This window comes from Miscanthus floridulus, chromosome 18 (genome assembly GCF_019320115.1).
Source record: "Miscanthus floridulus cultivar M001 chromosome 18, ASM1932011v1, whole genome shotgun sequence".
Classification (NCBI taxonomy): Eukaryota; Viridiplantae; Streptophyta; class Magnoliopsida; order Poales; family Poaceae; genus Miscanthus; species Miscanthus floridulus.
The window spans coordinates 132220873-132291683 of NC_089597.1; the positions used below are offsets into that span (position 1 = coordinate 132220873).

Genomic DNA, 70811 nt, shown 5'->3' on the forward strand with positions numbered 1-70811 from the left:
AATGAGTTTTGTCTGTAAAGATGAATTATGGCCAATCCAAATGTTACCATTGTGTCTAATGAGACCTTGCTCTAGACTAAAACCATGAGGATCAGGACTGGCCACAACTAATTGCTTCATGAAGAGCTGAGCTTTAGGATCTGTGGTGTAGGAGTTCAAGACTTCCTGAATCCAAACAGGCTAAACAGTGGAGACTGCTTGAATAGCCAGGAGATGAGCTACTCTGGATAAAGCATCTACAGCCACATTGTCTTTGCCTTTCTTATACACAATCTTAAATTGGAGACCCATGAGTCGAGTCATAGCTTTCCTCTGTAGTTCAAAGTGTAGGTTCTGCTCATTGAGAAAGCTTAAAGACTTGTGGTCTGTGAGAATAGTAAATTGTTGTCTTTGCAAGTATGGTCTCCATTTCTCAACTGCCATAATTAAGGCCAAGAACTCCTTCTCATAAATGGAAAGTGATCTGTGTTTGTCCCCAAGAGCCTTACTAAGATTAGCAATGGGCCTTCCCTGCTGCATCAAAACTGCTCTAATGCCATCATTACAAGCATCAGTTTCTAAAGTAAATGGTTGAGTGAAATCTAGAAGACCCAAGACAAGAGTTCTGGTCATGGCCAATTTGACCTCATCAAATGCCTGCTGAGCTGTTTCAGACTAGACAAACTGCTTGCATTTGAGCAACTGAGTAAGAGGTTTAGTAAGCAGTCCATAATGTTGAACAAACCTCCTATAATAGCCAGTGAGTCCTAGAAAGGCTCTTAGCTCAGTGACTGTAGTGGGTACTGGCCAATGTAGCATAGCAGTGATCTTGGTCTTATCAGTTGCCACACCTTGAGAAGAGATGATGTGACCCAAATATTCTAGACTGTCTTGAGCAAAAGTACATTTAGATGATTTCAAGTACAACTGATGCTGTCTAAGGGTGGCCAACACTTGCTCAAGATGGCTAGCATGATCTTCTAAAGTATTGCTATAGATCAATATATCATCTAGAAAGACCAGCACAAATTTTCTAAGGAAAGGCTGAAGGATTTGATTCATGATACACTGGAAAGTGGCTGGTGCATTAGTGAGTCCAAAAGGCATCACCTTAAACTGGTAGTGGCCATGATGTGTCTTAAATGTTGTCTTGTGCTCATCCTCTGGAAGCATCCTGACCTGATGGTACCCAGACCTCATATCCAATTTTATGAAGAACTTGGCACCGGCCAACTCATCCAGTAGCTCCTCAATGATAGGCATTGGGAACCTATTCTTGATAGTGAGATCATTGAGTTTCCTATAATCTACACAAAACCTCCATGTTCCATCTTTCTTCTTGATAAGTAGGACTAGAGAAGCAAATGGACTATGGTTGTGGCAAATTAACCCAGCTTGGAGTAACTGTTGAACTTGTCTTTCTATCTCTGACTTATGGTGGGGAGAGTAATGATATGGTCTTGAGTTTACAGGAATGGAGTGATCATAAGACCTTTGTGGTGGTAAGGTCTATGGATCAGAGAAAACATCCTCATACTGTGTCAACACCTGTTGGATGGATGATGGAAGTGAAGTGGGACTGGTAGACTAGGTCTGATGGATTGGAACCTGATCCACTAATACAAATGCCCAAACATCATTGCCTTTGGTGGAATTGTAGACTTTATGTGCAGATATTGCTGTCAGCTACAGAGGTGGTGGATTGATGCCCTGCAATTTCACTGGTCGTCCATTCACCTTGAAGGCAAGAGTTTTAAGTTGCCAATCACACTGCATTAGACTGTGGCGCTATAACCAATCAAAACCTAGAATAGTGTCATAGGGGTGCATATCTAGTACTATCATGTCAGAAACCAGAGTATGACCCTGACAATACCATTCCAATTGCTGGACCATTCTATCAGCCACGATCCACTCTCCATTTGCAAGTTTTACTTTGCGAGGGGACATTGGCATAGTTGGCAGACCAGCTAGTTGGGTGAACTGGGCACTTACAAAGCTATGAGAACTGCCACTGTTCAATAGAGTAAGCATAATCTTGTTCTTGACCCTGGTTTTTAGCTTAATACTGTTGCTTGTATCAGTGCTGGTCAATGCATTGAGGGACAACTGACAAAATTGTTCTGGTAAAGCATCCTCGATGGCTAATTGATTGAGAACATCTTCACTAAGTTCTCGGTCTAGGTCATTCACCACCAGAGCATTGCTGTGTGGCTTGGTTCTCTTGGAACAGACCTCAATATGTCCTGGTTCAAATTTCTCCCCACAGGTGTAACACAATCCATTAGCTTTTCTGTAGTCCCTCAGCTGTCTATCCCTCCAAAGAGTACCAGAAACTGGTTGTGTCTTGGTCTCAGTCCTGTGTTGTGGGTTTGGCTTGTGAAGAATAGAAGCCTTCTAGTACTTGTTTTTTCCTCTATCAAGCACCTTTTGCTGAATCCTTGCAATAATAACAGCTCTTTGTACAGTTGTTGGTACCTGAGGCTCAACTACTGCCCTGATGTCATCTTTGAGACCACTGACATAATGGGAGGTGAAGAAAAGATCATCATAATGATAGCTATGCATAGTAATATCAAACTACAATTGCTCAAACTTAGTAGTATAGTCCTCCACAGTTCCTGTCTGCTTGAGATCAATCAACTCAGTGAGGGCATTTCTATAATCATTAGCTCCAAACTGCTGTTCCACAGCCAAGCAAAAAGTGATCCAAGAGATCTTAGGATGTGTCTGTTTATAGGCCTGGTACCACTTGGCAGCATTGCCCTCTAGATGCATGGTGGCAGAAGACACCCAAAGCCTCTCAGGCACATTATAGATAGAGAAGTAATTGCAGCAATTGTCAATCCAGATTTTGGGATGAAGGCCCTCAAACTTGGGAAAAAACATTTTAGGCAAAGCATGATGAGGTACCCTGTCTTCCTTGTCTTGCTCTAGTTTGGATCTATGATACTTGGACTGATCAGTTTTCTAAAGGTTCTTGTCCTTGGCAAACATGTTCTGGAAGTGTGCCTCTTCATCATCATACACTAGGGACGATGAACCATGACTAGCAGAACTCTTCTCCTACTCAAACTGCCGCAGGGTTAGTTGAGCTACTGCCTGGCCATTAGCTCGAACTTGCTGAGCGATAAACTGTTGATCTGTAGAACACTTGTCAACCTTGGCATTGTTTAACTCAATCTGAGTTTTCATCTCTTGTTGGACAATACCCATATCCGTCATACGATTGAACAAGAGATCGAAATGATCCATCACCTGGTCCAACTTAGACTGGTCATCATTAGCGCTCTTCGACATCTGATCCAACATAATTTGGGTCTACTTGGATGGTTTAGGATCGAAAGGCTTAGATGGAGCCGTGACTGAAACTGATGGAACAACGGGTTCGGTTCACACCTCCCCTATTGACTGCTCCACACAACAACAAATCACCGCCGCCTGGAAGTGAGGCTCGACCGAGGAATTTTACACGGAAACAAACGTCCCGCAACTGAAAGGTCCTAATATGGCTAGAGGATGGGTGAATAGCCTATTTAAAAATCTACAAATCAACTAGAGCAATTTAATTAGTGTGACAAATAGCGTAATGCAAACTTGCTCTAGCTCTACAAGGGTTGCAAGCCACCTATCCAACAATTCTAGTTGCAATGATTACTTAGGCACACAAACTTGCTATATAACTACTCACTAAGAGCTCTCAACCTTGCTACTCTAAAGAGCTCAACTAGATGAATGACAATAATAAAGCAAGCTCTCAATTCTAATTACACTAAAAAGCTTGTATCAACTAGTTTGCAAGAATGTAAATAGGTGAGTAGGGTGATTATACCGACGTATAGGGGATGAACCAATCACAAGAAGAATATATAGCCAATCACCGAGAGAATGCCGAAGACAAGAGACAATCGATTTTCTCCCGAGGTTCACATGCTTGCCAACACGCTACGTCCCTGTTGTGTCGACCAACACTTGGTGGTTCGGCGGCTAAGAGGTGTTCCACAAACCTCGTCCATATGATAGGACACCACAAGAACCTACCCACAAGTGAGGTAACTCAATGACATGAGCAATTTACTAGAGTTACCTTTCGGCGCCCCGCCGGGGAAGGTACAACTCCTCTCACAATTACTAGAGACGGCCACGAACAATCACCAACTCGTGCCGATCCTCCACCACTGCACCGAGCCATCTAGGTGGTGGCAACCACCAAGAGTAACAAGCGAAATCCACAGCGCAACATGAATACCAAGTGCCTCTAGATGCAATCACTCAAGCAATGCACTTGGATTCTCTCCTAATCTCACAAAGATGATGAATCAATGATGGAGATGAGTGGGAGGACTTTGGCTAAGCTCATAAAGTTGCTATGTCAATGAAAATGTGCAAGAGATTGAGCTTGAGCCGGCCATGGGGCTTAAATAGAAGCCCCCACGAAATAGAGCCGTTGTACCCCTTCACTGGGTAAAACGCGCTCTGACCGGACGCTCTGGTCATACTGACCGGACCCTGGACATAGCGTCCGGTCCACAGATGTAAGCCACGTGTCATTCTGAGTTAAACTTGAGCCGCCAGATCACATCGGCTATTAACTGACCGGACGCTCCGGCAAAATTGACCGGACCCTGAACCACCAGCGTCCGGTCGTTTACAGTAAGGGTCCAAATCCGGTTTTCTTCGATAGGACGTGTCCGGTCCACCTTGACCGGACACAGACCAGCGTCTGGTGCTAAACCCTAGTCACTGTGTTGCTATGTCAGTTTGACCGGACGCAGAAACCAGCGTCCGGTGCAACACCAAAACTGGCGACCTCTCTGCCACACCTGACCGGACGCGCCGGTCCACTTAAGATCAGCGTCCGGTCACTCACAGTGACCTCCATTTTTTCTGTCTAGGATACCGGTGGCACCGTCGGACTGTCCGCACTCTATGGGCAGACACTCTGCCGGTGGAGTTTCTTGCCCTTGCACCTAAACTTCACCACACTTGATCAAATGTGCTAACCACCAAGTGTATCACTTTGTGCACATATGTTAGCGTATTTTCTCAAACATTTTCAAGGGTGTTAGCACTCCACTAGATCCTAAATGCATATGCAATGAGTTAGAGCATCTAGTGGCACTTTGATAACCGTATTCCAATACGAGTTTCACCCCTCTTAATAGTACGGCTATCAATCCTAAATGTGATCACACTCGCTTAGTGTCTTGATCACCAAAACAAAATGTCTCCTACATTTTATACCTTTGCCTTGAGCCTTTTGTTTTTCTCTTTCTTCTTTTCCAAGTTTAAGCATTTGACCATCACCATGCCATCACCATTGTCATGATCTTCGCCATTGCTTCATCACTTGGAGTAGTCCTACATATCTCATAATCATCTTGATAAACTAGGTTAGCACTTAGGGTTTCATCAATTAACCAAAACCAAACTAGAGCCTTCAATCTCCCCCTTTTTGGTAATTGATGGCAACCCTTATACAAAGATATGACTTAAAGTTTATTTAAATCCATGTTGCTTGTCCAAGCATATTTACCATGTGTAAAGGATATGGACAAATTTCATGAACTCTAAATGGTAGTAATTGCTCCCCCTACATATGTGCTAAGAGTTTGGATTGTAGCTTGCACATATGCTTAGATAGGAAATATAGGAGACAATTTCTACCAAATGATGCTAAGGTGTAAGAGATGGACCTTTGAAGCGTGATACCAATCAGAGTGCACCAATATACCATCCTTAGCACCATTAGTAACTAGACATATACAAGAACTAGAATACCCCATGAGATCAACATTACATGCAAAGGTCTAGTTTCCATAGAATGAACATAAGTCTAGTTACTTAGCCTATGCATGCTAGTTTTTCATTTCAACATTCAAACCTACAACTAGCATACACCACACAAGCATAGATATTTGAAATTAAAACTTATGCCATGCAAGCAAACATATATAATGCTCATTCAAATGCACCATATAAGTTTATGAGCTTGCTCCCCCTATTTGTATGCTCAAAATTTTAATTGATCCCCTTCTTTTGTTATATATTATCTCTCCCCCTTTGTTTCACTATCTTTGTACACTATTTCTCCCCCTTTGTCGTCAATGACCACAAAGGCTTAAAGTTTAGATAGGGGTGACCTCAAACTATAGATATGTTGGGGTGAAACCATGTGAAATGAGGACCATTTTCCCAATTTGTTCAATCTAGAGTACTTGCAAAAGTTATTTAATTCGGTTTGATCCAAGGACAAGCTTCTTCACACCTCCAAATAAGGGTTATCTTGTACCATATTGAGTTAAACACTTATAGCTCATTTTCTAAATCAAACACTAGGTTTACAAGCCCACAAACGTGTCATATGCTACCACTAGATCATTTCAAACATACAAGCAATAGTGGTACCATACAAGCATCAAGTTCATTTAATCTTCTTGAATGAGCCTATTCAAATGTGAAATATGCCTAGATGCACTAATCATGTCCTTAGCAAGGATGTATGCCATTCCAATCAACTTTTACCTTGGATTGCTCGAAGGAGAGGCATGTCATATAATAGGGGTACATCAACACATATTGGAGAAGTCAAGTATGTTCAATTCATTCCTTAGCTTGTAAAACCTCTTCTCATCAAGTGGCTTGGTGAATATGTCGGCAAGTTGATCTTTGGTGCCCACACTCTCTATGCAAATGTCCCCTTTTTGTTGGTGATCTCTTATGAAATGATGGCGGACATCAATATGCTTTGTTCTTGAGTGTTGAACCGGGTTGTTGGTGAGCTTTACGACACTTTCATTGTCACATAGCAATGGCACTTGCTTGAACTTGATTCCAAAGTCACTCAAGATAGCCTTCATCCAAAGTAATTGAGCACAACAACTACCGGTCAAAATATACTCTGCTTTGGTGGTTGAAAGTGCTACACTATTTTGCTTCTTTGATGACCAAGATACAAGTGATCTTCCCAATAGTTGATATGTGCCTGATGTGCTCTTTCTCTCAACTTTGCATCCCGCATGATTGGAATCCGAATATCCAATCAACTCAAATCTTGCTCCTTTGGGATACCATAATCCAACATGCTGTGTATGCTTTAAGTACCTCAATATTCTTTTTGTTGCCTTCAAATGACTTTCTCTTGGTGAGGCTTGAAATCTAGCACACATGTATACACTAAACATCACATCCAGCCTTGATGCGGTCACATAGAGTAAGCTTCCAATCATAGACTGATACATCTTTTGATCCTCCATATTGCCACTAGCATCACTATCCAAGCTTCCACCTGTTCCCATTGGTGTACTAATAGCTTTACTTTCATCTATTTCAAACTTCTTGAGCATGTCCTTAATATACTTGCCTTGACTCACAAATGTGCCATTCTTCATTTGCTTGATTTGAAGACCAAGGAAGTAACTAAGTTCTCCAATCATAGACATCTCAAACTCACTTACCATCATCTTGCCAAACTCCTCACAAAATTCTTGATTTGTTCATCCAAAGATGATATCATCAACATAGATTTGTATTACAAACAAGTTATTCCCAAGCTTCTTGGTGAAGAGAGTGGTGTCAACCTTTCCCATCTTAAATCCCTTAGAGAGTAGGAAATCCCTCAATCTCTCATACCATACTCTAGGTGCTTGTTTCAATCCATACAAAGCTTTTCTCAACTTGTAGACATGGTTGAGTTTCTTCTCATCTTCAAAACCGGGAGGTCGCTCAACATACACAAGCTCATTGATGTACCCATTTAGAAATGCACTTTTCACATCCATTTGGTATAACTTGATGTTGTGGGCACAAGCATAAGCTAGCAAGATCCTAATTGCTTCCAATCTTGCAACCGGGGCATATATTTCTCCAAAGTTAAGACCTTCAACTTGAGTGTAACCTTGAGCCACTAATCTTGCTTTGTTCCTTATTACTATCCCATCTTGATCTTGCTTGTTCCGAAAGACCCACTTAGTTTCAATCACATTATGACCCTTAGGCCTCTCAACTAACTCCCATACTTGGTTTCTTGTGAAGTTGTTTAGCTCTTCATGCATAGCATTGACCCAATCAACATCATTCAAAGCTTCATCTATCTTCTCAGGCTCAATAGATGACACAAACGAGAAGTGCTCATAAAATGATACCAATCTTGATCTAGTTTGTACTCCCCTTGAAATATCACCAATGATAGTGTCCAATGGATGATCTCTTGCAACATTGGTTGGTTGAAGCACTTGCACTTGATTGCTTGCATTAGATTGATCACTTGGTTGAGATGATGAATTATCCATTTGTTGATCTTGCACATTGCCATTACTAGTGCTTGCTTGGATTTGATCATGAGAACCACTAGATTGCATATTTGAGTTAGAGAGCACTTGATTCTTGTCATCTTCAACATCAATCATCTCTCTAGGCCTTAACTCACCAATGTCCATGTTCTTCATTGCATTGACCAATTGAGTGCCTTTTACATCATCTAGGTTCTCATCTTCCTCTTGGGAACCATTTGTTTCATCAAATTCTACATCATGAACCTCCTCAAGAGTACCACTAGCCAAATTCCAAACTCTATAAGCCTTGCTAATAGTGGAGTAACCAAGCAAGAAACCTTCATCATATTTCTTTTCAAACTTGCTTAATCTAGTGTCTTTCTTCAATATATAGCATTTACAACCAAAAACCCGGAAGTATGCTATGTTGGGCTTTCTTCCATTCAATAGCTCATAAGATGTCTTTTCCATCATAGGGTGACAATAGTCAGTTGCTATAGTAGCAAGCCATGTTGATTGCTTCAGCCCAAAATGAATGACTCACATTGTACTCACTCAACATTGATATTGCAATATCAATCAAGGTTCTATTCTTTCTTTCAACTAGTCCATTTGATTGAGGAGTATACTTGGCCAAGAATTGATGTCTAATTCCAAATTCATCACATAACTCATCAACTCTAGTGTTCTTAAACTCACTACCATTGTCACTTCTAACTTTCTTGATTGTTGTTTCAAACTCATTGTGAATGCCTTTGACAAATGATTTGAATGTTATAAACACATCACTCTTGTCAACAAGAAAGAACACCCATGTGTATCTAGTGAGATCATCCATAATCACAAATCTATATTTGTTTCCACCAATGCTAGTGTATGTGGTTGGTCCAAACAAGTCCATGTGCATCAACTCAAATGCCTTAGATGTGCTCATCATGCTCTTCTTAGGATGTGTATTACCAACTTGTTTTCCGGCTTGACATGCACTACATAACTTATCCTTCTCAAATGTGACATCTTTCAAGCCTCTAACTAAGTCATGCTTAATCAATTTGTTTAATTGTTTCATTCCAATATGACCAAGCCTTCTATGCCATAACCAACCCATGCTAGACTTAGTGATCAAACATGTTGACAATTAAGCTTCTCTAGCATTGAAATCAACTAAGTATAGATTCTCATATCTAAATCCTTTGAATATCAAGTTAGAGCCATCTACACTTATGATCTCTACATCATCCACACTAAATATACACTTGAAACCAAGATCACACAATTGAGCTACCGACAATAGGTTGGAGTTCAAGCTCTCTACTAGTAGCACATTGGAAATGCTCAAGTCATTGGATATTGCAATCTTAGCAAACCTTTTGACCTTGCCTTTGCCATTATCACCAAATGTGATACTATCAATTCCATTGCTCTTGCTTTCATTGATTGAATTGAACATTCTTGGATCACCGGTCATGTATTGTGTGCACCCACTATCAAGTACCCAATGTCTTCCCCGGCTTTATAATTTACCTACAAAAAAAGATCAATTTCTTTTAAGTACCCAAACTTGCTTGGGTCCTTATAGGTTAGTCACCAAGGTCTTTGGTACCCAAATGGCCTTCTTCTTTGGGCCCATAATTGGTGTACCAATGAACTTAGCCTTCACACCATTGGCACCCTTATAAAGCATGTAACAAGAATCAAATTTGATTAAGGATACATTAGGTAGCTTGTTCTTATTAGTCTTGCAATTTTGCTCTATATGCCTAACTTGCTTGCATCTATTGTAAAACCGACCATTGCCCTTCACAAAGCTAGCTTTGGGAGTGACAAAGGCCGCCTTGTCTTTCTTGGGGGTATAGCCTAATCCCTCTTTGTTGAGAAAAAATCTTTGGCTACCCAAGCACTTTAGCAAGTGGGCTTCTCCACCATAGGCATTGCCTAAGGCATGAGTGAGCTCTTTCACCTCCTTCTTGAGGGTTTCATTTTCCACCATAAGTGAGGCATCACAAGTGAGACCATCACTCAAGGGTGAAGTGGAAGTAGTAGTGCTACAAGAAGTGTTAGTAGGAGCAACAATAATGGGTTTATGAAAAGATTCATCAATAAGATCACATGTTAGTCCTACATCACATGTTATGATCACTTGCTCCTTCTTGGCTTCCTCCACTTTGACTTGCTCAATGAAAGAGGAGTGAGCCTTTTTAAGCTTAGAGTGAGCTTTGCCAAGCTTCTCATGGGCTTCCATTAGCCTCTCATGAGTTGCATTGAGCTCATCAAGGGATTGCTCAAGAAATTTGACTTTCTTGTTCAATTCCTTGCACTCCTTTCTCTTCATCTCAAAGCAAGTATGCACTTGCTCACACATGTCCATGAGTTCCTCCTTGGAGTACTCTTCATCATCATCATCACTCCTACAAGCATCACTTTCACATTCATCATCATCACTCACATCATATTTTACCTTGATAGGTTTTGCCATGAGGCATGTCGATGGAGTGTCGAAGATGGAGGGCTTGTTGTTGATGGTGATGCTTGCTAGTGCTCTCTTGATAGATTTCTTGTCATCATCACTAGAGCTATCACTATCCAAAGAGCCATCACTATCCCATGTGACCACATAGCATCCACCCTTCTTCTTCTTTTGGAAGGTCATTCTCTTCTTCTTCTTCTTCTTCTTTTCTTTCTTATCCTCCTTGTGCTTCTTCTTCTCATCCTCATCATTGTCACTATTGTATGGACAATTTGCTACTACATGATCGGGGCTTTTGCAATTATAGCATCTTCTCACATACTCTTTCTTCTTGGAGTGATCTCTTCTCTTTCTTGCACCATAGCCCTTCTTCTTCATGAACTTACTCATCTTGCGCACAAAGAGAGCCATAGCATTATCATCAATATCACTAAGATCATCATCATCACTTGATTCTTTCTTGGACTTGCCCTTGTTCTTTGATGATGATGAGCTAGCCTTGAATTCTATGCTTTTCTTCTTCTTGTCTTCTTCTTCCTTCTTGTCATCCTTGTCATCCCCCTCCCTTTCCATACGGTATGTCTCTTATGTCATGACATCACCTAGTACTTAGTTGGGGGTAATATCCTTCAATCCTCCTCTTATGATTAGCAATCTTAACATCTCAAATCTTGGAGGTAGGTACATCAAGAACCGATGAGAGACGTCATCATCCTTGATCTTCTCTTCCAAAGCCTTTAAGTCATTGACAATTACTTGCAATCGATGGAACATCTTCGGAATGCTCTCATCTTCCTTCATCTTGAAGCTTGTCAATTTATCCTTGAGGATATACAACTTGGCACTCTTCACTGCCGGTGTGCCCTCATATATTTCCTCCAATCTCTTCCACACCTCATTTGCTCTTTCACAATCCTTGATTTGCTCAAACACCATTGTATATAGTGTTGAGAGCCATTGTATTGCATTGCTTGTTGATCTTATCTTGGTTGGTGGGATCATTAGGATCAATGATAGCATAGTCATTCTCGGTCACTCCCCATACTTGATCATTGATTGAACCAAGATACATCCTCATCTTTCTCTTCTAATAATCATAGCATGTGCCATCAAAGAACGGTGGTTTACCCCCCACATGGTTGAACATAACTTAAGCCATAATTTGACACCGAGGTTGTTAAGCCTTCAATCAAACGGTGACCACGGCTCTGATACCACTTGAAAGGTCCTAATATGGCTAGAGGGGGGGGTGAATAGCCTATTTAAAAATCTACAAATCAACTAGAGCAATTTGATTAGTGTGACAAATAGCGTAATGCAAACTTGCTCTAGCTCTACATGGGTTGCAAGCCACCTATTCAACAATTCTAGTTGCAATGATTACTTAGGCACACAAACTTACTATATAACTACTCACTAAGAGCTCTCAACTTTGCTACTCTAAAGAGCTCAACTAGATGAATGACAATAATAAAGCAAGCTCTCAATTCTAATTACACTAAAGAGCTTGTATCAACTAGTTTGCAAGAATGTAAATAGGTGAGTAGGGTGATTATACCGACATGTAGAGGATGAACCAATCACAAGAAGAATATATAGCCAATCACCGGGAGAATGCCGAAGACAAGAGACAATCGATTTTCTCCTGAGGTTCACGTGCTTGCCAACACGCTACGTCCCCATTGTGTCGACCAACACTTGGTGGTTCGGCGGCTAAGAGGTGTTCCACAAATCTCGTCCACACGATAAGACACCGTAAGAACCTACCCACAAGTGAGGTAACTCAATGACACAAGCAATTTACTAGAGTTACCTTTCGGCGCTCCGCCGAGGAAGGTATAACTCCCCTCACAATCACCAGAGACGGCCACGAACAATCACCAACTCGTGATGATCCTCCACCGCTGCACCGAGTCATCTAGGTGGTGGCAACCACCAAGAGTAACAAGCGAAATCCACAGCGCAACACGAATACCAAGTGCCTCTAGATGCAATCACTCAAGCAATGCACTTGGATTCTCTCCTAATCTCACAAAGATGATGAATCAATGATGGAGATGAGTGGGAGGACTTTGGCTAAGCTCATAAGGTTGCTATGTCAATGAAAATGTGCAAGAGATTGAGCTTGAGCCGGCCATGGGGCTTAAATAGAAGCCCCCACGAAATAGAGCCGTTGTACCCCTTCACTGGGTAAAACGCGCTCTGACCGGACCCTGGACACAGCGTCCGGTCCACAGATGTAAGCCACGTGTCATTCTGAGTTAAACTTGAGCCGCTAGATCACAACGGCTATTAACTAACCGGACGCTCCGGCAAAATTGACCGGATCCTGAACCACCAGCGTCCGGTCGTTTACAGTAAGGGTCCAAATCCGGTTTTCTTCGATCGGACGCGTCCGGTCCACCTTGACCGGACACAGACCAGCGTCTGGTGCTAAACCCTAGTCACTGTGTTGCTATGTCAATTTGACCGGACGCAGAAACCAGTGTCCGGTGCAACACCAAAACTAGCGACCTCTCTGCCACACCTGATCGGACGCGCCGGTCCACTTAAGATCAGCGTCTGGCCACTCACAGTGACCTCCATTTTTTCTGTCTAGGGTGCCGGTGGCACCGTCGGACTGTCCGCACTCTATGGGCGGACACTCCGCCGGTGGAGTTTCTTGCCCTTGCACCTAAACTTCACCATACTTGATCAAATGTGCCAACCACCAAGTGTATCACCTTGTGTACATGTGTTAGCGTATTTTCTCAAACATTTTCAAGGGTGTTAGCACTCCACTAGATCCTAAATGCATATGCAATGAGTTAGAGCATCTAGTGGCACTTTGATAACCGCATTCCGATACGAGTTTCACCCCTCTTAATAGTACGGCTATCAATCCTAAATGTGATCACACTCGCTAAGTGTCTTGATCACCAAAACAAAATGTCTCCTACATTTTATACCTTTGCCTTGAGCCTTTTGTTTTTCTCTTTCTTCTTTTCCAAGTTTAAGCATTTGACCATCACCATGCCATCACCATTGTCATGATCTTCGCCATTGCTTCATCACTTGGAGTAGTGCTACCTATCTCATAATCATCTTGATAAACTAGGTTAGCACTTAGGGTTTCATCAATTAACTAAAACCAAACTAGAGCTTTCAGCAACCCAAGTCGAAGGACACTTCCCCTCCGAACGCCACCGCACCGCAATTGAACCAGTTGGCTACGAAATTTTACACGAGAACAAGCATCTCGCAACCCTCACCACTAATCCAGGCGTGCTAGAAGGAATGGAGTGAGAAGTTGGGGAAAATCTCACAAAGGGTTGACGCCATCGAATTAGACTGTTGATGTAGTCCCCCAGGTGAGAATCATGCTGTAGAGGCTGGAACCGCCGACGAACAGGTGGTGATGACACCCGCTTGCAGTCGATTGTGGACGAAGAGAAAGCCGTTGCAGTGCCGCCACTCAGTGGGATGGTAAGAACTGCAGCGGATCCAGGGATCTATGGAGGAGATGGGGTAGATGGATGGAAGAGTGGGGATCTCGGATTAGACGAACTCGACGCCACTGGCTGACCCGATTCAACCAAAGGAGGGATTTACGGGACCTCTCGCCCACACCACCAGGATACGGGGTGGAGATCAACCCACCGACCGGAATTACGAATCGAAGATCGAAGCCGAGCGGAATCGAGAGCGGAGGCCGAGGATAAACCGTCTCTGATACCACTGTAACACCCGTGGCCATCGACGTGAGCACTACAAGGGCACAGATCAGGGAGAGGGAAAACGCCGGCGAGGTAGCCCCCTGCCTTAGCGTGGTTCGTATTACTTTTCTTCGATACCGAGTCTCTTACAGAGTTCTGGCATTTGTATGCCGGTAACACGACGCTGTCCTATGGCCCACTTGACAGACTCTGATTACAAAGCAACAATGCAAAATACGCCAAGCTAAAGAGAAGACGTCTTGTGCCCTGCTGTGTCACATGTGACACTTCTCCTCCCCGTTCGCTCGCCAGAAGGAAGAGACCAGCACCGGAAGAGGCCGGCGCCGCCCAGCTCCTTCCCGTGCCCCACATCCTTCCCAGCCCCCGCATCCCGTCTCGCTGCCGGCCGCCGGCTGCTCTCTTGACTCCTCGCGCGTGGGGGCGGGCCGCCGCCGTGGTCCATTTAACGGTGTTGCTAACAGCTGGTGACGGAAATGACAAATAGAGAAACACAAATTTTATCTGATGGCAGTGAAGGAATTTTGAAAATTTTAATAGCAACGAAGCAAGTGCTATAATTTTTAGTGACAGTGAAGTGAAGGAATTATCTCCAGCATAGATTGGACCTCCCGTGCAAGTTGCGAGGCAAAGGTCCATGCTCGTGGTTCGCGACCAAAGTCTCCGGTGAACAATTTATCCGTTTGACTCGGGAGCTCGGCTCATCCTTGGCCGGTTCAAACACGGTGGGCCCGGCTCCCGGCATACATTCCAATGCAGCCCACCGGATCAGGTGGACCACTAGCCAGACGTGTCACATTCAGAATCCAGAGCAAGTGGTCAGGTAAACGTAAAACTGATGAGTTCGTACCAGAACCAGCAACACAAAACACAATCATCGTCTCGTCTCAAAGCTGCGTGACAGCGCGAGCGTGAGATAACAAATCTTGTTTAGTGACAAGAAGATTAGATTAGATTAGTGGTGTGGGTGCGCTTACTGTCATCATCAGCAAGTAAAAAGCGGTCAGAGACGGAGAAAGAGGAGCGACCCCTGCCGTCCTTGTTCTCAGATTCACACGGTGAAAGAACACTCCCGAGTCCTTGCAGTAAGGTGTCATGATTGAGCCGACATATTATATTGACCTGTGTTTATTGATGAACAGACGCTAATACACACAGGTCTTGGCTTCACAGCTCTGTTTACACTATTCTTGTGTGTACTAGTACCACCTTCTCAGTTCTCACCTTACAACTTACTATGCATTACTCATTGTCCAACACTGTGTGTATGACCAAGAATTTGCCAGGTGCTGCCAACCAAAACTGGAGGTCATGCCACGATCCTGAAAGATTACTTATACACGTCTAGAAAGCTTTTCGCATAGAAGTGACTTGGTCGGCGGCTCAGTGCATGCTTTTGACATCGTAATCAAAATAAAAAAAAGCATGCTTTTCACATGGAAAGGGGACACAACCATAAGGGGAAGAATTTTTGCCGGGAAGAAAGAAAGGGAATTGAAAAGGCACCTCAATCAAACTCTTGAGCAGCTCTTGAGACCAACTACGTCACTAATCTCAGTTACACATACATAGCGTCAAAAAAAGTATGCTTCAAGTAAATAAATATCTGCATTTCAAAAGTTGCGGAAAGTATGTATTGTATGATGATCCGTATGTATGTTGTGGTTACTATTCTCACTCTGTGATCATCGATAGCTTGTGTACACATGTCATGGTTCAAACAGAACACGGTTCAGAGCTGGGTTTTGCAAAACAGGAAGACCAGCTAGAAGATGATACACGCACCGTGTAGCCGAGGAATGGATCCCATGCGATAGAGTTACAACAATATGCCACATGACTGGAGCAGCGTTTTACAAGATGTAGATACAGATGGGCCTGCCAAGGAGCCACATCGATTTTTACACGAAGTATGGAATTCACCTGTCCTCTATCGGAACAGCCGCCTGCTGACGGGTGGTGCCAGCCCAGGGATGTCGCGGATGTCCTTGTTGTGTGGGTTCACAATCTGGCAACGGAACAGGATGGACAGCATTCGTCAACAGCCATAATAATAACCAAACAAGCCTGAAAATCCTATACGTTTTTTTTTTGTCGCCTGTCTTTATGGGCTATTTGACTTCTGGATGGCAAACTACTGACAATGACATATCCACCCAGGGGTTTAAGCGATACCATATCTCCTCACTCGTGGTGTACAAGGTTCCTTTTTCTTCTTCTCTTCTATTTTCAAATAAGGTGTCTAAGGTTCCTGAACTAGTGTATGCATGATTTTTATGCACATAGAAGAAAGAAAGATGCTGGTGCACGAATGGTTGGACGGTTTGACACGCTAGCCCCGTTGTCTCTAAATTTCTTAACTAGTGTATTTCAGTCAGAGCAAAGTGGTGACAACTATGAGCAACTATTTTGCCCACTTCATCTCCCACAAGAACATTGCCCTTTGAGGACAAATTTTCCACTGAGTTCTGTAAACTTCACATCAAACCAAAAGGCCTCCACAAGAACAAAGTGCCCTTTGAGGACAAATTCATTTTCCACAGTTCTGTAAACTTCACATCAAACCAAAAGGCCAAAAACGACAGAGTGGTAAAATCATGTAAAGGGGGCTAAGTGTAGGATTGCCAAGCCATTTTAACTGAATCTCATCACAATATTGGATAGATCATTGATGAGTAAGCAAATCTCTGAAGAAGGTAAGCACTCACCTTAACAATTATTATAGCTATGACTCCAGCAACAATGAGAAAAAGCATGGCCATGATGCATCGATCAGTTGCAACCTATTTTAAAAGAATTGATAATATATAAGAAAAGAGTTTGCTAATAAACTAAAGAAACTGTGAGATGAATTTACCTGTCTACCGATTTCTTTCACCAATTGAGATGCCTTTTTGATGGAGAAATGGATGGAATCCAGCTCATTAACAACTCTGCTCATTTGTTCTGTCTGGTGAAGAAGAAATAGCCCAAAATTGCCTTTACATTCCTGATTGGACAGCATAATAGAACAATTGGCTCCTTCTGGAAATAAGAAAAGAAACATACCTGTGCTTTCAGAGCAGCTGCAGTCTCTGTGCCCACATTGATGGTTTCTTGGACAGTCTACAAAATAGACAACAGATCAGCATCAAGAAGCAATGAAGTGTGAATACACTGCCGCTGAGAGGGCATGAGCACAGCAATTTGTGGGAAGACTTGAGAGTCAACAACAAATTGTTCGTGGAAGCTAGGATCATTGAGAAATATAAATATTGAGGTCTTCGGCAGTGGATTGGATTCAATTCCAAACTTAGCACAAAGCATCAAGACTCGAGAGGAGGAAAATAACTTATCTATATCTATACACAAAACAGCTGCGGCCAAAAAAATTCCTCGTCTTCAACCGAAAAAAAAAAGGAAAGGGAAAAAAGGAAAGGGAAGATGAAGAGGGGGCAACACGGCAATGTCAGCATCTTAGCAGCATAATGAGAAACAAAGATCTTAAAAGGATCATGTGTGATGCAAAAGCTCTTTCTGAACACAGATTTTTCAACTTGTTAAACAAGATCAATAGCTGTTCCTAGGAAAATGATGCTATAAGCTCAGATGCAGGTCATAAATAAGTATTAACCTGCTTAGATCGTGCAATAGCTTGATCAGTTTCATCCATAAGTTGATTGCCTTGATCCATTAACTGCTGGTTTGTCATATCTGAGAAAAAGAAACTGCTCAGTTATCTGAAGAGTTGTATAAATCCATGCCTGTGGTATAAGAGGCTTGTTTCTTGCAAAGGTTTCAATAGGTAAACATAACAACCAAAAGGAAATAAGTTTGCCTAATATATTCCTAGCTTGTGAACCTGAAAGAGATCATACAATCACATATTCACATGAGCAAACTTAAAAGGGATGTGATGTCGCCACTTACTTGATGCTAACTGGACATTTTCTTCACCAAAGCCATCTTCAACACTTGGCCCATCAAAAAGATCAATTCTCTTGTTTTCACTTGCCTGTCTGCAGCCCAAGTGATATTTTCAGTAGGTAACATGATATGTTACAGAAAACTGTAAATGCATTGAAAAAGATAAATCTGATGCATAATTTAGTGGCACGAGTTCAATTTGTTACGGATGCAATGCATAAGCTGAAGTTGGATACATTGCGAGAATACAGTGTACTGAGACAGGTCAAAACTCACTGTTTCTTAAGAGCAACGTAGGAGTTCAATTCTTTGATCTGCAAAACAAGATATTCTAGTTAGGAAATGATCCACACATATGACATCTATCATGCAATCAGGTTTTGGCAATAGTACCATTGACTGCTTCCTATCATGCAACATTTTTGCTGTCGTCGGATCAGTATGCCCAGCCTCATCTTTGCTAACTCGCTCGAAATCTTTGATGAGTCTGGATAATCACACATAAATAAAAAGAGCAAAATGTTAGCTTTTTTGAAATTACTCGTCTAAGTCTCCATTTTTCCTAAAAACAAATGTTTGGCCCCGTTAATGCGATTCAAAATACAGAGACTGCAAGTAGCCATGAGCAGCGGAAACAGTGGAACAAGGTATACACAACGCAATATATTTGTCAAGAGATACAGAAATGACTTTGATGGAGAAAAACTATATTGATGTTAGTGTGAGGTAAGCAGCACCACAATGCAACTTATGTACTCATTCCATCAGCATTACTTGCATTTAGCCTTCCGACCACTGTTTTATGAAGGGGACGATGCTAAAAGCTATATATAGAGTAGTACAGAAAGGGAATGGAAGAGAATAAGAGATTGAGCAACCTCTTGCAATCTCGCATCTTGTCAGTAAGCTCTTCAAGCTGCCTGCTGCGGCGGTTGGCATCCTTGATCTTCTCCAGCTTCTGGAACCCATTTCTGCAGACAAATCAAGCAAAGCATCAGTCAATCACATCATATATGCTACCATGTCTACACAGATCAAGTAGTAGAACCCGCAAGTTTTTTTTTCTTTTTTCTTCCACCCTACAGGTCAACAATTGGGTCTCCAAACTAGTGCCCCACTACCGAAACCGCAGCAAGCAAACTGAGATCTGGCGACCATGCGTGGGCGGCACAAGCAAGCTAGAGCAAGCTCAATCGCAGCAAGCCAAATGGTGTGAGCTTACTGCAATGCGCGGAGGATGTCGCCGATCTGGCCGTCGATCTCGGCCAGCTCCTCGTTGACCGACGCCAAATCCATGTCCTCCTCCCCCTCCGGGTCAGGGCAACCGAGACCCCACGGGGGAAAGCGAAATCCGAACGAAAAGAAGGATCAGGGTCCCCCCGACCCCTCAACCTCGAGCTCCCTGCCTGCCAAACCCCCACCACAGCCGGATCGCCTCGAAGGGGCCCCAACCCCAATGCGGGTCCGGCTGGATTCGCCGGGCGCGGGTCGAGAGGAGGCGATCCAACGCCCGGGGTGGCGGCTGGCAGAGGCGGCGGCGAGGGTCTCCGACAGGGGCGGGCAGGTCGGAGCGGAAGCACGCCGCGCCTTGGCTCTAGCTTGTTTGTTTGGTTTTGCTTTCGCTTTACGGAGGATCTTCCTCGTTGGATTCACACATCCGCATTCGCAGCCGGCATCCCTCCTTTGACTCGTCAATGACTATTCGTCACTTTCGTCAGGGTATATCCTGTCCGTACGATCGTCATCCGGTGCAGCAAACCATCTGGTCAGTTGAAGTGAAACTGAAGCACCTCACGGCAGAGGCGTTATTGCATTTTGTTCGAGCAGGCCCAAACGCTGTTACTAAAACTGAGGATGGTCTCAAAAACAAAACAAAAAAGTTGTTGTCCATGTAGACTTGAATAGTTTGACTATCTACCCAATGTAAAGAATACTCCTTCCAACTCATACGTCCTCTTAGAATTGCTACGAGATTCTTGCTCCTATGCATCCGAATTTTATTACTAATGAAATGAAGAGATAAGAGTACTCATGGAAATTCTATGAATAAACCTTAGGTGCCTTGCCTGGTAAGGTTTTTGCAACATCAATGAGCGTATATAATTGTCAATTGCGAGGAAATGCCTGTTGGCTCTCACAACCCCTTTGTTCAGTACTTCTGTGTTCTTTTGTGAGTTTAAATCCCAAAAGTTTTGGTATTTTTTATGATGATGGACATGAATGTTTATTGCCTTGTTGGAATATACTAGTCCAGCTTAGCATGGACTCCCTCGTATCCATGATTGTTTCTTGATCATTATAGTGTAGCTAGTAAACTTGATGCAACATTTAGTACATGTAGCCTAGTAATTTATCCTAATCATTCTTTTCCTCTCAACCAGTCTCATAGTAGCCCTTACATCGATGTCCACTGTTGGGTCAAAGTTCTTTGTAATAAACCAATGACTATGTTGAGTATGATCTTCCCTATCAAAAACTTCACAAACAGGCACACGCAACCTTCGTCTAAGTGACACCCTAGTTTTGTTATGAGGTAGGATACCTTAACAAGTTGTTTGAAAAGAAGATTATCAACATATATAACACTAAATATAATTATAATTACTATGAAAATATCTTTTGTGGTGAATCTAATGATATTTGTATGGATTCATAAATATTGGTATTTGTTTATATATACTTAGTAAAACATATTAAGACTGTTTGACTTAGGGCAAAGCTTGAATGTCAATCTTTGTTGACGAAGATAGTATTAGGGAACCACATTACAAGAAGACCCTCAAAAGGCGATCAAAATACATCAAGGTCCCTTGTACTTTGACGGTGTTGTATCCTATGCTCACACATATTACTTGTTAAACCATGAAATGGGGCCTAACCACGTAGCGTGCGTCTCGATTTTTGCAAAATCCAAAAATGCACGAGGCTACAACCAACGTGTATGCACGAGGCTACGACCAACATATAAGGGGCTTAAGCCCCTCCCTCCTCTCACACAAATCGACACCAACATCAATAAAGGTCCACAATAGTGTTGACGTTGAAGGTACAAATTTAGGTGCTAGCAAAAAAATTCACCCAGCCACAATAGATGAAAAACGAACTTTTTTTTGTTTTCGCTGCAACGCATGGGCTTAGTGAAAGCAAATTTCCTTATTTGTTTCATCCGTGACCTCCAATTGCTCAAGAGACATTGCTCCTAATTCAAAGTGGTCTTCTTTCTATAAACGTGGGCACCATGGTGCATCAAAAAGCAACTCTAGTCTATTGAGAATGGAAACAAAGTTCTTCACCCTACAATGATAGTCTAGATAGACATAGAATCTCTAGCTTTGTATTTTTTCAATAAAGTTCGTAACAACATCATGCTCTAGCAGCCCAGTGAGGCAGTGACCAATAATATCACAAACAATATCCACTTCACTAGGTACTGTAGAATTTTGATCCATTCCAGCAATATTTCCATATTGCCATACAGCTTGAGGCTCTGTGGTTTTTCTAGGGGCGTGGATAACCAAATTCTCGACACAATGGTACTGGCTAAGTTCAAATATGGGACAAATCTAAGGGGGCTTGAGTCCCCCCCCCCCCCCCCCCCCCCTCTTACACACATTGCATATATAAACGAACAACAACAAAAAAAAAAGGCAACAAGAAATGTGCACGATGCTGGAAGACTATGAGTCTGGAAGATAAAAGGTACAAGAAGAAAAGAAAATGGAAATGTGGTGGAGGAACAAAATTGGAAGTTAATCCCGGTTTCGAGCTTTTGCAAGAAAGAGAGATGTGAGAGCTAGGAGAAAAAGAAAAGAAATGATCCATATACATGTGAGGAAACAATAGTTATAGATTTCATTAATCGTCTATGCATGGTGTCAAAGTTAAAGAAAAATATAGGATAAATTCTTTTTAGTGTATAGATAATTGATTTGGGCCTCTTTGATTAAAATCATGTTTCAAAGAGAGATTCATTTGGTCGCCTACTCTAGTGTCACTACCCATAAAAATCCATTAAATTCCACGTCATTAGCCACCAATACAAACCATGTTGGTTTAGCATCTAGCCGTCAAACTCCAGTTTGACGTTCTTTTAGGGCATGAATGTATCACGCTCTGTATAATTTGGTTGCGATCATCCATAGTATATCCTATATCATATACTATATATATACACATTTGTAGACTAAGGCCACTAACAATCATTTGTTGCTATAAAGCTACAACCACAGTAAGCCATGTCATCTATATTTCATTCTCTACAAATCACATCCCTTCGTGTCCTGGTTCTCGTGTAGACATGGTTTCTAACTTAGATCCAATTTCTATGGCAGTGTTCGGCTGGCTGGCTGGCCAGCCACCTCACAAAATCATTGTTCATGTCCTGCCAGAACAGTATTTTTCTCTCACAATAATCAGCCGGAACAGTATTTTCAGTCCTGCCGAACAGGCCCTATGATTTTTGCTCTCTCTCTTCATTAACTACCTTGTCACGTCAGCAAAACGTTTAGGTGGTAATACGATTAATGTCCATAGAAACTAGGATGGTTTATGCATTGGGAGTGCCCTAATGCTATACACCGTTTTAAATCTTAGAGTCTAGACACAAAAGCACGAAGATCTTTTATCAGAATGTTATACAACACACGTGTATTTTAGCACGGAAAATCACATTGATTTTTTATATATCTCTCTCCCGTCCTCTCCCTCTCGGTCTCTCATGAGGCGCGGCCACGCCTCCCTCGACGCCACTGCTCCCGCCACAGTCGCCCCCGCCGGTGCACCGGCAGCCCTCCTCCCCTCTGTCCCTGCGCGGGTGAGTCCTTGCAGTCTCTTCTCTTCCCCTCCCTCCGCACGCATCTCTCTCCCTCTCCGTCTCCCGATGCGGCGCCGCAGCGGCCAGGCCCCGTGGTGGCCGCTGTCCGACGCTACCGCGCGCGCTGTTGTGGCCGAGCGCCCGGTGGTGGGCGCACCTACGGTGCAGCGGCCCCTATCCCTTCCTCCCGCCGCGCACGCGCCGCCAGCCATGGCAGTGGCGATGGCGTCGCCTCCCCGCGCCCGCGCCGGCCATGGTAGTGGCGGCGGTGGCGGCGGCGGATCTATGATTTATTCTTCCATAGAAAAATTATGATCCTGTTATCTATGGAGGCTGGAGGTAGAAAAATGATAGAGGTTGTTGGATCTTAATCCTATGGTGTAAAAAAAATTATATATTGAAACTGTATAAAACGTATGGTTGTGTACCAGACTCCATTTTATTGCCTTTAAAATCACCGTCTAATCGTCTATGATCCATGATCCATCCAGTGGCGGCTGCCGTCGTAGCCACCCAAACCCCATCAACAAACGGCGCCAACTCCAGACTTGCAGAGGCCAGTGACCACGACGATCTCCGCCATGAAGCACCTCCTCCTCCCCTCCCCTCTCCCACTCCTCCTCCACCGCCCTTCCAAGCCCCATCTCCTCCACCCTCGCCGCCGCCTCGTCTCCATCCGCAACGCCGCATCCGGCGGCAGCTCCGGCGAACCCACCCCCGCCGCGGATACGGCCACCGGGACGTCACCGCCGGCCGCTGCCACTGCCAAGCCCGCCGGCGTCAAGGACCGCCTCAAGGCGAGGAACCAGGCCCGCCGGGTCCAGCTGGACTCTCCACCGCCGGAGGTGGTGGTGGCGCCCAAGAGGAAGCCCGCCGCGTCGTCGTCATCTCCTGCGCCGAAGAAGAAGGAGAGGCGTAAGGAGTGGGAGGAGATGAGCGTGGGCGAGAAGGCCGCGGAGCTGTACGTCGGGGAGAAGGGCCTGCTCTTCTGGCTCAACAAGTTCGCCTACGCCTCCATCTTCATCATGGTCGGCGCCTGGGTCCTGTTCCGCTTCGTCGGCCCCTCGCTCGGCCTCTACCAGCTCGACGCCCCGCCGCTGCCGCCCACTGCCGTGTTCGGCGGCTCGCCGTGACGGCTCCAGAGTGTCGGTGTCGAGTCACTTCCGAGCGGCGGAGTACACTAGGTAGAGCTAGCGACAATAAGATAATATGGATAGATTGAGGAAGAAGAGGACGCGAATTTTGGAGCCAAAGTTTGGATCTTTTGCTGGCAATGTGAATTTTAGATGCGCAGTTCTTGGAGGCATGACATTGCTGAATTCCTGGTTTATCTGTGCAAACCTGTTTGGTGTTGTATAGGCAAGCAATTCATTTCGGTATGCTCTTCAATTGAGTTTGAGAAGCTGAGACTGAGATCAAGAAGCTATCTTCCATTCTGCTGGCGTTCTTCTAATGAAGACAAAAATTCTCAGAACAGAATTTGAGTTCAAAAGCCCATTATGGGCAGGAAATGGACAATGTAATTTCTAGTGATTTCCATTATCTCTAATGCCAATCTCTGAATTCTTCCATGCTAACACAACCTAACACTCATTCATCGCGTGGCATCAGCACTTCCAAAGCATCTATAATTAGTAGTCACTGCTGACTGTTTTGATCCGAAGAACAATGCTATACTCCATCAGTTGTAGTCAGATCACAGCACAGAGGTTGGTCTACATAAGCAAATGTTCAAGTCTGTAATTTCTATCCTCTCTTATGAAGATCTCTGAATCCTTCCATGCTAACACCACACCCTAACACTTAACATTCATTGAACAGTTGACATCAACACTTCCATAGTAATTAATTAGCAGTGACTGCTGGCTGCTTAGTCAGAAGAACAAGTTAAAGCCACACATCATCAGTCGAAGTCGGATCACATTCACATTCACAACAGAGTCGGTCAGTTAGAAAAGGAACCCAATCCAAGCGAGCACAGCAGGCCGGATCAAGAGAGCGACTTGGCCACGGGGGCGGTGGAGAGGAGGCCGGAGAGCAGGCCGACGACGAGCGCGCTGTTGTACGTGGTCGGCTCGTTCTGCTGCACGTTCTCCCTGTCGTCGACGAACGAGTCGTTCTTGAACGGCCCGCCGACCAGCGCGCCGGTGGCGACGTTCGGGTTGGGGTCGGGCGACTTGAGCCACTCCTGGCCGTCGCAGCCGGTGTCGACGTCGGCCGGGATGGACGCGCCGCGGTGGTGCACCCGCTGCGGGTAGCTGTCGCCGAAGCCGACGAGGTAGCTCAGCTTCACGGGGTTGTCGCCGAGGACGTAGTCCGCCTGCGACTTGGCGAACTTGCGCAGGTCCAGCGCTGTGAAGCTCTTGCCGCTGCAGGTCAGCTCCGACTTCCCCGACGTCGCCATGTAGTTGCTGTAGACGTTGGCGAGGAACGCCGACGCCACCGGGTGCTGCAGGGAGTTCCACTCCGCCACGTACAGCAACCCCCCTGCAAGGTTGCACGGTTGCTTCAGCTGTCAAATCTACAAAATTTACCAACCAAAATCACCATGTGCTCTGCACATTTCAGTTACCTTCTGTTCTGAAAGCGGCCGTGTCCGACTCCGGTAGGAGAATGCACATGACGGCTTCGGCAGTGTCCTTGTACGACCCAAGCACCTCGTCTTGTCCGGCATCAGATCCATCTGCGGCGAAGAACCTCACCCTTGACAAGAGAACCTGCAGTTCGTTCGTTCAAGCCAAAATGTTGCAAAGATTTTTAAATCAGAATGAACGTTCTTTAATTCATCATGTCATAAAAAGAAAAGGAAGTTACAATAAATAAGATTTGTCTACCTCGGTGCCGGCGCGTTTGTCGTCCCAGCTGAAGTACCTCGGATTGCCCAGGTCGGCGAACTCGTCGGCGTTCTTACCGGTGGCGTAGCGCAGGTAGCTGTGGTTGCCGGTGGCGTGGTACAGCCAGCTGGCAGCCCACAGGAGCTCGTCCTGGTACGTCGTGGAGTTGTAGTAGGCGCTGAGCTCCGGGAACGTGCGCGTGTAGGAGCCCCGGTGCTTGTCGGCGAACGCGAACAGCCGCTCGGCGTGGTCCAGGAGCGTCGACGCGTACGTCGCGTTGGCGGGCTTGTACACCAGCGACGCCGCGGCCATGGCCGCCGCCGTCTCCGCGGCCACGTCGCTGCCGGGGGATTTCGCGGTGATCTTCGTCAGCGGCCTCTTCTCCGACATCGTCTCCGGCCGCTCCCAGCACTTGTGGTCCGATTTCGGGTCGCCCACCTGATCACTCATAAAAAAAAATGACGACAGGGCCGGCAGAGGGCAGATCAAGGATCGATTATTCCCCTGGACGTGATCAGGACTGTAGGAGGGGGATCAACGATCAAGGATGAGATGCATGCAAGATCATGATCATCAATCACCTGGATGTAGAGCACGTCGTCGGAGGGGTGCGCGTTGACGAGGAACTCCATGATCCAGCCCAACGCGTCCATGGCGGCGTCGCGCTGCTGGGCGGCGCGCATGGCGTCGCCGTACTCGAGGACGGACCACGACAGCATGGTGCCGGTGAACGCCAGCGTGAACCCGAACTTGACGTGGTCGCCCGCGTCGTACATGCCCTTGGACAGGTCCAGCTTGGCCTCCTCGCCGTCGCGCAGCGCCGAGTCCCCTCGCCACAGGATCGTGTTGTTCACCAGCTTCCCGGCTGGTTCATCGATCGATCAAGACATTAGAGGATGCAGAGATTCGATGAGGTCGACGGAGGATGGCATCGGCATTGATTGGCACGTACATTTCTGGACTTGGAAGAAGCGGAGCGCCACGGTGAGGGCCTCGGCGTACTTGGGGTCCGGCACGCCGGGGATGGGGAAGACATTGCCGCCGTCCTTGTAGCGGGCGAACACGACTGCGGCCGTGACCGCGAGCGCCAGCAGCGTCAGGACCAGGAGCCAGCAGCAGCACCGCACGCTGCAGCCGCAGCAGCGCCGCGCCATTATTGGTCGCCCGCCGCGGAGCTCTTCCCGCCACCACCAGATCGCCGATTATTCAGAGGCGCGGCGCGACCGCGAGAGAGACGACGACGACAGGAAGGAGGACAACAACGGCCATCCGCGGCCGGGCACGATCCCCTAGGCTGCATCAACCGACCATCCACGCGCGCCGGGAACGAATGGGTAGCCGCCACGTACGTGCGAGCGTGTGGCAGGGTAACCAACTTTGCGCGTGGGGGGGCAGGACGTGCCCGTGCCGCCGGCAATGGCGTCGGTTGGTGTGAGGTGGTGGGGAGTTAGAGGCTGGCCATGACCGTCTCCTCGATCGATCACAGATCAGTTGCTTTGCTTGCGGTTCCTTTTTTTGGGTGCATGGCAACACCAGGGGCCACCTTGCAGTTGCAGACTTGCAGTTACGCACAAGCACGAATCTTGACACCTAAACGAGACGATTCACCGTCAAACTACGCGCGGTTGAGATTGGCTAGGGCCCACAGTGACACTGGAGTACAGCTTTTTTTGTTTTGTTTTTTATTATAGCACATTTCCTATCCTATAGGTGCCTCAAAGTGAAGATGAACTAACAGCAAGAGAGAAGGGTGTTCGGTCTTGAACGAGGATGACTACTGATCATTGGATTTAGATTAGGTGGATGATGTTCATCGCCTGAAAAGAAAGTAAAAATTAGACGTTTGTGATTTAGCAACTCTTTACGGTTTGTTCAGGGTATTCGGACGCCAACTGTTACCGGTATATATAAAAACTATGGAGACTCAGTTTGAAATGGCTTAAATTTTAAGAGAAACTAGTTTTCCGCCAACTTTTGGCAACACCCACTTATTGAAGAAGCTCGATCCAGAAAAACTAACCATATGGCATATTGGCTTTTCTCCTCCACATCTCCCACGCTGGCTTACATGGCCTGATCTTGGCTCCCCTTGCAAAAGGTTGCTTCACATTTCATTTCTCTATCTTATTACCTCATATTTCATTTTGGGAAAAGCTCTAGATTTTAAGTCATCTCATAAGCAACATGTTTTGACATTGTCAATATCTTAAAAAGTACTCCCACCGTTCCAAACTATAAGTCGGTTTGACTTTTTTGGCGATACATCGAATTTGCTACATATGTAGACATAATATATGTTAGCAAATTCGATGTACCTAAAAAAATCAAAGTGACTTTATAATTTGGAAAAGAGGGAGTAACATAATGTGTAAACAAGCAATTCCAAACAGGGTCGCCTCTAGGATTAACTTTTGTTGTCCAACCGATTACTCCCTCCGCTTCTAAACCTATATGGTGCTTAGAATAAAGTAATTAGTTCAAAAACTAAATAATTAGTTCAAGTCCCATATACTTAAAAAACTAGGTGAGTACGTAAAAGCAAATGGTTCGTTGTTAATGTTTCACATTTTGGCAAAATTTACCGTAAATCTAAATTATAGTACACTTTAATTTTGTTCTAAGCCAAACAAGTTACCCACCGATATCTACACCGCATTAGACTAGTTTAATTCAATTCTAGTATCCACAAAACATGACTTGATAGTGCATTTATTTGAATACATAGTGTTGATGTATTTTCCCAAAGCTAGCAAGTCAAAAAGTCACACAAGTTTCAGTAGGATATTTGGAAGGACAACGAGAGCATACCAGATGTTATAAACTGGACTAAAAGAGAGTAATAAGTTTTTTTTTGAGGGGATAAAGAGAGTAATAATTATGTAATAATATTTTGATTTATTTTCTCCCGTGGACACAATTTCCTGAAGATTTTGGATGGCTTTGAAGGAGGCCCTATAATTTGCAGGCAAAACCCATGAATGTGTCCACAGAAGCCCATCACTAAATATCATCATCATCAGGCCCACAAGGAGTGCTAAAAAAATCAGGCCCACAAGGGCCCAGAGAGTGACGTAGGTACCTCCTAATCGAAGAGGAGAGGACCAATGAAGAGCAAACTGAATTTTCTTCCACAGAGAAGAAAGAAGAGAAAAGAGAAGGAACAAGGAAGCGTAAAAGGAAAAAGTCTACTTAACCCCCACTTATCATATTTGGTCTACTTCACCCCCAACTATGAAACCGTCTGTTTTATCCTCTGAACTAACTAAAACCGTCTGTTTTATCCCTGGGTGGTTTTTCAGCGTCGGTTTGCTACAATAACAGCGGATTTGATACAGTAACAGTAGGTTTGCTACAGTGCCCATGTTTTGAATTTCCTTTTTTTATTTATTTTCGATGAATTTTTGAAAAATCATAGTAAATCATAGAAAAATCATAAAATGAAAAATCTAATTTTATTGGACTCCACATGAGTAGATCTACATAGCGAATATATAATACGGTATACTTTAGTACAGAATTTTTAGAGACAATTACCTGTACGCCATTATAAAAGTTCAAAATGATCTACGTGCCATTGAAATTTTGAAAAGTTCCTCAGTACCCTCGCCCGAAGTTTCTTTTACCTACGTGTCACTTTCGTTAGTTTTCCTTGTAACAGCAAGCGGAAAAGACGATTTTGCCCTCAGTTATAGAATGCATCAAAATTTTCATTCTTTCCTCAGGTGCCACTGTAACATCCTGTGATTCAAAAAACTTCACTTTTTTCTCTATACCATTATGAAAAAAATCATGGTAACAGTTTGTATGTGTGCATGTGAAAAACTTTAATAATTATAATAAATTCGAAATGCATCTGTAACTTCCTGTGATTCAAAAAACTTCACTTTTTCTCTGTACCATTATGAAAAAAATCATGGTAACAGCTTGTACGTGTGCATGTGAAAAACATTAATAATTATAATAAATTCGAAATGCATCGATGCATTTCGAATTTATTATAATTATTAATGTTTTTCACATGCACACGTACAAGCTGTTACCATGATTTTTTTCATAATGGTACAGAGAAAAAAGTGAAGTTTTTTGAATCACAGGATGTTACAGTGGCATCTGAGGAAAGAATAAAAATTTTGATGCATTCTATAACTGAGGGCAAAATCGTCTTTTCCGTGTGCTGTTACAAGAAAAACTAATGAAAGTGGCACGTAGATAAAAAAAACTTTGGACGAGGGTACTAAGGAACTTTTTAAAATTTCAATGGCACGTAGATCATTTTGAACTTTTATAATGGCATACAGGTAAAAGGCCCAAATTTTTACTGTAGCCTTAGATTAATTGGAAAATCTAATTTTGTCTGTAATTAATTGGAATAATTTATAGCTGCAGCTTCTATGGTCCAATTATGGTGAAATTTTTATGGTACGCTAATTATTATATGCTTGAACTATAGTAAAAATTTCGTATTCATTGGACTATGTATAACTTAGTTATAGATAAATTCTAACCCACCGTTACTATAGTAAAAATTTCGTACTCAATGGACTCACGATAATTCAAACCAATGTTACTGTAGCAAACCGCTGTTACTGTAGCAAAACTACCGCTAAAAAGCCACCCAGGGGTAAAACAGACGGTTTTAGATAATTCAGGAGGTAAAACATATGGTTTCATAGTTGGAGGGTGAAATAGATTAAGTATGATAGGTGGGGGGTTAAGTAGACTTTTTCCAAGCGCAAAACCCAATCAGGGTGGGTGGAGGAAGGGGGAAGGCGATGAGCTGATAACGACGAGGAGCAACTAGCGTGTAGCGTCGCGAAGCCGCTGAGCCCCAGCGCGAAGAAAGCGAACGCACACCACAGGCCGCCGCAGCGGCGCCGGCGCCCACCCGATCTGCCGCCGCCGCCGGCGACCGCGTGCCCACGCCTCCTTTCGGAAGGTACGGGCCCCCTGATGAATCCCTCCCGTTCCCCGCTCGAATTCACGCTCGCCGGGTCGAATTCGTCGCGCGCAGATCCGTTTATGCTCTCGATTTGATTCCAAGCGCGTTCGCGTCTGTTTCCCCCTCATTTCCAGGAGGGGGCAAATCCATGGAGCAGCCCGCCGCTCCCGATCGGAGCGATGTCCCGGCCGGGGAGTGCGAATGGCGGGAGGAGCTGCGGCAGCAGCAGTCCCAGGTGGACGCGCTGCGGGAGCGGCTCGTGGAGGTGAAGGTCGGGATGCGGTGCTCCGAGGGCGACTCCCGGAGGGAGCTCGACCACCTGTGCCGCAGGGTGAAGACCATCGCCACGCTGCTGGCGTACCTCAAGTCCAAGGCGAGGATCATGGCGATACCGCACCTCGCGCACACCTCCTGCGGGATCAGGCAGCAGGAGGGCGTCGGGTACGTCGACCGGCACGGGGTGCCGCTGGCGGACTGGCCCAAGGGCAGCGCCGAGCCTGCGCCTTGCGGGGGAGGTTCTTGTGATGGGACGGTGGCTGCGGAGGGTGGTGCTGCTCCTGTGCACGGCGATGCCCCCGGGGGTGATGTGGATGTGGATGACATTCTCAAATCCATCCGCGCTGTGACTGATGTGATGGAGTCGCTTGTGAAGAGGGTGATTGTGGCCGAGTCCGAAGCAGCTAACGAGAAAGAGAAGGTGAGGATGGGGTTGGAAGAGATCAGGAGGAAGACGCTGCAGGTCGAGACTATGTCTGCCAAAGTTGAGGAGATGGAGAAGTTTGCGGTGGGTACGAATGGGATGTTGAATGAGATGAGGCAAAGGGTTGAGGATATGGTGCTGGAGACCACTCGGCAGAGACAGCGCGCTGCTGAAAATGAGCAGGAGCTTAGTCGGGTAAAGCAGGATTTCGAGTCCCTGAGAACTTATGTTAGCACTCTGGTTAGTGTCAGAGAAACTCTTCTCTCATCAGAAAAGCAATTTGAAACGATGGAGAAACTCTTTGACAGGTAATTTTGCAACCATTAAGCTGTGTTAGTTATTGTTCTTTTTATGAGTGCATTGCCAAAGTTCCAATTTACTGGGGAAGAACAATCTAGAATATGAAGAAACGGTCTGGTTGGATGCCTTAATATTATTTAGTCTCATTTTCATTAGGTAGAGTTTCAACAATGAAGTGTCTACTAATTTTCAAAAAAAAAAAGTGTCTACTCTTTCATTACATAAAATTCTGGAAACATTGCCATTATAAAAATTGGGTATGAGGCAACTGCCACACAGGATGGTTTTGTAGGCCTAAGTTTAGGAGAACACGCAATGACACTGCATGAGCTGTAGTTTTTTCCACATTCACAATGATAAATTGGTATCTAATTCTTTTTGTCTTATAATCTATGTTTGACATGAGTTCTTCCAGCTGCCAAGAGGGCTTTCTTATGTTAGCAACTTTGCCCCAATGCCCTATTATTTGCTAAGTAGCAAATATCTCATTGTCTATACTTTATGGCCATAAAACTCAAAACGTCTTCAGCTGCATCACACATGTTCGTCATTTTCTCCATGGTTAATAATTTCTGATGCTATTTTGTTTTGTGGGATTTAGCTAAATGTTGCTGCTTGCACTGGGTCCGGTTAACTATCATTGAATCTTTGAATAAAATTGATACTCTTCGATCTGATTGTCAGCACCTAGAAAATATGGTGTATATAAGGTAATGTGGTAGCACATCCAGTTCTTATTGCTCCACATTCTCTTTTGTCGTAACAGGATTTCTCCACATTTCCAAAATGTACTGGTTCAATGATCAAGAAGATGCACACCTAAAGGCATACAAATTCGAATGATAGTCTAACAACCTGCTTTTACTGGTCTGCATCTGGATGCAATACAAAACTACTGCTTTCTGAACCTGATAGATTTCAGTTTCTGATCTTACATTTAATAAGCTTCCTGCAACTCAAACACTTGCAGAACTGGTCATCTAGTTGAGAAAGTGTATATGAGAGTTGAAAAGAAAATTAGAAGTCACATTCTAGGGGATAAGAAAGAAAAAGATCATATGCTTCTTCATTGTCTTCTGTCTATTTTCTTCTTTTTCTTGTTTGTTTTTGGTTCTTGATACAGGTTTAGTCAGTTTGTTGTGGTCATAAATTCTCCAGAGAAGTCTGGTGAAATGCTCCTCCTCTAAACCTCATGAAAGCAAGGTCCATGATATTGCTGCATGTGCATGAACACATTTCTAGATATAACGGAGAGCATGCTTTGGTACTTTGGCTTGTCTTCCAAACTGTTAGTTTTTACTTTACCAAGTCAAGTCTGTTTAGCAGTTGGCAGGCAAGTCCTGTTTATATTCTGCTACATAGCACCCAAATTTTAACTCTTTAACTGTACTTATTCTGAAATTGAGTTCCTTGTCCTTGTGAACAGATTAGTTGCCAAGACTAACCAGCTCGAGAGCGAGAAAGCTCAGAAAGAAACTGAAGTCCATAAAGTGATGGAGGAGAATGTGAGGCTACGCGCTATGCTTGACAAGAAGGAGGCGCAGCTCCAGGCGATGAGTGAGCAGTGCAAGTTTATGGCACTGAATCACCACAACTAGCAGGCGATGGGCCTGAGGCGGCTACCCTCACCCTACTGATGTACCTTACAAATTACAGTTACATTGTTGATTGTTGTGATAGAGAAAGAAGAAAGAAAGAAAGAAGAGATACCGTGGGATACAACTCATGCCGAGGCCTGAGTTCCATGGCTGTAATTCTTGGTGCAAACAATTGTTTCTTTAGGTGTGCTGCTCTGCTGAACTGTAACTCAACATTTTTTTTTCATGATCAACAAGGTGTGTAGAATACCGGATGCCATGTGCACACGTGTCTTAATTTCGCAACCTGACTGCGAGTATCATTGTGCTTTGCCTTAGCCGGCTACAATTTTAACCAGGGTGCTGTGAACGACGACGCTAAAGATGATATTGGTGTACATGCCGCAGTGAAGCTGAGCCGCTGTTTTTTTTTGGGTGAGAATTGCTATGGTGGATTGGGCTAAACTAATTTCTGGCAGTAACTATAGTGAGGTTGAAATTTAGGCATTCTGTGTTCTCCTGTATCACTATATATTATGTGCGACATTAGGCTACACCCTTTGAGCAATACTTGTTGAGAATGTGAGTTATCGAGTTACATTCTGAAGATCGAGTGCAATGCTGTTGAACCACCCTGGAAAGTACTGTAAAAAAATCCAGTTGGTCACAGAGCTCTGGGTCTTGCTTTATCCTCCATTTCTCCTGGCTTGCTCAGGGTCTGCGTGCTACAACTTAAAAATTGTTTATTTACATGGAAAATAAGCTGGAACTAGGAGCTAACGACGTATTTTTTTTTCTTCTCACTACAATCTACACTCTGTCCAAAAAAAGACTGTTGTTTTAGAATGAGATTCATTTCAAAAATGACGGTCTTGAAGGGAGTATAACTTTTCTCTTAATAACCTAAGCATCTCCAGCAGTAGGAGAAAACTTCAACAAAAAAACTAGTTATTAGGGGAGATACAAAAACATGTTTTGGGGTTTTGAAGGTCTTCTCTTCAGCAGAATGAGAAAATACAATCCCCAATGAGAAAAATAATGAATTTGGGGAGGAGAGGTCTCCCCCTTTATTTGAGGGCTGAGGGGTGAGAGGTTATGATTTAAGAGGCTAAGAAAACAAATTTCTCATTGGGGTTGGGTTTGGAGAACTGCTGGAGCGACAAGATCTCTAAAATAACAGTTTTTTCTCATTGAGGATGTAAGGAAAATGGACCTTAGGTCCATTTACTTTGGATTTTGGTGTTTGATGACCAACACAACCAAATTGGACTAATGAATTTGCAAGTGATTGTTTTGTAGTTCAATAGGGTGCAAGACGTGACTTGGACGAGGGCGACGTGATGATCCAATGATCAACACCATAAGCAAGGCCTTAGAAGCACAAGAGAAGACCCAAGATATCAAGCAAAGTCCAAGCATGAAGATATGAACCAAGCCATACGCAAGATCGTGAAGAAACGAGCTCACCGAAGTGACCGGACGCTGGTAGCACAGTGACCAGACGCCCCGATCAAGAAGCTCGGTAGCAGCAGTGACCGGACGCTGGACCGGACGCAGGCGACAGATCGATTGGACGCATGATAGCAGAGTCCGGTCGAGTACAGAGAGGTTCCAAAGCGGCGAAAATGCGACCGGACGCTGGCAGCGTCCAATTAGTTGATCGTGGCTCCAACGGTCGGGACGACCAGACGCGTCCGGTCAGGACGTGATCAGCATCCGGTCAGTAGCAAAAAAGCGAGATTTCATCCCCAACGGTTACTTTCTCAGTGGGGCTTATAAATAGACCCCCAACCGGCCATTTGAGTACGGTGGAGCTGAGGAAACATATCAAGGGTGTTCATACACCATTTTAGTGATCTTCACTTGCATAGTGCCTAGTGATTCATTAGGTGATTAGCATAGGTGCTTTGCGAAGTGCTTAGGTTGATTAGACCACCGCTTATGCGCTTGCTCTAGGTTTAGGCCTAGTGTTTAGTGAGGTTTGCATACCTCTTACCACTCGGTGCTTGCGCACCATTGTTGTACATCGGAGGAGCTTGTAGTCTTGCGAGATCACACCAACCGCGATTGTGGTATGGCCGCCACCGTGTACCGGAGGGAACAAGGCCCACGACGTTTCGGCTGGAAGCTTGATAGTGAAGACGGCGGGGAGCATCTGGGAAAGGCTTGCCGGAAGGCACGTCGGAGACCCACTTGCGCGTGGGGAAGGCCCGAGGCTATCCATGGAGTTACCCGACCGGGAGCTTGGCCCTTGCGAGGGGCTCCAACGAGGACTAGGGGGAAGCTTGCGTGCTTCTCGATACCTCGGTAAAAATACCAGAGTCGTCGACGGGAGTTTGCATATCTCTACCTTGCTCTTTAACTTCCACATTTACATTGATTGTTTTACTCCTTTTGCGGTAGAGATAGCAATAAACTAGCAAAACCGTAGTTGCACATTTAGATAGTTTATCTTTTGCATAGTTTTTGCTAAGGTTAGAAAAAGAGTCCATAGTTTAGAGTTAGATTTTAAGTTGCCTAATTCATCCCCCTCTTAGGCGTCACGGTCCCCTATAAGTGGTATCAGAGCCGATTGGCTCAATTTGGACCTTTGGCTTAACCGTCGTTGAGCCGACGCTATTTAGAGTGGTTGGAATTGATACCTCTAGGCCTCCACACTTTGACGGCACTAACTTTCTCTATTATAAAGCTAGAATGACTTACCTTGAGGAGGTTGATTTAAGAGTTTGGAGAGTCACTCGTGACGGGATGAAACACATTAAGAATCCTAATAAACCCACAAAGAGTGAAGAAAAGAAATACATTTCAATACTAGAGCTAAGAATTGCTTATTTGAATCTTTTAGTATGGATGTGTTTAACCAAGTGTTCACTTTAAATACGGCACATGAAATTTGGTTAAAACTCCAAGAGCTCCATGACGGCACATCTAATGTCTGTGAGCAAAAACATTGTCTAGCTAAACAAAATTATGATTCCTTTACAATGAATGATGATGAGCTTGTTCATGATATGTATTCTCGTTTGAATCTAATTATCAATGAGCTCTATTCAATAGGATTAACAAAGCTAGATGATGCGGACATCGTGAGGAAGATCATCTCTGTGCTACCATAAAAGAAATATGCAAGCATCATCATCATCCTTCACAACATGGAAAATTTGAGCACCATGATCCCGGGCATAGTCATTGGCAAGTTAGTGGCATTTGAAATGTCATGTAAGATGGGTCAAGATGAAGCCTCTTCATCGAGCAAAGGCAAAGCTCTCGCATGCGGCGAGAAAAAAAGATGAAGGGCAAACAAGTTGAGACAAGCTCAAGCTCAAGCTCCTCAAGTGAAGATGAAGAAGAAGATGAGGACGATGATGATGATGATAAAGATTCAAGTGAAGATGATCAATCTTCCTCCTCCACCTCCGACCTTGATGAAGAATCAATCAAACTAATCAACAAGGTGGAGAATATGATCCAAAGGCTCAATGTCAAGGGTGTGCCCATCCAAATCCAAGATCTCATTTTTACCAATCAAAGAAATGAGCAAAGAAAGAGAGGATACTATGGATGCGGCGAGTTGAGACACTTTGTGAAAGTTTATCCAAACAAGCCCACACCCAAGATAAAGAAGAAGGCATGCAAGAACCAAGCCCTCACATCAATAAGGTCACGGGATGATTCTTCAAGTGAAGAAGAATACCATCACAAGAGGTAACGAAAGCTCATCCTCTAGTGAGAGTGATAGTGATGATGAAATGTCTTCTTATGATGAAATTATGCAACAAAATTTTAATTATGTTAAAGTTTGCACTAGTCAATAAAAGAAGCTCAGAAAAATAAAAGAAAAGCTAGATAGTTCACAAGAAGCATACACAACTTTGCTTGAACAATATGAGAACTTTGCTAATCTCAATGTTGAACTATCTACTAAAATTGAGCAACTTAAGGCTAGTGCAACAACAAATGCATGCACAATCAATGATGAGCAACTTGTAAAAAAATGAAAAATTAAAAGAAAAGTTAGCTAGCTCACAAGATGCATATAAAAGTTTGCTTGCTAAAATGGAAATCATGTGCAAACATTGTGATGAGCTAACTAATAAAGTTGCTAATCTTGAAGCCGTTAGTACAACCCCTACCAAGACATCTAAAATGGAAAATTCTAACCAAGACATCTAAAAAGGAAAATTCTATCTTTAACATATCTAAAAATGATGCCTCTACTTCTTGTAATGATTTATGTTTAAATTCAGCTTTGTGCAACCAAGTTTATGTTGAGAAAGTTGTTGTAGATACATGCACATAAGAGGTTGCAAAGGAGAATGAGCAACTCAAACAAGAAGTAGCTCGCCTCACCAAGGACTTGACTCAAGTGAAAGGCAAGGCGAAGCAAACCCAACTTCATCAAGATAACACCATCAAGGAAGTGAAGAAGCTTGATGAAGGACAAACTGTGGTTTCCTACGTGTGCCACAAGAAAGGCCACAAGTCCTATGAGTGCAAGGTGAAGAATGGAGGAGGAGCTAAGAAGAAAGAGAAGAAGCAAACAAGCAAGCTCTCCAATACCTACACCAACAAGGTGGACAAAAAGGCCTCCACACCTTATCTCTTGAAGAAGAAGAAAAATAGCAAGGTGGTGGCCATCAAGGTGAACAAGCAAGTCAACAATGGGGTCAAACGCTTTTGGGTGCCAAAGGAAATTATTTCTAACACGAAGAGTACCAAGAAGGTTTGGATCCCGAAAGGGAAGTAAGAAGTCCGATAGACTTTGGGGAATTTAGAGACTTAGCAAATTATGAGTGTATTTTATGGGGTGCATCATGATAGACAAAATTATTGCCAAGTAGGTTAGTGAATACTATGGACCCAAATTTTCTTTCCCATGTTAGGTAACTAGATTCAATTTCCTTCAAGTAGTATCAATTTACATTTCCTACAAGTGGTATTTCTTATAAATTGGTATCTTTAAGTATCTAGTTACTTTTCATGCCTATGTGTTGCATTTGCATGCTTATATTTTTTGTCATGCATACACTAGGTATATCTTATGGTAGGCTTGCTCGGTCTCATTCTTAACCCTTGGAGCAAACCTACATGGTTTAAAATTGTTTAGGAGCACGGCACATAGCTTGTCTTTTGATTGTTCATCTAATATGTGCCAAAGTCTAAATTATAGATAATTTCTCCCTAATATCATCTTTGAAAATGATTCTCACATTCATGAGATGTCATCTTTCAAGTGGTATTATTGATTCTAAAATCAATGTGCATGTCTTCTACAAGTATCCCACACTTATGTGCATAAATTTAGGAGGAGGTTACTCTACAAGTTGGATGCTTTGAGACTAACACCTTTTCAAGCTTATAATGTGTGTAGTAGTCTCATTGCAAGAAAAATAGAGTCCCCAGAGTTAAGCATCATACTTCAAATATCCACCACCTATTGCAAAGTGGTAGAAATCAAATTGGTTTCCACATGTGGTATTTCTAAACCGATATCATCATGTTGATTTCATATTGATATTTATATGCTTTCTCCATGCATTATATAGATTAAATTCCCTTGAGCAATAATTTGCCAAATATGCATATGCCTTGCTTTCTACCATATGTATGCATATATTTAGGGGGAGCTTAATCTATATAATGTGAGAGTCAAATTTTGTGACATATTCCACTCTACACACAAAGGATCACAAAGTTTGACCCTCTCTTGTGCTACTAATGTCTTTCTTTTCGGTGTTTGATTCCAAAGGGGAAGAATTTAGAGGACCATAAGTAAGCATTAATTTGTAGGGCCATAAGCTAGATCATAATAATTTACAAGTGGTAATGGTCTATGAAAGGATCAAGATGCCCAAGAGGGGGGGTGAATTAGGCTAATTCTAAATTTTCTTGCAATAATTAAAACCTACGGTTAGCCCAATTAACCCCTTATGCCTAGAAAAGTGTTTCTATCAATATAACGCACAAAGGACTTGCAACCTATGTTCCAAACTTACTCTAGCATGGCAATTCTATGAATGTAAAAACAAGTATTGAATTGCTCAAAGTAAATGCTCAAAGTAAATGGAGAGAGAGGAACACGGCGATGTTTTGCCAAGGTATCGGAGAGTCGCCACTCCCCACTAGTCCTCGTTGGAGCACTCGCGCATGGGTGTAGCTCCCCCTTGATCCGCGCAAGGATCAAGTGCTCTCTACGGGTTGATTCTTCGACGCTCCGTCGCGGTGAATCATCCACAACCGCTCACAACTTGAGTTGGGTCACCCACAAGCTCCGCCGGGTAATCACCAAGCTCCCAACACCACCAAGCCGTCTAGGTGATGGCGATCACCAAGAGTAATAAGCATGAACTCTCACTTGACCACGCGAAGCCTAATGAGAACAGTGGATGCACACTTTGCTACTCTTGATTCACTAATGAGGCTACTCTCTTGGATTCTCAAATCTCAATCACCTCACTAGGACCTTGCTCTTCTTGGCACTCATAAACGTGCTTCTCAGCTATTGGAATGAGCAAAAGTAACTCCACACACGAGTGGAGCTTCTATTTATAAGGCAGCCTAAAAAATGAATCGTTATGTGCCTCTACGGGGTGACTGGACGCTCCGGTCATGTTGACCGGACGCTCTGGTTAGTTCAACCTGCACACCAGTGTTTAAGTGTTGACCGGACGCGTCCGGTCCTATTTTTCCTTCACTGGATGCTTAATGTACTCGACCGGACGCTGAACCCCCGGGGTCCGGTCAATACTGACCGGACACGTCCGATTGAAGAATTCCTTCTCTGGAACCTTACTGGAGTCGACCAGACGCTGGTCCTCAGCGTCCGGTCACTCGACCACTCAGCGTCCGGTCACGCCAGACGCAATCTCCTTGATCAAATGAACTGACCGGACCCTGCGGCCAGCGTCCGGTCGCACCGGAGCCAGCGTCCGGTCAGTATTTGACCCTCCATTCACTTCCAACTCTCGATCATATGTGAATGAAGTTTGCTCCATAGGATCATAGGGCTGTTGTGGAGCTACCTAGAGCTAGTTTTAACAAGTGTGCACCACACATAACTCACTAGACTCATCTAGGTCAAGCTACCTATCCATACTCCCCTTAATAGTACGGCTAAAGGAAAAACAAAGTCCTAAACTACTCTAAGTGTTTCTCCAACTCCAATCGACACTTAGAACTAGTCATCTTTAACCTTGTCGTCCATCCTTTGAAAACCGAAATGATTTCCATCGTAGGGGCATGACCACCTTGATTGCCCAATTGATCTCTATTACCATGACCTAACTTAACTGCCTCTGCAAAACACACGTTAATCATAGTAATCTTGTATTGTCATTAATCACCGAAACCCAACAAGGGGCCTAGATGCTTTCAATCTCCCCCTTTTTGGTGATTGATGACAATACCACCTCGAGTATGTGAAAGAGTGAGGTTTTTGACATGCTTGGTTCATATAAGCTTTTATCAATAAGAACCAAAGAGTTAAGCAAGCTTATATGACCCAAGCCAACACGATGTACACAAAGGATATGAAATAAGCATGAGTACAAATAATAAAGCTCATTTGCATCGAAGTATAAACACAGAAGCAAAAGCAAATGAGCATAACACAAGAGATATGATATATAAAGGAATTCAAAGTAGAAAGCACACATGTCATATATCACGGTCATGTAGATATCACTATCACATATATAAAGTTCAATGCATGAAAGTAAACACACGAATGCATAATAATAGTGTATCACACAAATAAAACTCCAAATGCATATGATAAGCTAATAATAGATAACTAGCTCCCCCTAAATGTCGCTCCCCCTAAGTCTATATACTCGAACCCTCTCCCCCTTTGGCGTCAAACACCAAAACCTAAGGGTCGGTCGGTAGGGATGCAGCGGACGAGTCGGGCGCTAAAGTACGAGGAGCAAGCTGGAACTGGGCGCTGTCGTCATCTAACCCTGAGCTCTATACTGACTGACCCTCTATGGCTGGAAGCGTCGCTGAAGCGGTCTGGGTCAGAGCTGGGGCAGGTGCTGCTTGTGATGCTGCTGGTACGTCTGTCATGGGATCTGAAGATGCGATAGAAGAAGGGAGTCTCTGAGTAGTCATGGCGACGGGAGCTGCTGTGGAAGGACCTGGGGCATGCATATGTGGCGGTGTAGGCATCCCTGTCAACTCGCTAAAAGATGCTCTAAGACTCCTAGAGACTGACGTGTTAGGCACAAATAGCGAGGATGACTGATCCGGTGTGAAGCCCGTTTGAAATGGTGTGAACTGTGGGGCTACCACTGGCGAGGATAACCACTAGGACACCTGTACTATAGGAGAAGCAAACTGAGCTGGAGGCTATCCCTAACTCTGAAGCCCACTGGGCTATACAACTGGAGTCATCATAGTGGTAGTAGGCTGACCAATCTGAGGCGAAGGCTGTGGCTGTGGGGCCCCAATGGCTGTCACAACATGCTGCATGAATCCCAAAAGCTGCTGCTGCATGAGTAACTACCGTTGATGCATCTGCTGCTGCTGCTGTTGGAGGACCTACTGCTATTGCTGGAACTCATCCTGATGAGCCTGAAACTGTGCAAAGTTGGCAGCGGTCTCCTAAGCCTGTCTAGCCTGATCCTGCTGCATCTGCTCAAGAATAGCAATCAAAGCAGGGTTGGTCTACGGTGCAGGTGGAGCAGAGCTGGAACTACCAGCCTCTACATCATGTCTACGTGGAGGCATCTGAGGAATAGGCAGGTAGTCATCATCCAAACTGTCACTAGACTCGCTCCTCTCCTGCTGAGCCTCAAGCTGCTCCTCCTCAGTAGCGGCTATGCCTCTGATAATCTCGTCCTGCTGAGCTGCGGACTCTAGTACATCTAGACAATGGCGAGGCTGAGTGGGTGCCTGTGGTGTGCTATGCCTGATCCTCTATGCCATGTTATAAGCTGGAAACTCTGTGGTGGCACCTCTGTACTCTGCAACCATCTCTGTTGTCCTAACTTTCACAACCTTGAGAATAAGGAATGTGATCCAATGTGCATATGGAAGCTACCTGCGACCCTTGAAGCCCTCAGCTATAGTATCATCCATCTCTGATAGAAGGAGGTCCCAAATATCAAACACTGTCTGCTGCATCAGGGCATTGAGGAGCCAAAGCTGGAGGCAAGTCAAGCCCTCTCTGTATCCCAGCCTAGGAAGTAGTGTCCTCCTTATGATAGCCTTTAGCACTCTAGCTATAGGAGTAAGGTCACTGGGGTTCCTCCTCGATCTCTCACCAAAGGGCTCCTTGAAACAGTGTCGCACAAGATCTGTAGGGGGCACCAAACCATCATGAAGATGTCTAGGAGGCTCTTGCTGTCCATAACAAACCTCATGTAACCTGACAGGCTGCTCCTGTAGCCTCAGTATCTCCCTGGCCCTCTAACTCATTATCCTATAGTCTCTGCCTCTGAATGCAAAGTGTATAAAGTTATGATGCGGGTCAACGTAGAGCGAAGCATAGAACTGCCGAACCCAAGATGGTACATACAATCCTATCTAGCTAATCAGATCTGTCAGCCTCGGCAGATATGTAAGGTAGGGGTGAATATGCTCTCTAGCTGCTGTGACTATAGCCTCTATGCTGTAGACTCTCTGAGATCTAAAGACTACCCCACTGTTCAGATATGCATTGAAGAAATCTTTCTGGAGCAGTGTGTAGAATCCCTCATATGCTCTCTCATCCCTCCTCAGAGGAAATCACACCTCAAACTCTACAAACCTCAGCTGCTAGACCTGCTTGGCCGTGGCAGCCCTCAAGTCAAGATGGATCACCAGAGGCGGACCCTGTGGTCTAGGTAGTGGATGTGATCCCCTCTGCTATGTCAGCGGCCTCGGTGAGACTGGAACACGGGTACGACTAGAGCGACATAGCTAGGGCTGTGGTGCCTGCTCGGTCTCCTCTGCCTGCTCTCCCTCCTAAGGCTACACTGTCGGCTCTGCTAGCGGGGGTTGCTGCTGTGGCTCCTGCTGGGACTCCCCCTAAGGCTGAGGCTCCTCAATAGCCAGACGTCGTCCTGCCATCATGACAGTCCTAGGTGGACCACCATGAAGATGCTCAATACGCTCAAGTTGGCTCTGCACCTCTAGTGACAGATGATCTGCTATAATAACTCCACTACGAGTACCTCCTCTCTCGGCACGCTCTGTGGCCTCTGCAACTGCTGCTGCTCGAGCTGTCTCTGCATTTGGGTACTTCCTCTTCTTAGATGCAATCTTCTTTGTCACCTTGCCTTTTGGATCTGTAAGCAAGCGAGGCAGAGGCCTTCGATCATCATCTCCTGGACCACCACCAACATTCTTGGTGCGAGCCATCTGATCTGACTAGAACCACTACCGTTGACAAGATCAACTGTCCACTGACACTTTCGAGGCTTGGCCTCGATCCGTACTCACGAGCTTGGCTCCAAGTTGACTGACAACTGCCACATGATCTCAACGGCACTGACTCGCTGCACGATAGAATAGATGGATATACAAATAAATACGATATATCTAATAGATGCAAAACCCTATGAGAGCAAGCAATGTAGGTACGAAATTGAATCGACTGGCTTGCTACCTGATGAACCGACGACCCAAAGAAAAGGAGAGAAGCTTCACGCGGGGGAACCACCGAATCTAGGGTTAGGGTTGGTGGTGAGCAGTTAATCGATAGACCTAGATGCAATGGAGAACAATGCTTTGAAATCGATTTAGGTTACGAGCGAGGCAATGTGGGTTAGGAGCTAGGTCAAGGGCAATGGCATTAGGTCAGACCCTTACCGACGCTGGATGTGGACGGTAGAGAGGCGGCTCTAGACCACGGCGGCGCAGGCCACGGTGCGGGACCTCGACGGTGCTGGAACGAAGACATGACGACGCGCTGGGTGGTGCAGAGCAGGGCGCGGTGATGCTGCGAGCATCGGCGGCGATTGCGGCATGGGGAGCTACGGTGGTGGCGCGGAAGGCGGCGATGGCACGGTGGCTCGGGAGCGCGGCTTGGCCGGGAGGCGCGCGTGAGAGGCGGTGGTGGAGCTGGGCAGCACAGTGGCTAGGGCTTGTGGTGGCTCGGGACGAGGGAGGCGCGACGATTTGGGTAAACGCGCAACGGGATTAGGTAAATAAGGGTCCCCCGACATGACAGAGAAGGAAACAGGAAACAAACCTAATGCTGCACGATATCTACTGACCGGACACTCTGGTGGTAGCGACCGGACGCTACCACCCAGCATCCGGTCGATTCCAGAGAGGTCCAATTCCTCTGGAATCACGACCGGACGTGTCCGGTGGACACCGACCGGACACAGCCAGAGTCCGGTCAACTGAGCCTTCGTCTTCTTCACACGACCGGACGCTAAGACGTCATCTGACCGGACGATGAAAGACAGAGTCCGGTCACTCCTTTGCAGCAAGTTCACCTCCTATGAACTGACCGAACGCTGGACAGCAGAGTCCGGTGCAGCGTCCGATCACTCTTTTCCAGCAAATCTTCAAAGTTCTTTCGCGTTGCCTGTTCCCAATCAAGTCCCAACTTGAATAAGATCCAAATAAACACCAATTGGGACTAATGTGAGTGACCTCTCTCAAACCCTCAAGTTTTTCAAAGTATTTTGCCTTATGCTATAATTTTTTTTATGAAAATAGGCAATAAAAGGGCAACTGGAATATAACGACAAAACAACATTCATGCATATCTAAGGTTAAGCTTCTTCACACGCTTTTCGGTGGTTATCTTAACCATGTTAGACAAGCCCTATATGCATTACCAAAAATTAAACATGTTGTATATTACAATGAATGCAAGGGACAACACAAGCTCATCATTTAGTGAAGTTACTAAAATCAAGTACATTGAGCTCAGTCTACAATCTACAAAATGTAGCCTCATCTAGCGGTTTAGTGAAGATATCCGCTAATTGATCTTCGGTTCTTACACCTTCTAGTGATATATTATTTTTAGCAACATGATCTCTTAGAAAGTGATGGCGGATATCTATGTGCTTGGTGCGAGAGTGTTGAACCGGATTATTTGTAAGTTTTACCGTACTTTCATTGTCGCACAAAAGAGATACTTTCTCTAGAACTACACCATAGTCTAGCAAAGTTTGTTTCATGTAAAGTATTTGTGCATAACAAGCACCCACGGCAATGTATTCCGCTTCGGCGGTGGATAAAGCAACACTATTTTGCTTCTTGGTGGACCAAGACACAAGTGATCTACCAAGCAAATGGTACCCTCTGGATGTGCTTTTTCTATCAACTTTGCAACCGGCATAATCCGAATCAGAATAGCCAACTAATTCAAATATAGCTCCTTTGGGATACCAAAGGTCAATGCTTGGTGTGTGCTTAAGATACCTAAGAATTCTTTTTACGACAATTAAATATGTTTCCTTACGACTAGCTTGAGAGATGAAGATGCCTTCTTTCATTTGCTTGATTTGAAAACCAAGAAAGAATATAAGCTCACCAATCATTGACATCTCGAACTCCTTTGACATCAATTCACCAAATTCTTTGCATGAGTCTTCATTTGATGATCCAAAGATGATATCATCAACATATACTTGACAAATGAAAATATGCCCATCAAGCTTCTTGGTGAATAGTGTGGTGTTGACCTTCCCAATGGTGAAGCCCTTCTCAATGAGGAAGTCCCGAAGGCGCTCATACCAAGCTCTTGGGGCTTGCTTAAGTCCATATAGTGCCTTAGACAACCTATAAACATGATTAGGATATCTAGGATCTTCAAACCCAGGAGGTTGATCAACATAGACTAGTTCATTAATAAAGCCATTTAAAATGTACTTTTCACATCCATTTGATATAGTTTCATTTCATGATGTGATGCATATGCAAGTAGGATACGGATGGCTTCTAATCTTACAACCGGTGCAAAGGTCTCTCCAAAATCCAAACCTTCAACTTGGAAGAACCCCTTTGCAACTAGTCTTGTTTTGTTCCTCACAACAACACCTTGATCATCTTGCTTGTTGTGGAACACCCACTTTGTTCCAATGACTCTTGCACCTTTTGGTCGCTCTTTAAGAGTCCAAACTTCATTACGAGTAAAGTTATTCAATTCTTCATGCATGGCATTGATCCAATCCAGATCTTTAAGAGCTTCTTCTACCTTGGTAGGCTCATAGCAAGAGACAAAAGAGCGATGAGCAATAAATGAAGCAAGTTTTTAAGATCGATTCATTACACTCTTTGATGGACTCCCTATGATGAGATCTTATGGATGATCTTGTAGGAGAGGTGTATTTCTTCTATTGACCACTTGAGGAGGTGGTTGTGGAGCATCAACATCTTGTGCTTGTACCACCATTTGCTCATGGGAGATATAAGTGTCTTCATTTTCTACTCTCCCATCTTTTTCATCATCTTGTGGCACACTTGATGAAGAAGGTTGATCAATGAGTTGTATATCATCTTTTTGCTTGATGTCTTCCACTAGAATATTCTTCATAGCCTCCCTCAATGGTTCATCACCTACATCATTAAGATTCTCATGTGCTCCTTGGGAGCCGTTAGATTCATCAAATTCCACATCATATGTTTCTTCAACCAAGCCAGTGGCATGATTAAATACTCTATATGCTTTGGACTTTAATGAGTAACCAACAAGAAAACCAATATCACACCGTCTTTGGAACTTCCCTAGGTGTTACCGCTTCTTGTAGATGTAGCATTTGCAACCAAACACCCTAAAGAAGGAGACATCCGGCTTCTTCCCATTGAGCAACTCGTAAGGTGTCTTGCCAAAGAACTTTTGAAGGAATAGACGGTTTGATGCATAGCATGCGGTGTTGATTGCTTCCACCCATAGAGCTTTGGGGGTGTTGTACTCATCTAGCATTATCCTTGCAAGAGTGATTAAAGTCCGGTTCTTCCTCTCAACTACACCATTTTGTTGAGGAGTATAAGTTACGGAGACTTCATGCTTGATCCCAACTTCATTACAATAAGCTTCAATGTTTGTGTTGTCAAATTCTTTTCCATTGTCACTTCTTATCTTCTTGAGCTTCACTTCAAATTTATTTTGTGCTCTCTTGGCAAACTTCTTAAAGTAAGATGCAACTTTGAATTTGTCATGAAGAAAGAATACCCATATATACCTTGAATAGTCATCAATAATCACAAGACAATAAAGATTTCCTCCCAAACTCTTGTATGTTGTTGGTCCAAATAAATCTATGTGAAGGAGTTCTAGCACTCTTGTGGTTGACATGAAAGCTTTGGTTGGATGAGTATTTACAACTTGTTTGCCGGCTTGACATGCACTACAAAGCTTGTCCTTTTCAAACTTCACATCCTTCAACCCTCTCACCAAGTCATTCTTTAGAAGCTTCTTGAGTGAGCTCATCCCAACATGAGCAAGTCTTCTATGCCATAGCCACCCAAGTGTTATTTTGGTGAATATGCAAGTTTTCAAATTTGCATCTTCGAAGGTGAAGTCCACTAGATATAAGTTGTTGTATCTAAATCCATTGAATATCACTTGATTATCATCTACCTTGGATACAACAGCCTCCTTCTCGGTGAATAAGCATTGGAAGCCAAGATCACATAATTATCCAATGGATAGTAAGTTGAAACTCAATAAAGCAACATAAAGCACATTGAAGATGGAATGATCATTTGATATTGCCACTTTGCCCAATCCTTTAACCTTGCCTCCAAATGTTATTTTCTCTTGTCCATCTACCTCTTCATCTAATGAGGTGAACATACGAGGATCACCGGTCATATGTTGAGTGCAACCACTATCAATAACCCAATGACTTTCATCGGTCTTGTAGTTCACCTACACACAAGAGATTTAAGCTTTAGGAACCCAAACTTGTTGAGGGCCCTTCACCTTATCAACAAGTAACTTAGCCACCTAAATCTTCTTAGGCCTATTCTTGTTAGGGGGTCCTAAGAACATGACTTTCATCTTTCCACTAGAATCCTTTCTAAGCATGTAGTGAGTATTGAAGGCAAAGGGTCTAGCATGCTTGGGCAAGGGTTGAGGCGGTGGAGTTTGGCACTCATGAGCAAAGTGGTCTTCTTGTCCACACTCAGAACATCTCTTTGGCTTGTTGAACTTTAGCCTTCTTCTTCTCTACACTTTCCACATATCTAATGCCACTTCTAGCCATCTTTATGACGGTGTTCATGAGTAGCTCACTTTGGAGGTACTTGCCTCTAGCAAACTTGCTCAACCCAATCTTAAGATGCTCTTTCTCTAACTTGAGCTTCTTATTTTCTTCATTTAGAGCATTATCTTTCTTCTCTTCCTTAAGCTTCTTGTTTTCTTCATTTAGAGCATCATCTTTCTTCTCTTCCTTAAACTTGCTCAACCCACTTGCTTGCCTTTGCCAGTAGATCCTTGCTCAATGCTCTCATCAATTAAATCATCACATAATGTAGCTATATCAATCTTAACAATATGGTTAGTAGCATCACGTGGCTCATTTGGTAAAAATTCTTGAGCAATAACAAGAGTATCATGATTGATCTTAAGAGTAGTGTATTCATCTTTTAGCTTATTGTGGCTAGTGATGAGCTCATTGTGCACCCATTCAAGTTTATCATATTTATCTTTAAGCTCTTTCTTAGAAGATTTGAGCTCCTTGAGTTTGGATGATATAACATCATTTGTTTCTTTAAGCTCAACATTAGCCTTTTCCAATGTATCTCATTTAGCTAAGAGTGAATCATTTTTAGCATCAAGCTTTTTATTTTTAGCTCTACTCTTTCTAATGATCTTAGTGTATTTTCTTAGTATTTTGACAAGATCATCATATGAAGGTGAATCATCATCATCGCTATCGTTATCATCATCACTAGCTTGCCCATCATCACTACTATCATCATTATTAGTTACCTTGCGTTCACCCTTGGCCATAAGGCATAGGTGTGTAGAGGATGATGGCGATGGTGGCGGTGAAGATGAAAGATCAATAGCAATGGCGGCCACCTTCTCATTGTCACTATCATCATCGGATGATCCACTAGATGAATCAATATTTGTGAACCAATCACCGACAATATAGGCCTTTCCACTCTTTTCTTCTTGTGGAAGTCTCTCTTCTTGCCATCTCTCTTCTTCTATGACTTGTTCTTCTTCTTTTCATCATCTTCTTCATTGCTTGAGTCATCTTTCTTGCCCTTGAACTTGTTCTTGAACTTGTCTTTTTTGGGCTTAGTGCATTAGTGTGCTAGATGACCAAGTTCACCATAATTGAAGAAATCTATTTTGGAGATTGGCTTTCTCCTAGAGCTTGTGAAGAACTTTTTCTTGCCATCGAACTTGATGCCACTCTTGTTTAGCTTCTTTAGCATTTTGGCAGCTTTCTTCACCATGAGAGCAAGATCTTCATCTTCATCTTCTTCATCACTTGAGCTCTCATACTCAAGTCTTGCTTTGCCCTTATCTTAGCTAGCTTTGAATGCTATGTCCTTCTCTTTCTTCTTAGTAGAGGATGAGCTATCTTATGGCGTGATGTGCATGTACATCTCATGAGCATTGATCTTTCTCAAGATTTGTGTCGGTGTAGCGGTAGAAAGATCACCTTAGTATAGCACGGTCATAATATGCCCATATTTATCAATGGAGAGGATACTCAAGATCTTTCTCACAACGTCGGATGATGACATTTGAGTAAGTCCAAGCCCATTGACTTCCTCTACAAGAACATTCAAACATGAATACATCTCATTAGCACATTCTTTGGGAAGCATCTCAAATGAATTTAGCTTTTTAATCACAAGATGATAGCGTTCCTCACGCTCACTCTTGGTTCTCTCATGAAGCGCACAAACGTCCGACCATAGTGTATGGGCGTCTTTGTGGTTCCTTACGTGGTTGAACACATCTTTGTAAAGGCCTCTAAAGATGGTGTTTCGAACCTTTGCATTCCACTTTTCATAATTAACCTCATCGCCTTGTAAGTGTGTAGCATCCCAAGGTTTTGGAAAGCCTTGTGAGGCGGCTCTAAGAATATCAACATCTAGAGCTTCTAAGTACGCTTCCATGCAGATTTTCCAATATAGAAAGTCATCTCCCTCAAAGATAGGAGAAGGTCCATCCCCGTGAGACATCTTGCTCTAAGCTATTAAGCTTAAAAATGTGAGCACGAGGCTCCGATACCAATTGAAAGGGTCAAAATGCCCAGGAGGGGGAGTGAATTGGGCTAATTCTAATTTTTTCTTGCAATAATTAAAACCTACGATTAGCCCAATTAACCCCTTATACCTAGAAAAATGTTTCTATCAATCTAACGCACAAATGATTTGCAACCTATGTTCCAAACTTACTCTAGCATGTTAATTCTATGAATGTAAAAACAAGTATTGAATTGCTCAAAGTAAATGCTCAAAGTAAATGGAGAGAGAGGAACACGGCGATGTTTTGCCGAGGTATCGGAGAGTCGCCACTCCCCACTAGTCCTCATTGGAGCACCCGCACAAGGGTGTAGCTCCCCCTTGATCCGCGCAAGGATCAAGTGCTCTCTACGGGTTGATTCTTCGACGGTCCGTCGTGGTGAATCACCTACAACCGCTCACAACTTGAGTTGGGTCACCCACAAGCTTCGCCGGGTGATCACCAAGCTCCCAATCACCATCAAGTCGTCTAGGTGATGGCGATCACCAAGAGTAACAAGCACGAACTCTCACTTGACCACGCGAAGCCTAATGAGAACGATGGATGCACACTTTGCTACTCTTGATTCACTAATGAGGCTACTCTCTTGGATTCTCAAATCTCAATCACCTCACTAGGACCTTGCTCTTTTTGGCACTTATAAACGTGTTTCTCAGCTATTGGAATGAGCAAAAGTAACTCCATACACGAGTGGAGCTTCTATTTATAAGACAGCCTGAAAAACGAACTGTTATGTGACTCTATGGGGTGACCGGACGCTCCGGTCATGTTGACCGAACGCTCCGGTCACTTCAACCCGCACACCAGTGTTTAAGTGTTGACCGGACACTGACAGGATCCGGTCACCACTGACCGAACGCGTCCGGTCCTATTTTTCCTTTACTGGATGCTTACTATACTCTACCGGACGCTGAACCCCAGGGTCCAGTCAGTACTGACCGGACGCGTCTGGTCGAAGAATTCCTTCTCTGAAACCTTACTAGAGTCGACCGGACGCTGGTCCTCAGTGTCCGGTCACTCGACCACTCAGCGTCCGGTCACGCCAGACGCAATCTCCTTGGTCAAATGAACTGACCGGACCCTACGGCCAGCATCCGATCGCACCGGAGCCAGCGTTCGATCAGTATTTGACCCTCCATTCACTTTCAACTCTCGATCATATGTGAATGAAGTTTGCTCCATAGGGTCATAGGGCTATTGTGGAGCTACCTAGAGCTAGTTTTAATAAGTGTACACCACACCTAACTCACTAGACTCATCTAGGTCAAGCTACCCGTCCATATCCCCCTTAATAGTACGGCCAAAGGAAAAACAAAGTCCTAAACTACTCTAAGTGTTTCTCCAACTTCAATCGACACTTAGAACTAGTCATCCTTAACCTTGTCGTCCATCCTTTGAAAACCAAAACGATTTCCATCGTAGGGGCATGACCACCTTGATTGCCCAATTGATCTCTATTACCATGACCTAACTTAACTGCCTCTGCAAAACACACGTTAGTCATAGTAATCTTGTATTGTCATTAATCACCGAAACCCAATAAAGGGCCTAATGCTTTCAGTCTACAAGTGGTAATTGTCCAAGAAATGAAGGATAGTGGATTATGGATTGCCTATGTAATGGGGAGAATTTGTAGGAAGCAAGGCTTAAATCCATAATACCATATGAGGATTTTTACAAGGGCAAGATAAGTTTTCAAGTGGTATCTTCTAGTCTTATAAGTAGTATCTTTTAGCATCATATAACATTGTCCCTTGTATTGCATCCTAGCAAGTAGAGAGTTTTTAAAATTTCAAATTTTTATAATTTGCTTGCTTTGGTCGTGTTGTCATCAATCACAAAAAGAGGAAGATTGTAAGGGAAATGGACCTTAGGCCCATTTACTTTGGATTTTGATGTTTGATGACCAACACAACCAATTTGGACTAATGAATTTACAAGTGATTGTTTTGTAGTTCAATAGGGTGTAAGACGTGATGAAAGGTCCTAATGGCTAGAGGGGGGGTGAATAGCCTAATAAAATTTCTACAACAACACTTAACAAAGTGGTTAGACAATTATGAGGCGAAGCGAGTGTTGCGCTAGCCTACTTAAAATACAAGCCACCTACCACAATTCTAGTTTAGATAGTGTCTATTCACACAATAGCAAAGACACTATCCTATGTTAGTGTGCTCTCAAAGACTAACTAAAGAGCCACACCAACCAAGCAAGCAAGCTCTCACAACTAGCTACACTAAAGAGCTTGTCAACTAGTTTGCGGTAAAGTAAAGAGAGTGATTAGGATAGTTATACCGCCGTGTAGATGAAGTACCAATCAATCACAAAGATGAATAACAATGGAGACCAATCACCTCAGAATCAAAGGATGAACACAATGATTTTTATCAAGGTTCACTTGCTTGCCGGCAAGCTAGTCCTCGTTGTGGCGATTCACTCACTTGGAGGTTCACGCGCTAATTGGCTTCACACGCCAAACCCTCAATAGGGTGCCGCACAACCAACACAAGATGAGGATCACACAAGCCACGAGCAATTCACTAAAGTACCTTTTGGCTCTTCGCCGGGGACAAGGTCAAGAACCCCTCACAATCACCACGATCGGAGCCGGAGACAATCACCACCTCCGCTCGACGATCCTCGCTGCTCCAAGCCGTCTAGGTGGCGGCAACCACCAAGAGTAACAAGCGAAATCCGTAGCGAAACACGATCACTAAGTGCCTCTAGATGCAATCACTCAAGCAATGCACTTGGATCACTCCCAATCTCACTATGATGATGAATCAATGATGTAGATGAGTGGGAGTACTTTGGCTAGGCTCACAAGGTTGCTATGTCAATGAAAATGTGCAAGAGTTCTCCCTTGAGCCGGCCATGGGGCTATAAATAGAGCCCCCATCAAATAGAGCCGTTGTACCCCTTCACTGGGTACTCTGCGTTCTGACCGGACGCTCCGGTCGTGTTGACCGGACGCTGGACCCCAGCGTCCGGTCGCTCGCAGACGACCACGTGTCCTGATTCCAACGGTCACTTGACCTGACCGGACGCTCCGGTATAAACTGACCGGACGCTGGAACCTCAGCGTCCGGTCGAGTACAGTAAGGGTCGAAACCTGGTTTTCCTCGACCGGACGCGTCCGGTCCACCTCGACCGGACACAGCTAGCGTCCGGTGGTAAACCCTAGCCACTGTCCCGACAGTCAACGCGACCGGACGCAGGCAGTCAGCGTCTGGTGCTTCTGGATCCAGCGTCCGGTCACTGGACCGACACTGGCATCAGCTCTGTTCTCACTTCTATCTTCTCCACCCTTGCTCTAATGTGCCAACCACCAAGAATTTGCATCCGGCGTAATAGAATATAGGCATTTCATTTTCCCGAAAGCACCGAATCCCGCCGAGTACCTTGTGCACATGTGTTAGCATATCTTCACAAATATTATCAAGGGTGTTAGCACTCCACTAGATCCTAAATGCATATGCAATGAGTTAGAGCATCTAGTGGCACTTTGATAACCGTATTCCGATACGAGTTTCACCCCTCTTAATAGTACGGCTATCAAACCTAAATGTGATCACACTCTCTAAGTGTCTTGATCACCAAAACAAAATAGCTCTTATGGTTTATACCTTTGCCTTGAGCTTTTTGTTTTTCTCTTTCTTCATTTCAAGTTTAAGCCCTTGATCATCGCCATGCCATCACCATTATCATGCTATGATCTTTATTAGCTTCTCTACTTGAAGTGTGCTACCTATGTCATGATCACTTGATAAACTAGGTTAGCACTTAGGGTTTCATTAATTCACTAAAACCAAACTAGAGCTTTCACGTGACTTGAACGAATGCGACGTGATAATCCGATGATCAACACCATAAGCAAGACCTTAGAAGCACAATAGAAGACCCAAGATATCAAGCAAAGTCCAAGCATGAAGATAGGAATCAAACCGTACGTAAGATCGCGAAGAAACGAGCTCACAGAAGTGATCGGACGTTGGACCGGACGCTGGTAGCACAGTGACTGGACGCCCCGATCAAGAAGCTCGGCAACAGCAGTGACCGGACGCTGGACTGGACGCAGGCGGCAGATTGACCAGACGCAGGACAACAAAGTCCGGTCAGTAGCAGAAAAGCAGGATTTCGTCCCCAACGGTTATTTTCTCAGTGGGGCTTATAAATAGACCCCCAACTGGCCATTTGAGTACGGTGGAGCTGAGAAAACATATCAAGGGTGTTGATACACCATTTTAGTGATCTCCACTTATATAGTGTTTAGTGATTCATTAGGTGATTAGCGTAGGTGCTTTGCGAAATGCTTAGGTTGATTAGACCACCGCTTATGCGCTTGCTCTAGGTTTAAGCCTAGTGTTTAGTGAGATTTGTATACCTCTTACCACTCGGTGCTTGCGCGTACCATTATTGTACATTGAAGGGGCTTGTAGTCTTACGAGATCACACCAACCACGGTTGTGGTGTGGGCGCCACCATGTACCGGAGGGAACAAGGCTCGCGGCGTTTCGGCCGGAAGCTTGATATTAAAGATGGCGGGGAGCATCCGGAAGAGGCTTGCCAGAAGGCACGTCGGAGACTCACTTGCGCGTGGGGAAGACCCGAGGCTATCCACGGAGTTACCCGATCGGGAGCTTGGCCCTTGCGAGGGATTCCTTGCGAGTGGCTCCAACGGGGACTAGGGGGAAGCTTGCGTGCTTCTCGATACTTCGATAAAAATATCGGAGTCGTCGACGGGAGTTTGCATATCTCTACCTTGCTCTTTAGCTTCCGCATTTACATTTATTGTTTTACTCTTTTTGCGGTAGAGATAGCAACAAACTAGTAAACCGTAGTTACACATTTAGATAATTTATCTTTTGCATAGTTTTTGCTATGGTTAGAAAAAGATGCTATACCTTAGAGTTAGATTTTTAAGTTGCCTAATTCATCTCCTCTTAGATGTCATAGTCACTACATAGGATTAGAAAAGAGGGACCGCTGGAGATGCTCTTATGCAAGTATGGCCTTGTTACATGATTAGGAACATAATCTCCTGTTTGGACACAAGACGCATATATATCGTGCATGAATTTCATATAGGGATTCGTATAATTTTCCAAAAAAAAGCACATGAACGGAGAACATTTTTCCGTGTTCTGAACAGTGCCTGAATGTGGTGCCAAACAAAACACGGGAAGGAAAAACCAAAGGCAGCAGCTGCCTGCGACGGCTTCCTAATCCAACTGCGTGCGTGGACCTCGTTGTGCTCACGCGGCGACTGGCCCCTCCTGTCCTGCTAGGTTGCTACTGCTACAACTACAACTAGTTGTACCTGCGCCGCGCACGCCCATCCCTTCGCGCACGCAACGCAAGCACAGACACGCGCGATCCGATCCGATCTGCGCCGGCCGTCCAGCCATGGCGACTAGGGTTTGGCTCACCGCCCTCCTCCTCGCCTTCCTCCTCGCCGCCTCCCCCTTCACCGCCCGAGGTACCCATCCCTTCCCTTCTCTCCTCCTTCGCTTCCCGCCACGCAGATCCGCCCCGCTAGTCGTGAATTCCGCGCTAGATCTGTGCGCGCCGCTTCTCCGGCGCGCGGAAATGGAGCTGATCGGGCTCGGCTGGGCTGCGGCGGATTGGGACTTTGGGCGTGCTCGGTTGGGGGTTAGACCGGTGGTTTTGAAGGGGGTTTGGGACGCGTTGGTCGGATGTACAGAGTGGGGTCCTAGATGCGACGGGTTGGGGGGTCTTGGGGAGCGTTAGTTGGCAGGATTTTGGGCGAAGTTTATGTGATGCTGACTTCCTCAAATGGGTGAATCTGTGCTTGCATGTTGCTAGCTAATCGTCTGAGGATTGGCTGTTATTGGAATTTTCCGGAATTTCTCGATAATGTTTCATTGCTGTCATGCAGACTGTAATTTTTCAGTTGGTAAAATTTTAAAAATACAACATCAGTGCCTTTTAGTAATCCCATGCGACTCTAACAAATGCTTATGAAAGTAGAAGCTGCAGTCACCGTTCACATTAGACAATTAAAGTGAGTAGCATGGGTTTAAATTTCAAGTACTCATCATGATGAACTGCTTGCACCACATGTCTTTTAATCAGCTAGGATAAGTTCTCTGTTTGTGTTCTATCATTGACTCACTTCTGCAATAATGGTCTTATTATGCCTGAAGCTCAAAGTGGATATTGTTGCTAATGCTAAAAGTTACTGTCTCTGCAAGTATGCTTTATCCTGTTGCTCAACCCAAGATTGGTAAAACTATTGAATTGGCAAATAGAATGTGTTTTATCTTCTGTATCTTGTTTAACAAATGTCTCATGTTGTCCATATCCACAGTTGATACAACTCCGCATACACCCTTCCTTCCTTACCATGTCTTTTGCACTGAATTGAGCTTTCCTCCCCTTTGCACAGTTGCTAGAGCTGAATCGGAGGAAGATGCTGCTGCAGCTGAGGTTGTTGAAGGGGCTGATCTAGGTATTGTGGGTGATGATACACAGGTTTCCAGTGATGGACCTTTAAGCCCTGCTCCTGGTGTAGAGACAGTAGTTGTCTTCCCCAAAAATGCTGGCAAAAGTGAGTATACTTTCAAGTAGCATCCATTATTTATCTTATAATTCACCATGGTCTCTGTATTTATCACTTGTGATAAACTCTAAACTGGACTCCATGAATACCTGCAGCATGTGATGTTCCTTTAATTATATATAGTCTATCTCATGATCACAGTAACCAATAATGCCTACCTTTTTATTTTGTTGCAGTTGTACCAGCAGGTGAAGAAACTGAATTACTAGTTGGTCTGCAAAATGACGGTAACCATAATTTTCCCTCCCATTTCTTTCTTTCTTTTCTCTTTCTATAGCAAATTGGCATTAATTCCCATTTATATACTATACAACTTTTCCTTTTTGCTGGTTGCTCATGTTGAGTCCCATCTCTAGTCTACCCCAACTTGATTGAGACCAAAAGGCTTTGTAGCTGCTTTGGGCTTTGCTTACATCTGTTTGTTCATGCAGAATTTGTTAACTGCATGCTTATGTGTTCTATGTATTGTTTTGTTAATGCGTAGTAACTCAGTGCAGGTTCATGTTCATTTCCATTTGTGGTAGCATGTGGTTCTAAAATTGATTTGGTTATTCAATGTTGGCCAGCTAGTTTGTATATTACTAGTTTTGTGTAGTCATCATGTTTGTTGTCACTATTGAAAGAAACTTGGTTGTTGTTGAACTAAATGGAGAACATAGATTGCAAGGCATGGTTGGCCCTTAAAAGACCAGTTTGATTTTTGTTCGATGGATGTTTCTATACTGTTCATCCCAAATTTAATTGTATACTTTCACTTTTAGTTGGTCATATTAGGTTAACCACATCCCCCCCCCCCCCCCCCCCCCCCCCCCCCCCCCCCCCCCCACACACACACACACACACACCAAAACACTTTTTTGGGTACTCTGGGCTTATGGTTTTATCGCCTTCACTATTTGGTTGACATGCTAATTCCTGTGTGCGCTTTTCATCCTTTGCTTACACTGTGTTTACAGGTGAATCAACTTTGAATGTTGTTGCTGTTCATTCAACTCTCCATCTTCCTTTTGACCATCGTATGTATGGCCAGAACCTTACTGTTCAGGTTAGGAAAGAAATTTAGTCTCCTTATTGTTTGTCATCTTTTATTCTTGCTGAAGTAACTGGGGGCACTTTTTGATATATACATCATCTGGCCATTTTTTTTGAATTAACTGTGGCACTTTTTAAAATGATATTAACAACTTTTTATCACCTGTTTTATTTTTTCTACAGAATTTCTTCAATGCATCAGTTCCTGTTTCTGTGCAAGCAACCTTCCCCTATAAATTCGTTGTGAGCAAGTTCTTGCAGGTGTGTTAAATTTTCTTTTACCTTTGAAACATTTCATTTCACGATATTCATGTGTCTTTTACCTTCAATGCATCAGTTTCTGTTACCATGTATATCTAATGTTTTGTGCCCTTGCAGCCTGGAGCCTATGATCTGGTTGGTTACATAGTGTATGAGATCGACCAGCACCCTTACCAGAATGTATTCTACAATGGCACTGTCGAGGTCGTTGAGGCTGGAGGCTTACTCAGTGTTGAGTCTGTGTTCCTCATCACCCTTGGAATTGCACTTCTTGGTCTCTTTGGATTGTGGGCATATGGCCAGGTTCAGCAGCTCTCGAAGGTAATCCTGTATTCTAAATTTCTTAGGGTAATCTGTACCTTTCTTCAGTAAATATAAGCTGTTCAGCATTCAATAAACCATAGTGAGGTGGTAATTCAGGTTGTTTCTTTGTGATTTACCTGAATCCCAGTACATTCAATGGTCAAAAGTTTACTTGAAGGGGTAATGTTGAATATTACTCTAGAGGTGGACTACACACCCCTACACAGACTGAAATCATACACTAATGCTGTGTGGTGCATAATTTTCGTATTTAGTTATCATCAACTTGTTTTGGCGCTGATTAATACCAAAATTCATTGCGTGCACTGATTTGTATATCGCTCTCTTTAAGTCATTTTTAACTAATATCTTGTAGAAAACAAAGAAGGCACCCAAGGTGGAGCTCGGAACCGGAACAACTGATGCCAACATGGATGAGTGGCTGGAGGTATGTTCTTGCTCAATAAACTGGGGTAAACTTCTTTCATGAAATGAGACCGTGACGAGTTGACACGCCTTCCCTCTTTTACCTTGCAGGGCACTTCGTTTGCGCAGAGAAGCAAATCCAAGAAGAAGCAGACCTGAGGCTCTCCAGACTAGTTAATCCTTGAGGATCTAGAATGAGGCATTTGAGGGTAGCCCTTCACAAGTGACTTTTGCAGAAAGATAGATGCGAAAGGAGGTGCTGAAAACTGTAGTTTCGTGGTCGAACATCTTTGTTGACACCATTTTCGACCTTGTGTACTTTACATGGAACTTCTCTTCAAACAAAATTTTGTTAAAAAAGGTATATGCTGTTGCCGCTGGGATTTCTGATCTTATGCGCACATTTTTCTGTCATGACCATCCCAGGATTTTCCTTTTTTGGGTTGTGTAGCCGAAGCCCGGCTGGCAAGCTGAAATTGTTTTGTGCGTTATTCTTGTGCTTGTTCTCCATCGCTTGGAATGGTTGCGTCACGCATGGCATTAGGCGAAACCAGCAAGTCGATTATCTCAAACGTTATTGCAAAGTCAGCAAATGTATTATAGCAAATGGGTTTCCTTTTTTCAGGCTGAACTCAATGTACAGACTTGAGTACTTCCTTCACTGACTAGTGACTGGGATTACCTCAATAAGCAGGCATAAGGGACGGAAATATTACCTCCGTTCCAAAAATAAGTGATGTTTTAGTTTGTTCTAAGTTAAACCATTTTAAGTTTGATGTAAAACCTCAATAAGCACAGACGGGTAGGAAATAGGCTGTTTTCTTTAACTTGAACAGGTAATGACCTGTTTGAAACCCTGAGGTGCTATTAATCGTCAAAAAAAAACTGAAGTGCTATATGGATCTTTATTTACTCCTATTTGAATCCTTATTTACTGTCTCCGGACTGATTTCTAAGGGCAGCTCTAATGGTGGTTTTACGGGACGAAATCAAGCAAAATCCTGAAACCTCCCGTCCCCGCTGCTCTGCTCTCTCCTCTCATATGCACCCCACGAATATTTTGGGGTCTTCGACTCTTCGTCGTCTACCTGCGCTGCCTTGCTGGGCGAAGACAGGATTCTGAGCACGCGCGAGCCAGGAAGCCGGCCCGCCGTCTCAATCCCAGCCATCGTCCTTTCATGGGGCTGCTGGCTCTAAATCACCTCATTTCCTTTCGGCGGCGGCGGCAGCAATGGGAGCGGCGTCGGCGGCCTGGCCAGATTCGAGACCCTAGTAAGCCCTCTCCACCTCTATTAAAATCCAACACCCCCCCCCCCCCCCCCCCCCCCCCCAAAAAAAAAAAAAAATCCTTACTTTGGTGGATACAAAGTTAGACTCTTTTTTTTCCTACTAGGAGACCAAGCACATTTTTTTTTACATCTATATATCCGAGCCCAGCAAAAGATTATTTTGCTGATACATAGAAAGACTGCCCCTTTCCTCTATATTCTTCTATAAGCTGGCTAGCTAATGTTTTCATTTGACTCTAAATACCACAAGGAGGCTCCATTGGAAACTTTGGTTCCCTGGAGATTTCAAGAGGGAAAAAAACATGCATCCAGTATTAATAGTAACTTTTTATAGAGTGCTCTTCAGTATCCAACCAAACACTACAGCGAGTAAGCATTGCATTAGATTTGTGGCCATGCGGAGAAAGTAGCATGTATGCCAATACCTTGTTTGGCTCAGTATAAGGTTGGTGCTGGGAATTGGGAGGAGGGCAATGGGGGCTGGGGCTGGGGCTAGGGTTCACTATCTCCCTGGTTGGTGCACTCCACTCCAGTGTTCATTTGGACTGTACATAACTGATAAAACTTGGGAAACATTGTAATCTCTTCCAAGAACGCATACATATGCTGACACAAGTGATGGGTTATGAAGCCTGTTTAGTTGCACAACATTTGGTTGACAAACAAATTGCACCTGCATATGCATCAGTGTGCTTTTCTTGTTCTATTGTCCTAACCAAGATGAAGGGCGGGCCTGGTGTAAGCGGTAGAGTCTTACCGCCTGTGACCGGAAGGTCCCGGGTTCGAGTCGCGGTCTCCTCTCATTGCACAGGCGAAGGTAAGGCTTGCCACTGACACCCTTCCCCAGACCCCGCACAGAGCGGGAGCTCTCTGCACTGGGTACGCCCTTTATTGTCATAACCAAGATGTGTTTAATTGCAGATGGGTTGGTTTCTTCATTTGGTAATGGGAAGAGATCTAGCCACAAGGATAATGGCAGTCCAAAAGGTGGAAACAAAACGAGATATTCAGGACCAGACCTCCCAGAGGTACGGTAATGCTGATAATGGAAGCCATATATGCAGATAACTAGAGGACACTAGTGCATTGCAAACAATTTCTTTACAGTGGAACATGTTGGATAACTTTACTGGATATACATGAGTGTTTATACTACATTTAAGTTGGCTGGGTGGGGAATCAAGGATTTGACTATCAACTGATATATTTGAAGCAGTAAAGAAACATCACCATGGCTGGTCTAACTGTATAAACTCGTGGATCTGTGCTAGCTTGTAAAATCTCATGAACCGATGAATGTGATCTTTGTTAGCTGTGCTATACTACATCACACCTCTACTTTGTCCAGCCTTTACCAGTTTACCCTCTAGCAGAAAACTGCCATTAGTATGTCATAAGGAGTAGAGCCTGTAGGCGTCTTGTTGCAATTTTTCTTATCAGATGTGCTTCTTTTGCTACGACTAGTTAACTACCTGTGGATTAGAAGGGATTCTTTAGTGGCAGATCGAGCCACTGTCGACAACCTCTGATGCGACCCCCTCCCCTTTTCTAAGCCTACACATTTGCCGTGGCTGCATCAGTATGTTCACACGAGCTCCTCTGCAGCTTTCTCTGTCACCAAGCTTAATGTTTCTCCAACATTACTTTTTCCAACTTTGTGCTCGTGACCAAATTAGCCCCCAGGTGTCTGACAAATATAACATGTGGTGCAGCTTCATTTGGCCTTGGTGATCGATAGAACTAAGACAATGAGGGTTGGGTGTTACCGAAATTTCCCTGTAGGAGAACAGGAGGTTGACAGGTTGTTGTAAGACACATTTTGTTTTTTTGAACCTAATAAGACAATATTTTTAGAGGTCATTATATTGTTTCTGGGTAGCAGAGCAGTGTTTTAAGCAGCAGGCATTAGTAGTAATAGGTATACTCCCTCCCTCATTGATTTTTGATGTTCAACTAACCAACATCAAATATTAAGGGATGGAGGTAGCATTTTTTTCACGGGATTTTGTTAGAGGTCAGTTTTATTTGATTTTAGTTGTGGGGTTGTGTGGCCCCTATAGTGTGAATAAATCACCACTGCAGTCTAAACTTGTTTATCGTTACCAAAATTTAACTTTTAGCCCATGCTTGTGCATGCAGGATATATATGGCGTCATATTCATTCCCTAATGCCACTCTGAGACGCTGCCCGTGCTGCCCTTGTGTCTCGTGCCTTTTTAGATTCTTGGAGATGCTGTCCCAACATTACATTCAGCAAAACATCACTGGGCTTGGATGGCAAGGATGAAATAACAAGGGATTTTAACAGCACAGTTGACCACATCCTGAAAAAACATTCTGGTGTTGGCTTGAAGAGTCTGAAGATTGAATTCTTTGGTTACAACGCCGACGCCCATTGTTATCTCAATAGTTGGCTCAAGAATGTTGTTACCCCAGAGCTTGAAGAACTCACCCTAGTGCCACCTCGTTACAACTCAAAATACTGTTTCCCATCCTCACTTTTATCTAATGGAAGTGGAAACTCAATTCGGCATCTACACCTTTCTCGGTGCACCTTCAGTAGCACTGCTGGACTTGATTGCTTGAAAAAACTGACAACTTCGAGTCTCCATCAGGTGCGAATCACAGGGGATGAGTTAGGATGCCTCCTTTTGAATTCCACTGCTTTGGAGGACTTGAATTTACTTTATTGCAACAAGATAGGTTGCCTGAATATACCTTTTCTTATGAAGCGGCTCAGCTGTCTCAGTGTGTGTGAATGTGACAAACTGCAAGTGATAGAGATCGAAGCTCCAAATATCTCCACTTTTCACTTTTCATCATATGGCCAAGTACAAGTCTCACTTGCAGGATCATTGCATGTGAAGTACATAACACTGAGCATGGAGTGTGCCATCTCTTATGCTTGTGTCAAGCTTCCTTCCGTTGTGCCAAATCTGGAAACTCTTTCTATTAGTTCGTCTTATGAGGTATTTTGTTAACTCTTGGGTGATTGTAGATTAGTGGATTCCTTGGTGATTGTAGATTAGTGATTCTGGGTGATTGTAGTCTAGTGAAGTGGTTAACTGGTTATATATTAGGAGTCTGAAACATATTTATGCAGGTGGTTGGCACACCGATGTTGCCGAGCAAATTCCTACATCTCAGGTTCTTGGGTATTACTCTATGTGGAGCTGCGTTTTCCAGTGCTTATGACTGCTTCTCGGTGGTTTCTTTTATTGATGCCGCACCTTCCCTGGAGAGTTTTGTCTTGGGAGTAAGTCATTGTTTATCCTGCAATGGTAACTAGTAATTTTTTCTTTTTTGTGTGTATCTATATGGCAGAACTATTAATTCTGGCATTTTTTTAAAAAAAATCTTCAGGTGTCACAGTTATGGATGCAGCATGGCTCGATTGTTGGAGATCCCTCGCCTCTGAGGCAGATGGCAGGACAACGCCACAACAGCCTCAAGACTCTGACGATCAATGGCTTCTGCTCCGCAAAGAGCTTGGTTGAGCTAGCATGCTATATTCTTGAGAATGCTGCATCACTTGATTGCCTTACATTGGACACCACCTTGGGTCTTCTTCCACGGTGCTCTGTTATGGTTATGGAGTCTGGGAAAACGCTCTTGGCCATTAGATCGTACATCAAGGACAAAGCCCCCCCTGCAGTTAAGTTGAATGTTCTGGGGGCCTTGTAGCTTGTGTCAGGATTTGCAACTCAAATTATTTCCGATTGTATAATTATGTGTAACATTAAGCTACAGTCCATTTTGAACAGTAGTTGTTGAGAATCTGAGTTGTTGAGTTACACTCTGAAAATTGTTTGTATCCTGTAATGCCTGACAACCACAACCAGCCTGTTCGCTGGTTGGTTTCTGGGCTGATAAGTTCGGTTGGTGCTGGTTTGTTGTGAGAGAAAAATACTGTACCATGGCTGATAAGCCCTGACTGAAACCAACAAACAAACAGGCTGAATATCCACAACGAAATGAAATGTCATTGTTTCTATCCTGTAATGCCCGACAATATCCACAACGAAAAACGAAATGAAATGTCATTGTTTTGTTTTTTTAAGATGGAAAAAACGACTTCATTGTCCAGGCAAATCGCTGGCCCTAAGACAGGGATTTCATCTCCATAGAATAGCGTTACACCCAGATGAAAGGATATCTTTACAGTTCAGACCTAGAGCTGCTATAGAATAGCGCTACTGAATTACAAGCCCTTGGGCAAACTGAATTACATAAACGGACATCTCCTGGACCCAGAGTACACAAAATCCCTCCTCGACCGATCTCATCTCCATCCGATCCATCCACCATGAGCATGGCGGCGGCGACGGTCACGCCGGGAGGGCCGCTGCTAGATCTGACGATGGCACAGGGACGACGACGGGGAGCTTGAGGTGGACCCGCAAGCGTCGTCTACCGACTCCACGCCGGCCTCAACCTCCAGCAGCGGCATCCACCTCTAGCACCGGCAAGCGCTCCTCCCCGTCTGTTAGTCGCTGAATTCTCACTCTGGGTAGGGAGAATTCTTACTCTCATCGAGAGAGGATGACACTAGGAGTTGGGGCAATTTTTTTTGTCTATTTCTCACACAAGCTCACACAAATGTCATACCAACCTGAGGGGTTGGGGTTACATATTTATAGGCTGCTAGCCAGCCAAGCATATGCCAAGATGCTAGTCTAAGATGCTAGTCTAAGATGCTAATATGCTGTCCTAGCTAAGATGCTGTCCTCTAGTCTAAGATGCTGTCCTCTAAGATGCTGTCCTCTAAGATGCTGTCCTCTAGTCTAAGATGTTGTCCTAAAAACAGAAAAACAGCCACAAGGACCATGACCATGTGAGCATCATAGCCCCACAAAGACCAACCACACATGAGACTTATCCATCATTCTCCCCCTAAGTCTTGTGTGTCGTCTTGTGGGAGAGTTGAACCATCCCGGTCCTAGAGCAGAGCTCAAGGAAGTTGATCCTCCCAAGGGGCTTGGTGAGCAGGTCCGCAAGCTGGTCCTTGGTGTTGATGTAGCTCGCCTTGATGCTCCCTTCCTCCAAACAGCCTCGGATGAAGTGGTACCTCACCCGGATGTGCTTGCTGCGTTCGTGGAACACGAGGTTCTTTGCCAGGGCCAGAGCGGACTTGCTGTCCACCCTGAGCTCCACCGCTCTAGTGTCTCTGCCGAGGAGATCACCAAGCAGTCGAGCGAGCCAGAGCGCCTGAGTCGAAGCGGTGGAGGCCGCTATGTACTCGGCCTCGCAGCTGGACAGGGCCACCACCTGTTGCTTGACCGACTGCCAGCTAACGAGGCACTTGCCGAGGAAGAAGAGGACCCCGCTCGTGCTCTTGCTGGTGTCGATGTCACCGGCGTGGTCGCTGTCGCTGTACCCGACGAAGTGTGCCGCCCCAGGGCACCTCGGGTAGTAGAGGCCGTGGTCGAGAGTCCCCGCAACGTAGCGGATGATCCTCTTCATAGCCTGCTGGTGCTCCGTCGTCGGTCGCTGCATGAACCGACTAACGTAGCCGACGGAGAATGCCAAGTCCGGCCGTGTGTGGGCGAGGTAGCGAAGGCTCCCCACAAGACGCCGGTACTGCGTAGCGTCCACCTCCTCCGTCGTGCTGTCGCGGCTCAGCTTCAGCCTCTCCTCCATCGGAGTGAGAGCTGGGTTGCAGTCGGTGAGCCCAGCTAGCTCAACGACGCGCTTGGCGTAGGCGGTCTGTCGAAGCGTGATCCCGGAGTCATCCTGGTGCACCTCGATTCCCAGGTAGAAGGAGAGAGGCCCCAGGTCACTCATCTGGAAGGTGGCCTTCATCTCTTCCTTGAATGCCGCCACCTCCGCATCCTTGGTGCCGGTGATCACCAAGTCGTCGACGTAGACACCCACCAGCAGGGCATTACCTCCATTGCCCCGTCGGTAGATGGCCGCCTCGTGCGGGCTTTGCTCGAAGCCTATCCCCTTTAGCGTGGAATCTAGCTTGGCATTCCACGCCCTCGGTGCCTGCCGCAAGCCATAGAGGGCCTTGCGCAGGCGGAGCACCTTGCCCTCTTTGCCGGGGATCGCAAATCCCGGCGGCTGGTGCACGTAGACCTCCTCCTTCAAGTCGCCGTTAAGGAACGCCGACTTGACGTCCATGTGATGAACACGCCAGCCCTCCTGGGCAGCTAGCGCAAGGAGGAGTCGCACGGACTCCATCCGTGCCACGGGAGCAAAGGCGTCGTCGAAGTCGACCCCCTCCTGCTGCACGAAACCTCGTGCCACCAAGCGAGCCTTGTGCTTGACGATGGCGCTGGCTTCATCCCTCTTCAACTTGTACACCCACTTAAGGGTGATCGCGCGGTGACCACGAGGAAGGTCAGCAAGCTCCCAGGTGCGGTTCTTCTCAACCGCATCCATCTCCAACTGCATCGCGGCGCGCCATGCCGCGTGTCTCTCAGCCTCTACAAACGACCGAGGCTCCCCGTCGTCACACGCAAGGTGCAACTGCGCCTCCAGGTCGTGAGGCACCGGTCCCGGCACCGGCTGGTCGCCGAGAAGGTTCTCCACCGTACGGTACCGCAACGGCTCGCCGTCGTGGTACGCGTCGACGCTACTCGTCGTGAGAGAGCGGAGTAGCGAGCTCAACCGGGCCGTGCTCGACACGAGCTGGTGGTGGAGTAGACGTGCCCGGAGTGGTGCCTGTCGGTGCTGGAGTGCGTGGCGTTGCCGGCTGTGGTGGAGCCGGCGAAGAGCTCATCGCAGCCGAGGTCCTGGCTGGAGAGCGTGGTGCTGTCGGAGTAGCAGGTGCCGGGGTCGGTGGAGGCTCGGAGACTGGGGTAGATGCGCTCGCCGAAGAAGAACTGCCTACTCCCCCAGCTCCCTCGAAGTGGACGTACTCGACAGTGAAGTCGTCGTACGTCGGAGCCGAGCCGTCGTCCACTGCCTTGTCCCACGCCCATCCTCGCCCTTCGTCGAACACAACGTCGCGCGCCGTGCGCACACGCTGTGTCTTCGGGTCGAGGATGCGGTAGGCCTTCGAGCCCTCCGCGTAGCCGATGAACACTCCCGGAGTGCTCCTGTCGTCGAGCTTGCTGATGTGGCCAAGCTCCTTGGCGAACGCGAGGCAGCCGAAGACCCACAAGTGGGAGACCGCCGGCTTGTGCCCATGCCAAGCCTCGTACGGCGTCCTGCCGTCGAGCGCCTTGGTAGGCGAGTGGTTGAGGATGTAGACGGCCGTCACCACCGCCTCTCCCCAGAAGATAGCCGACATCCCCCTCTGCTTGAGGAGGGCCTGAGCCATCCCCACAACCGTCTGGTTGCGCCGCTCGACGACGCCGTTCTGCTGCGGGCTGTACGGCGCGGAGTAGTGGCGCTGAATGCCCTCGTCAGCGTAGTACGACGCGAATTCAGCCGCCGTGAATTCGCCGCCGTTGTCGGTGCACAGCACGCGCAGCTTGTGGCCGCACTCCGCCTCCGTAGTAGCCTGCGCGCGCCTGATGGCGTCCGCAGCCTCTCTCTTGCTGCCGAGGACCATCACCCACATGTAGCGGGAGAGGTCGTCGACGAGCAGCAGGAAGTAGCGTCGTCCTCCCGGTGTGGCCGGTGTCACTGGGCCACACAAGTCCCCGTGCACAAGCTCGAGCCTCTCCTTGGCTCGAAAGCTCGCCCGCTGGGGAAAGGGGAGTCGCCTCTGCTTTGTCAACACGCAGACGTCGCAGAGCTGCTCCACATGGTCGAGGCACGGCAGGCCTCGCACCATCTCTGTGGCACTGAGCCACTTCAGGGCCTCAAAGTGAAGGTGCCTGAAACGCTCGTGCCACTGCCACGCCTCGTCGTCCCGACGAGCAGTGAGATAGAGGGGTTGTGCCACCTGCACGTTAAGGACGTAGAGTCGATTTGCGCTTCTGGATACCTTGGCAAGAAGGCGGCGACGACGATCCCAAATCCTCATGACTCCGTCCTCAACCACCACACGCGAACCGTTCTCATCCAGCTGTCCCAAGCTGATGATGGAGTTCCTCAACGCGGGGATGTAGTAGACTCCAGTGAGTAGCCTGTGCTCACCAGACATGGCGGTGAAGATGATGGAGCCGATGCCCTTGATCTCCACGCCGGAGGCATCCCCAAACTTGACGGAGCCTCGGACGCTAGAGTCAAGCTCGGTGAAGAACTCCCGTCGACCGGTCATGTGATGGGTGGCGCCGGTGTCGAGGCACCACCCGTCAGTCTTGTCGTTGCCGGAGCTGTCGCCGAGGAGGGCGTGTGCTTTTGGCTCGTCAAGGTGGAGGAGAGCCGCTGCGGCCGGTGCCGCTGGAGGTAGCTCGATGCTGGCATGTGCCATGAATAGAGCCGGCTCCTCCTCCGCCTGTGCGACGTGGGCCTGGCCGCGTCGTGGCTGTCGACAGTCCTTGGCCCAATGGCCAAGCTGGCCGCAGTTGCGGCAGGCGTCGTCTCGTGCCGGCTTGTGCCTGCCGGCGGCGCCGCCCTGGGCGCCTCCGCGGGCATCACCCTCGGCACGTCCTCGCGCCCCGGCCTAGGCGTCTCTGCGCGCCTTGCGTGGCTTGCCACGCTTGCGGCCGCCTGTCGCGGAAGAAGGCTCCCCCTTCCTCCGGTCACCCTGGCTGGCAAGCCACTGCTCCCGAGTGAGAAGGAGCTTCCCGCCATTGGTGATGGGCCCCAAGAGGGACTGTGGCTCATCACTGTCGACGACCTTGAGGCGACCTATCGCCTCCTCGATCGACATCGTGGAGAGATCCAGCAGCGACTCGATCGAGCGAGCCATCTGCTTGTACTTCTCGGGGACGCAGCGGAAGAGCTTTTCGACAGCTCTCTCCTCGCCGTAGGTGTCGTCGCCGAACTACACCATCTTCTGCAACAGAGTGTTGAGACGGAGAGCAAAGTCATCAACGTCCTCACCTGGCTTGAAGGCCAGGTTCTCCCACTCCTTGCGAAGTGCCTGCAGTGTGGACTTGCGGGCGCGATCGCTGCCGATGCGTGCCGCAGCGATGGCGTCCCAAGCCTCCTTGGCAGTCCGCTTGCTGGTAAGCGAGAACTGCATCTCGGGCGGGACTGCAGCGATGAGAGCATCCAGCGCCCGTCGATCTAGGTCGTAGTCGACGTCGCCATACCGGACTGCCTCCCACATGTGCCGTACCTGGAGCTTTACCCTCATCACCGCAGCCCACTCGACGTAGTTGGTCTTGGTGAGGGTAGGCCATCCACCGCCGGGACCGACGTCCCTGACAACAGCCTAGAGCCCGTGGTAACCACGGTACCGATCCGGGGAGAGAGAGCCACGCTGCCTGTGAAGGCCGCGCTCTCCATCGACCCGTCGGTACCGATTCGGGGAGAGAGAGCCACGCTGCCTGTGAAGGCCGCGCTCTCCATCGACCCGTCCGCCACCGTTGCCGTGCGCGCCTCCTCCAGGAGCGCCGCCGCCGTGCGCGCCTCCTGCAGGAGCGCCACCGGCGCATCCGCGCCTGTCTGGGCTGCCGCCGCGCTCGTAGGAGTGCGCGACTGCCCCAGGAGCGCCACCGCCGTGCGCGCCTCCTCCAGGAGCGCTGCCAGCGCGTCCGCGCCTGTCTGGGCTACCGCCACGCTCGTGGACGTGCGCGGCTGCCCACTGCGCCGCCCGCGCTCGCGCTGCCTCCCTCCCTAGCAGCTCGAGGTCCGCGTCGGCGGTGTCGTCAGCGGAAATGGAGCTGCCGATGCTGCCGCGCAGAGCCTCGACCTCTGCTGCTGCCGCACGCGCTGCATTCGCCGCCGCCGCTGCCTCCGCCTCCGCTCTGGCTGCTGCCAGCTCCGCCGCTGCCAGCCTCGACGCCCTTGCCGCCGCCGCAGCGGTCTCTGCCGCCGCTCGCTCGCGTTCCTCTGCCGCGGCAAGTTCGGCCTCCTGTCGACGCCGCGTGCTCGAGGCGACCGAGCGCTGAGACTGCCCTGCGGACATGACGCGCTACCGGGGGGCTGCTGCGTGGGGAGAGGGCTGCTTCAGACGAGCTAGGAGAGGAGTGAACAGGAGCGGCCGGAGGAGCTGCTGCAGCCAACAGCTGGGGCTGTTGTGGGGCTGAGAGAGAGGATGAGCAAGAGATGCTCAGGCTACAGGATAATACGGCTCTGATACCACTTGTTAGTCGCTGAATTCTCACTCTTGGTAGTAGGAGAATTCTTACTCTCATCGAGAGAGGATGACACTAGGAGTTGGAGCAATTTTCTTGTCTATTTCTCACACAAGCTCACACAAATGCCATACCAACCTGAGGGATTGGGGTTACATATTTATAGGCTG

General features: G+C 45.6%; 5 protein-coding genes and 1 pseudogene across 5 annotated transcripts; 4 read left to right on the forward strand and 2 right to left on the reverse strand.

The window, feature by feature from the left end:
- Window positions 1-16124: 16124 nt before the first annotated feature.
- On the reverse strand, window positions 16125-20000 carry LOC136522557 (novel plant SNARE 11-like). Its single transcript, XM_066516362.1, has 10 exons — window positions 19561-20000; window positions 19217-19309; window positions 18732-18825; window positions 18615-18652; window positions 18342-18430; window positions 18046-18125; window positions 17481-17537; window positions 17290-17382; window positions 17141-17215; window positions 16125-16440 (listed from the first exon to the last, which is right to left on the reverse strand). The coding sequence occupies exons 1-10, from the start codon at window positions 19632-19634 to the stop codon at window positions 16363-16365; spliced, it is 771 nt and encodes a 256-aa protein (XP_066372459.1). The 5' UTR covers window positions 19635-20000; the 3' UTR covers window positions 16125-16362.
- Window positions 20001-23649: 3649 nt separating this feature from the next.
- Window positions 23650-24693, forward strand: LOC136522558 (uncharacterized). Its single transcript, XM_066516363.1, has one exon. It carries the CDS (start codon window positions 23733-23735, stop codon window positions 24282-24284), a length of 552 nt encoding a protein of 183 aa, XP_066372460.1. The 5' UTR covers window positions 23650-23732; the 3' UTR covers window positions 24285-24693.
- A 146-nt stretch (window positions 24694-24839) lies between these two features.
- LOC136522555 (endoglucanase 18-like) lies at window positions 24840-27384 on the reverse strand. The gene is made up of 5 exons (XM_066516359.1): window positions 26938-27384; window positions 26567-26850; window positions 25986-26423; window positions 25724-25868; window positions 24840-25638 (listed from the first exon to the last, which is right to left on the reverse strand). The coding sequence occupies exons 1-5, from the start codon at window positions 27137-27139 to the stop codon at window positions 25142-25144; spliced, it is 1566 nt and encodes a 521-aa protein (XP_066372456.1). The 5' UTR covers window positions 27140-27384; the 3' UTR covers window positions 24840-25141.
- A 3354-nt stretch (window positions 27385-30738) lies between these two features.
- Window positions 30739-33785, forward strand: LOC136520316 (uncharacterized). Its single transcript, XM_066513779.1, has 3 exons — window positions 30739-30921; window positions 31059-31932; window positions 33351-33785. Exons 2-3 carry the CDS (start codon window positions 31073-31075, stop codon window positions 33520-33522), a joined length of 1032 nt encoding a protein of 343 aa, XP_066369876.1. The 5' UTR covers window positions 30739-30921; window positions 31059-31072; the 3' UTR covers window positions 33523-33785.
- Window positions 33786-55949: 22164 nt separating this feature from the next.
- Window positions 55950-59684, forward strand: LOC136520661 (translocon-associated protein subunit alpha-like). The gene is made up of 8 exons (XM_066514261.1): window positions 55950-56144; window positions 57075-57236; window positions 57425-57475; window positions 58205-58293; window positions 58464-58541; window positions 58659-58862; window positions 59221-59292; window positions 59382-59684. The coding sequence occupies exons 1-8, from the start codon at window positions 56072-56074 to the stop codon at window positions 59427-59429; spliced, it is 777 nt and encodes a 258-aa protein (XP_066370358.1). The 5' UTR covers window positions 55950-56071; the 3' UTR covers window positions 59430-59684.
- A 497-nt stretch (window positions 59685-60181) lies between these two features.
- LOC136521262 (putative F-box/LRR-repeat protein At3g42770) lies at window positions 60182-64505 on the forward strand (annotated as a pseudogene).
- Window positions 64506-70811: the final 6306 nt, after the last annotated feature.

What these genes read in the sequence shown, in the direction of transcription:
- LOC136522555 (XM_066516359.1), bottom strand. Translation starts at nt 27,139, where the DNA reads ATGGCGCGGCGCTGCTGCGGCTGCAGCGTGCGGTGCTGCTGCTGGCTC. An exon ending in ACGACGTGCTCTACATCCAG is followed by an intron (nt 26,424 to 26,566) that starts GTGATTGATGAT and finishes ATGAGTGATCAG; the next exon opens with GTGGGCGACCCGAAATCGGA. An exon ending in ACAAACGCGCCGGCACCGAG is followed by an intron (nt 25,869 to 25,985) that starts GTAGACAAATCT and finishes AACGAACTGCAG; the next exon opens with GTTCTCTTGTCAAGGGTGAG.
- LOC136520661 (XM_066514261.1), top strand. Translation starts at nt 56,072, where the DNA reads ATGGCGACTAGGGTTTGGCTCACCGCCCTCCTCCTCGCCTTCCTCCTC. An exon ending in CTCCCCCTTCACCGCCCGAG is followed by an intron (nt 56,145 to 57,074) that starts GTACCCATCCCT and finishes CCCTTTGCACAG; the next exon opens with TTGCTAGAGCTGAATCGGAG. An exon ending in ACATGGATGAGTGGCTGGAG is followed by an intron (nt 59,293 to 59,381) that starts GTATGTTCTTGC and finishes TTTACCTTGCAG; the next exon opens with GGCACTTCGTTTGCGCAGAG.
- LOC136520316 (XM_066513779.1), top strand. Translation starts at nt 31,073, where the DNA reads ATGGAGCAGCCCGCCGCTCCCGATCGGAGCGATGTCCCGGCCGGGGAG. An exon ending in ATGGAGAAACTCTTTGACAG is followed by an intron (nt 31,933 to 33,350) that starts GTAATTTTGCAA and finishes CCTTGTGAACAG; the next exon opens with ATTAGTTGCCAAGACTAACC.
- LOC136522557 (XM_066516362.1), bottom strand. Translation starts at nt 19,634, where the DNA reads ATGGATTTGGCGTCGGTCAACGAGGAGCTGGCCGAGATCGACGGCCAG. An exon ending in GACATCCTCCGCGCATTGCA is followed by an intron (nt 19,310 to 19,560) that starts GTAAGCTCACAC and finishes ATTTGTCTGCAG; the next exon opens with AAATGGGTTCCAGAAGCTGG. An exon ending in TACGTTGCTCTTAAGAAACA is followed by an intron (nt 18,431 to 18,614) that starts GTGAGTTTTGAC and finishes CTTGGGCTGCAG; the next exon opens with ACAGGCAAGTGAAAACAAGA.
- LOC136522558 (XM_066516363.1), top strand. Translation starts at nt 23,733, where the DNA reads ATGAAGCACCTCCTCCTCCCCTCCCCTCTCCCACTCCTCCTCCACCGC.